At 55.3% G+C, this 67,732-nt stretch overlaps 16 protein-coding genes across 16 annotated transcripts in view; 10 read left to right on the forward strand and 6 right to left on the reverse strand.

The window, feature by feature from the left end:
- Positions 1 to 443: 443 nt before the first annotated feature.
- ISF_07507 (class I alpha-mannosidase) lies at positions 444 to 2,310 on the forward strand (the record flags this gene model as incomplete). Its single annotated transcript, XM_018851110.1, has 2 exons — positions 444 to 2,126; positions 2,191 to 2,310. The coding sequence occupies 2 exons, from the start codon at positions 444 to 446 to the stop codon at positions 2,308 to 2,310; spliced, it is 1,803 nt and encodes a 600-aa protein (XP_018701706.1).
- A 658-nt stretch (positions 2,311 to 2,968) lies between these two features.
- Positions 2,969 to 3,786, forward strand: ISF_07508 (class I alpha-mannosidase; the record flags this gene model as incomplete). Its single annotated transcript, XM_018851111.1, has 2 exons — positions 2,969 to 3,123; positions 3,186 to 3,786. 2 exons carry the CDS (start codon positions 2,969 to 2,971, stop codon positions 3,784 to 3,786), a joined length of 756 nt encoding a protein of 251 aa, XP_018701707.1.
- Positions 3,787 to 5,607: 1,821 nt separating this feature from the next.
- On the forward strand, positions 5,608 to 7,532 carry ISF_07509 (hypothetical protein; the record flags this gene model as incomplete). The annotated part of the gene is made up of 5 exons (XM_018851112.1): positions 5,608 to 5,703; positions 5,766 to 5,919; positions 5,973 to 6,085; positions 6,142 to 6,479; positions 6,530 to 7,532. The coding sequence occupies 5 exons, from the start codon at positions 5,608 to 5,610 to the stop codon at positions 7,530 to 7,532; spliced, it is 1,704 nt and encodes a 567-aa protein (XP_018701708.1).
- An 11,978-nt stretch (positions 7,533 to 19,510) lies between these two features.
- ISF_07510 (Ras guanine nucleotide exchange factor) lies at positions 19,511 to 23,202 on the forward strand (the record flags this gene model as incomplete). Its single annotated transcript, XM_018851113.1, has 2 exons — positions 19,511 to 20,029; positions 20,110 to 23,202. The coding sequence occupies 2 exons, from the start codon at positions 19,511 to 19,513 to the stop codon at positions 23,200 to 23,202; spliced, it is 3,612 nt and encodes a 1,203-aa protein (XP_018701709.1).
- Positions 23,203 to 28,209: 5,007 nt separating this feature from the next.
- On the forward strand, positions 28,210 to 29,809 carry ISF_07511 (Major facilitator superfamily transporter; the record flags this gene model as incomplete). The annotated part of the gene is made up of 2 exons (XM_018851114.1): positions 28,210 to 28,827; positions 28,880 to 29,809. 2 exons carry the CDS (start codon positions 28,210 to 28,212, stop codon positions 29,807 to 29,809), a joined length of 1,548 nt encoding a protein of 515 aa, XP_018701710.1.
- A 439-nt stretch (positions 29,810 to 30,248) lies between these two features.
- ISF_07512 (alpha/beta hydrolase fold-1) lies at positions 30,249 to 31,220 on the reverse strand (the record flags this gene model as incomplete). Its single annotated transcript, XM_018851115.1, has 1 exon — positions 30,249 to 31,220. One exon carries the CDS (start codon positions 31,218 to 31,220, stop codon positions 30,249 to 30,251), a length of 972 nt encoding a protein of 323 aa, XP_018701711.1.
- Positions 31,221 to 32,456: 1,236 nt separating this feature from the next.
- On the forward strand, positions 32,457 to 34,223 carry ISF_07513 (S33 family peptidase; the record flags this gene model as incomplete). Its single annotated transcript, XM_018851116.1, has 1 exon — positions 32,457 to 34,223. One exon carries the CDS (start codon positions 32,457 to 32,459, stop codon positions 34,221 to 34,223), a length of 1,767 nt encoding a protein of 588 aa, XP_018701712.1.
- A 2,379-nt stretch (positions 34,224 to 36,602) lies between these two features.
- ISF_07514 (endothiapepsin precursor) lies at positions 36,603 to 37,781 on the forward strand (the record flags this gene model as incomplete). Its single annotated transcript, XM_018851117.1, has 1 exon — positions 36,603 to 37,781. One exon carries the CDS (start codon positions 36,603 to 36,605, stop codon positions 37,779 to 37,781), a length of 1,179 nt encoding a protein of 392 aa, XP_018701713.1.
- Positions 37,782 to 39,106: 1,325 nt separating this feature from the next.
- Positions 39,107 to 40,818, reverse strand: ISF_07515 (Stm1; the record flags this gene model as incomplete). The annotated part of the gene is made up of 6 exons (XM_018851118.1): positions 39,107 to 39,737; positions 39,805 to 39,862; positions 39,957 to 40,064; positions 40,148 to 40,306; positions 40,444 to 40,462; positions 40,795 to 40,818. The coding sequence occupies 6 exons, from the start codon at positions 40,816 to 40,818 to the stop codon at positions 39,107 to 39,109; spliced, it is 999 nt and encodes a 332-aa protein (XP_018701714.1).
- Positions 40,819 to 43,220: 2,402 nt separating this feature from the next.
- Positions 43,221 to 45,489, reverse strand: ISF_07516 (hypothetical protein; the record flags this gene model as incomplete). Its single annotated transcript, XM_018851119.1, has 2 exons — positions 43,221 to 45,386; positions 45,442 to 45,489. The coding sequence occupies 2 exons, from the start codon at positions 45,487 to 45,489 to the stop codon at positions 43,221 to 43,223; spliced, it is 2,214 nt and encodes a 737-aa protein (XP_018701715.1).
- Positions 45,490 to 51,780: 6,291 nt separating this feature from the next.
- ISF_07517 (bZIP transcription factor, bZIP-1) lies at positions 51,781 to 52,907 on the forward strand (the record flags this gene model as incomplete). Its single annotated transcript, XM_018851120.1, has 2 exons — positions 51,781 to 51,924; positions 51,978 to 52,907. 2 exons carry the CDS (start codon positions 51,781 to 51,783, stop codon positions 52,905 to 52,907), a joined length of 1,074 nt encoding a protein of 357 aa, XP_018701716.1.
- Positions 52,908 to 54,557: 1,650 nt separating this feature from the next.
- ISF_07518 (Concanavalin A-like lectin/glucanase) lies at positions 54,558 to 55,730 on the reverse strand (the record flags this gene model as incomplete). Its single annotated transcript, XM_018851121.1, has 1 exon — positions 54,558 to 55,730. The coding sequence occupies one exon, from the start codon at positions 55,728 to 55,730 to the stop codon at positions 54,558 to 54,560; it is 1,173 nt and encodes a 390-aa protein (XP_018701717.1).
- Positions 55,731 to 56,806: 1,076 nt separating this feature from the next.
- On the forward strand, positions 56,807 to 57,661 carry ISF_07519 (WW domain protein; the record flags this gene model as incomplete). Its single annotated transcript, XM_018851122.1, has 1 exon — positions 56,807 to 57,661. One exon carries the CDS (start codon positions 56,807 to 56,809, stop codon positions 57,659 to 57,661), a length of 855 nt encoding a protein of 284 aa, XP_018701718.1.
- Positions 57,662 to 57,996: 335 nt separating this feature from the next.
- On the reverse strand, positions 57,997 to 60,359 carry ISF_07520 (Armadillo-type fold domain containing protein; the record flags this gene model as incomplete). Its single annotated transcript, XM_018851123.1, has 2 exons — positions 57,997 to 59,967; positions 60,021 to 60,359. The coding sequence occupies 2 exons, from the start codon at positions 60,357 to 60,359 to the stop codon at positions 57,997 to 57,999; spliced, it is 2,310 nt and encodes a 769-aa protein (XP_018701719.1).
- A 1,406-nt stretch (positions 60,360 to 61,765) lies between these two features.
- Positions 61,766 to 65,444, forward strand: ISF_07521 (Tetratricopeptide-like helical; the record flags this gene model as incomplete). Its single annotated transcript, XM_018851124.1, has 4 exons — positions 61,766 to 61,771; positions 61,844 to 61,955; positions 62,021 to 64,776; positions 64,827 to 65,444. 4 exons carry the CDS (start codon positions 61,766 to 61,768, stop codon positions 65,442 to 65,444), a joined length of 3,492 nt encoding a protein of 1,163 aa, XP_018701720.1.
- Positions 65,445 to 66,506: 1,062 nt separating this feature from the next.
- ISF_07522 (hypothetical protein) overlaps positions 66,507 to 67,732 on the reverse strand; it is a gene marked incomplete at both ends in the record, with an annotated part of 1,530 nt that continues 304 nt past the window's right edge. Inside the window, one exon of the mRNA XM_018851125.1 lies at positions 66,507 to 67,732. This exon is cut by the window's right edge and continues 304 nt beyond it. Within this exon, the coding sequence (XP_018701721.1) occupies positions 66,507 to 67,732 (1,226 nt within the window).

Here is a 67,732-nt window from a genome sequence, read left to right on the forward strand (position 1 = left end):
GGCTGTGGCTTTGTGGCTGAACTGAACCCGTCCGTCTCCTTACAGGGCTTTCAGCGGCCACTCATCACTGGCCAGCCCACTAAATCTCCACCATATCCCGTCTGTCCGCCAACTCTAATCCATTGCCTTAGTGCCTCTAACCTGAGGTAACCTCAAGTTAAAAGACAGCGAGGCTCCCCTTCCCCAGAACCCCTACAAATGGCTTCAGGGGCTTCCAGGGACAGGTTCACCCACTGTAGCCGCTGTCGTTACTCCGCTCGCGTGACCCAAACTCGCCCAACCCACCAACCATCCCATCCTCTCTGCCATTGCATCTCCAGATCCAGCGTCAATGTGAAACTCAGCTGCTGGCCATTCTCTTTCTTCCCTCGCTTTTTCTTTTCTTCACCATTGCCTTTGATTTTCCGCATCATCCTTGCTCATTGTCCCTCCCCCCACACAGCATGCTCTTGGCCCCTCGGCGCTATGTGCGCTCCATCCTGGGCGGCCTGGTCATCTTCGGCCTTCTCTACTGGGGCCTCCTCGTCACGTCGCCGGCCCTCGGCGGTGCCACCTCGCACCAGGCCAGTCTGGAATACTTCATGAACGTAGAGCAACACCCCGACGCGTCACCGGTCATATTCAAGCCGAGCAGCTTCGACTGGGGCCAGGCGCCGCACCGGCACCTGCCACCGGACAACGTCACCCCGCTGCCCGCGGACAAGGCCCGCGCCCTGCCCAGGGTCCAGCACGTCTTTGGCCCGGAGTCGCCCGCGGCCGCGCGCGTGCGCGAGAAGCGCCGGTTGGCCGTCAGCCGCGTGTTCCAGGACGATTGGGCGAGCTACCGCAAGTTTGCCTGGAAGATGGACGCGCTCAACCCCAAGTCCGGCACCGGCAAGAGCCAGTTCTCCGGCTGGATGGCCACCCTCGTCGACGGCCTCGACACCCTCTGGATGCTGGGCCTGCGGAAAGAATTTGACGAAGCGCTCGCCGTCGTCGCCGAGCTCGACTTTGGCCGGTCCACCGACCCCCGCGTCAACGTCTTCGAGACCACCATCCGCTACCTCGGCGGCTTCCTCGCCGCCTACGACCTTAGCAAGCGCGAGGTCCTACTCAAGAAGGCCGTCGAGCTCGGCGACATGCTCTACTCGGCCTTTGACACCGAGCACTACCTGCCCGTCGACTTTATGCAATTCGAGACCGCCAAGCGCGGCGTGGGCTTGGAGGTCGAGTCCTGGGTGGTGTCCGCCTCACCCGGCACGCTGTCGCTCGAGATGACGCGCCTCTCCCAGCTGACCGGCGACCCCAAATACTACGACGTTACCAACCGCCTCATGGAGCTCTTCCGGGACCAGCAGAACGCGACCCGGATCCCGGGGCTGTGGCCCGTGTGGATCTCGATGGCCAACCGGGACACCAAGAGCCGAGAGGACTTCACCCTCGGCGGCAGCGCCGACTCTCTCTACGAGTACCTCCCCAAGATGCACGCCCTGCTCGGTGGCGGCAACCCCATGTACGCGGACATGACGAGGCAATTCCTGGACGCCGCCACGAAGGAGCTCTTCTTCCGGCCGATGCTGCCCGGCGGCGAAGACATACTCATCTCCGGCGCGGCCAAGGTGTCGGACGCGGGCCGGGTCGCCTTCGACCCGGAGAGCGAGCACCTGACGTGCTTCATCGGCGGCGCCGTCGCGCTGGCCGGCAAGCTGCTGGCGAGCCCCGCCGACGTGGCCGTGGGCGCCAAGCTGGCCCGGGGCTGCGCGTACGCGTACCACGCATTCGCGAGCGGCGTCATGCCGGAGCGGTACAACATGGTGCCGTGCGAGCCGCGGCTCGCCGACGCGTGCCCGTGGGACGAGAAGCGCTGGGAGGAGGGCATCAAGGTCCGCAGGGAGTACAAGGAGACGCTGCCGCGGGGGTTCACGACGGCGAAAGACCCGCGGTACCTGCTGCGCCCGGAGGCCATCGAGAGCCTGTTCCTGCTGTACCGCATGACGGGCGACGTCGAGTACCAGGAGTCTGCGTGGCGCATGTTCGAGGCGGTCGAGCGGCACTCGCGTACGACGCACGGCCACGCGGCCATCCTCGACGTCGTCGGCGTGTACGACGAGGCGTCGCGGCAGAAGAACCTGGAAGACTACATGGAGGTGAGAGCGCAAGAACAAAGCCGGTGTATATGGTTGTGTGATGGATGCTAACGGTGAAAAACAGAGTTTTTGGTTTGGAGAGACGCTCAAGTACTTTTATCTCATCTTTTCTCCTCCCGACTTGATTAATTTGGATCACTACGTTTTCAACACAGAGGCGCATCCATTCAAGCGCCCGGTATAATCTACAGGGAGAAGTCTGCCTGCGTTAAGGGCCAGGTACTGGTACTGGGCCGGCAAACAAGGACAGGCTAAATGAGCCGAGTAGCTCTGTAATATTGACATGTATCAGACATTGTATGGACTTCGCTTTCAAAAGTCGTGTCTCGCGCTGGAATTTTCATCCTTTGAAAGGGATATCTGTATTTTACAACACAAAAAATTACAGCTTCGAGTACACATGCGGGTGATGGTGGAGGGTCCACACCAGCTTGCCACTACTCTGAAGTTTCCAGTCTGGCTCACCGGATACAACGGAGAGACGTTGAAAGGAGCTCTGTCACAGCTTCGTTTCCATCTTTTTTACCATCTCTCACATCACCGTCTACACATGGCATCGTCCATCATCCCGTCCAGCCTATCTCGAAGCCTGCGACGTCCCATCGGTCCGTCGGCCTCCTTTGCCTCCTGCCACGCTACTTTCCAACCTTAAACTAACTCCGGCGCACACAGCATCGTCGTTTCCCAGCCTAGCCGTCTTCGCGACTGGTCAGGGAGCAGCAGCTTATTCTCCTCGTTTCACATCCGCGCAGCGGCAGAAGTGGAAGTGCTCAGCGGCTCGACGTTCGTTTGCGACAGCGCCTCTAGCAGCGAAGCAAACGACCACATTCCCCGGCAACACCATGGCGCTCGCCACGGTTCTTAACCCGGACTTTCTAAAGTCGGTTCGCGACTTCTGGTACGAGCACCTGCCGGGCGACGACGACCTCGTCATGCCCGGTCAGGTCGCCTACCAGCGCTGGTACGCCGGCGGTGCCGAGTTTGACCGGGCCTGCGTGTACGTACCACCCAACCAGCCACGAATTGACTGACCCGGAACCTGATCCCCTGCTTTCCCAGATCCCGTTTCGAGCCCGCCCTGGACGCCATCCGCGCCTCCGGCCTCGACGGCGCCGGCCTCGTACGCGCCGTCCACCCTGCGTCGCCCGTCGACTGGCTCGGGCTCGTGCTCCTCCTCGACCAGATCCCGCGCAACTGCTACCGCGGCCCATCCTCCCGCCTCGTCTTCACCGTCTTCGACCCGCTCGCCCTCGCCGTGGCCCGCGCCGCCCTGCCGGCGGCCCTCGCGGCGCCCGAGATCCGCTGGCAGCTCGCGCAGCGCGTCTGGTTCGCGCTGCCGTTCGAGCACGCCGAGGACGCGGCCGCGCACGAGGAATGCCGCGCGCAGTGCGAGGCGCTGGCGCAGGACGTCGAGGATCTGCTGGCCGAGGGCGAGGAGGCGGGGGACGAGTACAGGCGGCGGGTGTGGAGGGTGGCGCGCAAGGATCCGGGGGCGGCGCGCGCGCTGGCCCGCGCGCAGGTGGACTTTGCAAAGCGTCACGAAGATATCATAGTGCGATTCGGGCGCTATCCGCACCGCAATGAGCCGCTGGGGAGGGAGACGACGGCGGAGGAGAGGGCGTTTCTGGAGGGCGGCGGCGACACGTTTCAGCAGAAATAGCCGGCCTCGGTATCTGCGCTGATGGCTTGTTAAATTTCCAAGGATTTAGCGTTTATTACTTGCCCTGTATGTGCGAGGTTGCTGGATGCGGTGCAAGGCTACCGCCGAGGTGACTGCTGCTGTAATACAAAGGATAGAAGCAGACCACACTCATGCTCAGCACCCAATCAAGGAGGGACAAGACGACCACTCTGTGGTAGGACAAAGTTGATGTCGGCCAGTACCCTGCAGGGCGCTGAATTTGTGCGCTTCTGCTGCCTGGCAAGCTTATATATCAACTAGCAACCCGCTGGCTCCTTTGCGTCATGTGCCTGCATGAGAGGAACAACACTCAAATCACTCGGTTCTCTTGGCTTTCAGTACAGGACAGCTACCTTCCTACAAAAGAAAACAGGCGACAGAGCAGGAGACAGCTCCGCACTCAAAGCCCTCATTACTCGGTATGTAGTTGAATGAGAGCATTGTTATCGCGGACTCGGCTGACACTTAGCAGGTGTGGGATTTGGATACCGAAATTATGACGCTCGAAGATATGGGCAGTGAACGTCCTAAAATTTCGGATGTTATGGAGCTTCGAAATTGGCTGGTGGCCGAATTACTGGAAATACAGGACAGTGTGCAGGCCCTGAGGGACAAGACGCCAGACCATATCAAGGCACTCTTACCCCCTCCGAATGCGACCAAGTTCGAACAAAACGAGTCCGACTCCAGCTCAGCTTCGAAGACGTGATTGGTTCTGTGATTTTAGTCATTGAGGAGCTCCAAAAGTCAAACGCAATTATTGTTCAGATAGCGGAGGAACTCGAAAATGGGCCCTCGGTCATGCCTTCCTTTCTACGGCGGCGATAACCAGGCAGACATCTACGCCGCGATCAAGAATACTAGTACCAGCATAATGACAGGTAATGGATCTTTCTTATAAACATCCACACTACCGACTGGCTCACCTCGTCCACTTTGGTCATTTCCTTGTCCATCTCTAGCCGCGCAAGCTCTTGCTCATGTTGAGCAGCATCAGTAGCCGGGCCGTGATGCTATGTACATAGTACCTGATGGCTACTGATTGACTGTCTGGTCAATCCGTCAACTACTTATTCAATAGAAACTCGATAAATATAGAATGATACACTTGGGGTATACTTGAAGCGTGCAATTAAATTTACAAACTTTCCTAATGATCTCACAGAGAAGTCACAGTGCAGTTTAGGATGCGTTCTGTAGAAAATCTATTCATCTTCGGCGAATTACAGTGTCCAGTTTGTGAAAATGGCACAGTACGTTGATGCGCAGGGGATCTTGCCCCGTATAGGCAATTCCGCAGTGCTATTTTATAGCCTAGTCTGACCATGCTGCTTGATCAGACGAGAGTCGCGACTAGAGACTTAAAGCAGCGCTGAGACTAGTCCCATTGTCGCAATCAATTGACTTGGACCCGACCACATCTCATCCCACGTTCGTCACCAACTGCTCCGAGTTGCGCGTAAACAACCCCTTCCATGGAGGCGTCACCGCTCACTCGGCAGCCTCAACCGGAGGCCTTTACTCCAAAGATAAACCAACTATACGAGGAGCTCTTTCAGGCAAGCCTCGCGTGCCCCGTGCCCCGTCCAGCGCCGCAGAGTTGCTAACTTGCTCCATAGGTTCGGCTGGCTAGCCAGATGCCCGACCTACGTTTTCCCCTCAGCCCGCGACTGACCTCGAGCTACGATATAGGATGTTGAGGAGGGTCGGCAGTCCACGGGCTTCTGGAGGGAGTTCTTCCTCCTCAAGCCGGACCTCGCGACCCTGCGGAAGCTGCTGCAGGACATCTCCCCCGCCGACATGCTGCTCTTGGAGGGGCAGTCGCAGGAGCTCTTTGGCGAGGCGATTGACGCCCTCAAGTCTAGCCGTGGCAGCGCCCCGCGAAACGCACTGGATGTTAGTCGAACGATACGATACGATACATGAAGACGATGACGACTCCTGACTCCCTTTCATAGACGCTGAGGGTGTTTTTGTCCTGTGCCCTGACGAAGCGATATGCCCACCCGAGCTCGGCGATAATATCACTGCTGGCCGGCTTGGACCGCATCGACCCCGTCTTTACAGATTTCGTCAGCACTCTAGATACGGCAATCAGGACCGGAGAGGACTGTACGTGTCTTGTTTGGAGCCCGCCTAGATACCCGAGTACTCATTGATGACAGTGGAACAACGACACAAGGCAATCGGTGTATTGCTAGCTATTACTGCCGGCGCATACCAAACGACGTTGCTTACCTACATGATACAAAGGGACTTATTCCCTGCTGTCATCAAGGTGAGCCTTCGAACTCCTCCCAATTGCCCTGTGCAAAGCTGACCAAGCATGGCTAGTTCATCCAAGATGCCGAGTCACCAGCCATGGTGCTAGAGCCTCTCATCCTGCTAAGTCTCCTAGCCAACTATAACAAATTCGAATTCCAGAATCCATATCAGCTGCGATTAAACGACTTCATCAACGAAGGGGCCATGACCACCATTGTCGATTGCATCGGGATGGCGTGCCAGGTGATTCGCACCGACTACGTTAACGTTCAGGACGATCTACCCGAGGGCTGGACGTTCACCAATGCGCTCGGGATGCTGGGCCTTGGTGCTATAGCTCCAGGCGCCAAGCAAGAGAAGAAGCCAGTCTACGACGCCGAGACGGCGAAACAAATGTTTACAAAACTGTGAGCCTGCTTCTCCCCAAAGTCAATGACCCTACTCTGACCTGCCGCAGTCCAAAAGAGCGGGCAGCGATGCTGCTAGCCGCCTACGACTTTAGTCATGCCAATAAGCTGTTCTGCACCAGCTTCGTCACCGCCACTGGCGAAAAAGGAGCCGAGCGACCAATGGCAGCGTACTTGTCCCTCACATCCTACCTTCTTCAGCATGCGCACCTGTCGCATCGCTCAACATACTACGCGCACCTAAACCTCATGGTGTTCCGGCTTCTCATAGAAGACCAGTCCATCTGCAAAATTCTGTGCAGCGACGAGTCGAAGATGAGCGTCCGCCTCTGCCGCCACCGGCCGCCGTTCCTGCCTCTCGTCAAAGGCGAGCGAGTATTGGCATGCTCGCTTCTCGACGCCATGATTGACGGCATCAACCATAATCTCAGAAAGAGACTCGACGTGTCGCTGTACACCCTCTGCTTGGGCATACTGCTTCGCGTCATCTCATACGTGTCGCGCTCGCGGACACGACTGCACTACCACTGGGCCGAGTTCTTCAGATCCTTGCTCTCGCTGCTGCGCTTCCTCACGACCTACACGTCAGACCTGAAGGACCTGTCGCACATGGACACCCTCGTCGACCACGTCGTCAACCTGCTCGCGCTGTCTCTCTCCGCCGGCGAGGCCTTCCTGCCGACGCCGGCCGCGTACGATGACCTCTTCTACAAGATCGTAGAGAGCGGCGAGGTCCTGACCAAGTTCAAGGACAACTACGGGCTGGGCCGGCGGGCCGGCGGCAGCTCGATCGACACGCTGATCAGCGTCAGCGCGCACTACAAGCAGCTGCTGCTGGCCGAGGGGGGCGGGAAGAAGAAGGCGAAGCCCAGCAGCCTGACGACGACGCAGGTGACGGACGTGATCAAGCAGGGCTACGAGACGCTGAGCATCCAGGCCAAGGAGGGGCTCGACTCGTGGGATAGATATAGGGAGGCTGACGATCGCATCCTACTCAAGAACATGACGCGAACGGCGGTCGCGGATGTTCGCGAGCTGGTGGAGCGCGAGTAATCGTGTATGATATATGTAGAAAAAAACGACTGTTGGTCCTCTTGGAACCCTTCTCGTTCAAATCGCATCGGGGCTACAGAACCGGACAGTTTCGACAGAGAGCTCTCTCGCGGTCTCGGCAGACTCTTACAAGCAAGTCCTGGCTTCAGCCGTCATCCCTAGACGGCGGCAGTTCTCGTCCTGTTGAGACTCGAGCCCTCAGTAACATCGCCGACGCCGGAACGTCGCGCTCCCATCCGCAGGGGAGCCCGGCCCAAGGAGTTGGCCCTCACGGCCGTCGACACCCACGTAGCTGCCGGGTAGCATTCGCCATGCCACTTCTTTCCGAGCAGGTTCGTCCCGACTAGCCGCGCTACGAAACCGCCCCCCCCATCTAACTAGCCCAAAATTACAGGGCACGAGTCAATCTCCAATAGAGCTCACCATCATGGCGCCATTTGTTCGTTGCCTGCCGAACGACGGAGAGACGCCGAGGGGACGGCAAGCCACAGAGGGGCAGCGGCTGCGATCAGCGGTCGGCTTTTGCATCAGCAAGTAGCAAAACATCATCCCCTCTCTATTCCCCCCGTAATGAGGTTCTTTCAAATACGAACGTGTTTAATAAAAAAAAAACAAAAGGCGTTGATGAGACAAAACAGCATTGCTGCATGAGGCTCCAAGGCCCTGGGGGGGTTGTCTAATATTACTTTTTTTTGTTTTCGTCTTGGTGCATCCCCCCTCCCCCTCTACACCCCCTGGCGGCTCTGTCGGGCCAGCCCGGCGCGGGCGGGCCGGGGGGTCCTTATCAACGGCGTGGGTACGGATTACATACATACATGGGGAGCTTCTACATGATAAGTGATAGTTACCCGTGCAGCACGGGTTCCTGATCAGAAAACGGCTGGAGAGGGGGGAAGGAGAGGTGGCGGTGACTGGGGTGTTTATTTTGGAAAGCATACCGAGACAAGCTGAATGGGCTGGGCTGGTTATGGGGAGCAGGGCTTCCTTTTTCGACGCAAAGACCTGCTACTTTTGAATCTGCCTGATGAGTTAGGGGACATAAAAGTCGCAATTTGTCCTTGCAATCACCAAGATGGCTCACCGCTTGATCGACACACGACATGTTGCACAAGACAACAAAACAGTCCAGAACGGCACAGGCAGAGGAAGTCGAGGCAAGCTTTTTTTTTTCTTCTTCGTAAATTTGAGTTTGCCGCTGCCGAACCCGCTCCGACCTCTTCCTTTCCGAGGCGAACTGACAAACCCGTGGCCGCCCAGGCCGTCTGTTCATGCCGGGTTTGCACGGACGCTGCATGCCCAGTTCTTGGCAGCCATCTTGGAATTTTTCAAGACCAGGCAGAGCGCGCAGTGCAGCAGCGCATCTCTAAGAAGCATGGGGGCGTAATTTGAGTATAGTTGGTGTGCCTCGTCTTTTACCTGGTAAGCCTGTTGAAGCACACCTGACGAACGCAGACCGGATCTATTAAACATCTTGATCTGCGTGGTGATCAAATTGCAGGCCCAAGGCCGCACATCACGTCGGTGTGCCAATCTGCAAAAGCTTGTATGACAGGGATGGATGAGAAGGACGGGGGTAGGCGGACAGTACAGGATGGGGGGCCGCTTGCGCACGGTCGCTGCAAGATGGGCTTCCTTTTCTGCTCATAACCACTCCCCACACGCGGATGGCGGACCCCGAGCCGGGGATTGTCTGCGAATATGGACAATTGAGTTTGCAAGGGAACGGGGGGGAGAGAAACTCCCCAATCACATGCGAGGTGCCGAAGAAGCTTGTCGACAAAGGGTGGAGAGCGACTCATCTGCATGGTGATAAATAGTGCCCAGTGACGAGCTTCTCAGCAGCGGAATACAAGACATGTACGGATACTCGAATGTATTGAGAAAAGGCGTTGACAATGGTGTCACTAATAAAAACGTGCACACGGCACCGTCTTGAACCAGGGTCAGTGAGACGTCACAAACGGCCGGGATAACGTTGTGAGACGCGCCAAATATTCGCGCAAATAGAATGACGCATTTCCCATTCAGCGCGCAATGGGCAGGGTCTCCATGCATACCTGGAGGCGAAGAGGGGAGGAGGAGGAGCATGATGCTCATTTCTCTTTCCTATTTTGGCAGAAACTTTGAATCAGTATTGTTCGCTGCCGACGGAAGATGCCACGCGAGGTGCCTTAGTCGACCACCTATTTCAATACTGGTACATGGCAAGAAGATCGGCTTGCTTAAATTGTTTCAAATGACTCGAGCAGAGAGCAAAAAGGCATCGGATGAGATCCGTCCGTCCTTGTTCCTTGGCGCAGACGAAACTGCTTTTGGGTAGTTATTTGAGAAATCGTTAGCCGTTTGAGATGCGTGGGGGGAGTTGAGCCAAACTCTCCTCCATACTCACTTGGTACTACTGTGTTCGGGGTCTTGTCCACCTCGTCAATCTCATCACCTCGAGAGGGAGCACAACTGCCGATGAGCGCAGCAGAAAAGTACTGGTAATACAATATCACCGTCGTACTGGCACCCAAGGTGGACTCTGCTATTTTGGTGGTATCCAAAAATTGCCCGAGGTGAGACTTGCAATATCCGAGACAAAAACAAGGTCAATACTTCCTGCTCCGCACACGTGTCGAAATCCCGACATCAGCCGCCGGCAAATTTCCCTGCTCTCTTCCTAAAGACATCGACAGACAAAAGAAGGGCTGACTGAATACTTGGAGGGCCGCCAGGAGCGAGGCAACGCGTTGTGCTGGCTGGCTCTGTTCATGTGCTGGCCAAGGCGTGCAAGTACCAAGGCAGGTCATAGCATAAGGTTGATGAGGAATACGGAGCTTTGAAAAGGAACGGAAACAGCGATACTAGCCAAGTTTTACTGAAACGTGCTTCAATAGCATGAAGCTATGTAGGTATAGGTATCGGGCAACCTCGACCCAAGTTCCCAAATCAAAAGTCTCAACCACCCCTTGGACCCCGTGGGAAGAAGTTGGAAAGCTGAGTGCGCTCTCTTAAAGAAGCAGCATAGTGCCCAAGTATGCCGTGACTGAGCGTATTCACATCAAAGAAGATCCTGGCTTTGATTTCGTCAGCTTTGTGATGACGGCGCATCAAGTCGAGGTCCTTGAGATTCTTCTCGGTCACGTCTACCTCGAATTTACCCTATGATTCATGCGTATATGAGTGGTAAGAGGTTGACACGGCGCATTCGTCAGCCCTTGGGCGTTGTGTGACATCATGCCTCCATCACGGCGACGATTTGCTGTCGCGAGCTGCATATGCATAAACGATGTGCGTGTGCGGCATAGCAGCGCATGATTATAGAAGGGGACCCGACGTATTCTGCATCTCGGGGAAATGGATCGATAGAGACTCACTCGGCAGTCACCCGCCCCGCGCGGATCCTAAAAGTAACCGTGACAAATGGTTGAGTGAAGAAACGAGCCGGCGTACAATGCGTCTCTCACAGTTCACATGATGGAGCGGCAAGCGATACACCCATCTTTGCACGTCGGCGCGGCGGAGGGTGCCGCCACGGAGAGATCAGGGGCGAGAGGCGCAGCAATATCCGACCTGTGCTCAATGAACCGCTGCCTCGTCGACAACTCGGCCATGGTTCTCAGACCAACCCATCCTGCTGATGAGCGCTACTGTAAGAGGGATGGGCTGCTGGTCCTCGTCCGAAGGTGTGCTGCTATGGATGTACAGCCTCCCATCCGAAGCCTGCTCATCAACGCACAATAATACTTAGACCTTCTGGCGACAACCGACTGGTGATAACCTTGTCCGATACATGTGATGAGCTGATCCTCGATGTATGTCGCTACAGGCTTGCAGCTCCGCTCGGTGCTTGCATCGGCACTTTGCCTTGATGGGCAGCAAACGCGAGAGCCCTGCTCCGCACATTGATGAGCGATCGACAAGCAGCTACCTCAAGTTTAAGAGGTGCTCTTTCTTTGGTTGCGAAAAAAAAAAAAGCAGCGTCGCCTATGTGTGAGCCTAATGAGCTCGCCAATGACTTCTTTTCCTGGCCTCGGTCTTGCACTTACTTTGCTGCAACGGCGGATCGGTTGTCGGATCACGGTAGAGCGGGAACACAGGGGAAACAAGGAACAACGCAGCTAAAATGAGCTGCGCATGCAACGTGCCGCTGATGGTATAGATTTTTGTGACGACGGCTGGCAGGTTTGACAAATGATGGCTTGGCTTGTCACAAGGCTGAAGGCGCTGGCAATCAGAGGTTTGTTGCTGAAGATTGCTCAGCAATGAGGCATTGGTGGCAGGGCCACGAGGGGCGCAAGGCGAGCTGCATGGCGCATCATAAAAGGCGAAAACAAATTTCAGCCCCGGTAATATATCTGTTGATTGATATCCGCATTAAGATGCAACCGAATAGAAAAGGAGAGGCGGCTCACACCCCAGCTCACTCTTCCGAGCAGCGCCTCTCGCTCGCTCTTGCCGTCGAATCTTGCATCTCCGCGCAACATGGCACACGTTGGTCCGTCATGAAAGCTACATGTGCCCGAGCCGATATAAACCAGGAAACCATGAAGAAGAAAGCTTCGTTCTCGCTTATTCGTTATTAGCTTTCGGCCCCCGCTATCTTTGCCTTGGTCTGGCTCTTCACTAGTCAGTCAGCTCGGCTGCTAAAAAAAACCAGACATCCCAAATGTAAACAAAAACCAGAGAATCGGGCCGCGCCATGTAACGCTATGAGTTCCGGTCTTGCGCAGTGGTGCCAGAATGATTAAAGAGAGCTTGGCCTTCTCCTTTTCTTGGAATTGGAAGCAATTGTGCTGTAGTGTTGTGTTGTTCATCGAAATGCTTGACGTCAGACTCGTTGGCGTCGCATAGTCTTGTTTTGTCTTGTCTCTGGTCTCGTGGCATCTGAAACAGCTCGCCACCACATGTGTTGCCGACGCTGGTTCGGCGTGCCAAATTAAACTTGACATCCATGTTCTTGTAGCGACCACGCCACGTTGGGCAACAGCCCTTCACCCAGGGGCGGGAGGCGTTGCCCCAAACCGCGGGAGAAATTAGAGAGGGCGCCTCAGTGGCAATGAGCAGCCAGCTCTGAGGTTCTGCCGGATGCCCGTGTTGTGCTATGAAGGGCCATGCGGGTAATTACTAGGACGATGCCCCCCCAAGGGAGGCGTTGTTAGTGATAAATAGGGTGGTGCCACAGTATCAGAGCACGGAGATCTCTTGCACTTGTTTGTGTCTTGTTCAAGGTTGCCCATCGTGGTGCTCCCCTAATAATAAGCCCATGATTCGTACGCCCATACCAATTGTTAGGTGAACAGAGATGACAGGCAGGACTATTACCATTCAGCCGCGGGGGGCTAGAACCTGTGGGGACAGGGAGTCAGCATCTTCTCTCGCTGGTGACGACTGATTAGTTACTGGCACAGGGGCAGCTCAGGCCAATTTGCATTGCTCACAACCGACATTTTGACTTTGAGTTTCTGTCGGTTCAACGATGGGAACAGCTTGTCCGTCAAGGCGGCGCGGGGCCGACCTCCCAGCTTGACTATTCTCCGGAAGTGAGCCGGGATTGTTCCTGCGCGCGTCGCCTCCAAAAAATGCATACGCCACATTTTGGGCTTGCATTAGTTTGCGGTTCATTCTTGGCGCCTTCTCATTGTCTCCTTTCTCAGCGCCTTGGACTTTCTTCTGCCGCTTATTGGCTCGTGGAGCAAAGGTTTGAGCTATTCGACGTGCGCGCGAGACAGTCTCGCACTGTTGAGAACGGTAGGCTGCAGACGCCAGCCACGCCGTTTCGTTCCCTCGTTCCCACACAGGTGCGAGTAGCATTTACTTGCTCTGTTGGAAGCCTGGACTTACCAACAAGGGTCATTTCCTTGTTTGGATATGGGGCCTCTAGTTAATAAACTGTCCTGGTTCCGCGGCGCGGGCCAAGATGACGAGGACATGCACACTGTACTCAAGTGGCGCGACGTGGTTGTAGGCTGCCCAAGAGTAATAAACTGCGCGGAATAAGCCAGAAGAAGGCCATGGCCTTTGTTGACAAGGAAAGCTTTCGTAACGTGATCAATCGAGCATGCGGGTACGGAGAAAAAATCGGGGTCCCGCCGGACAACGCCAAGTAACACAAGATATGGTGGTGCGCAAAGACAGCGTTCCGTGTGCGACAAGTTGACTTGCCTGTCATCAAACTTGTTAAACATGCTGATTGACTTGCTTTCTTTGAAGTGAACCTAGTCATCCAGCATCGAGCAGGTGGCAGCGGCCGACCAACTCAACAGTCCTCCGGTGTATCCGTACTCCGCGCCGAGTACTCCGCAAACATGTCAAGTCTGAGCACCCAGCTTACATATTGACATTTCTGAAGCCACGGTGACACGATGCGGACGCGCAGCAGGCCCGCGGCGTATTGGACAGAGCTGGCTTAGCAAGGCGTTCAATGCTGCTGGCCTGTCACACATCACGAGCTGCGCAGTCTTCTGTTAATAGCATTGTGTCTTCTTTCCCCGGTAAACAAATTGCACGCGACGCTGCTGGGATCGCATTGACCCTGTCAAGAAAATGGAGCCCGTGGGCGGCGGGAGCCGCTGCCGAGCAGCCCTGACCTTTTAGCGACACCCACTCACTTGTGGTGGGCAGCTATCATCATCAGGGTGATTGATTACCCATGAACAGTGTTGTAACACATCACCTGTTGCGACCTGCATGATGCATGATGCATGATGCGCGGTGCATATGTAGCGTTGCTGGCTAGCCATTCGCTGGAAATATCGTACCCGATCCGGGAAGATAGCAATAACTGCTCGCGGGTGACAAAAAAGACGGCCCAGGATTGAGACGCAGATTTTGGGGTACTTGGACGGAGCAAGGTTATGCCATCAAGACCTGTGACATCTATTCCGTATGACACCTCTGCTGTGGGCCGGGGATTTGATATTTCTGATTTATCGTCTTTGAGCAAGAATTCATAATGGCCGGAAAAAGGTCTGCTTGCTTCGCCTCCCGTGAGGCTTGCGAGATTTAGTTGAACCTTGTATGCTACTCTGGGGTAGCACTCGATAGTCTTCTGTCGAGACTGATCCGAAGATGCCATTCCTTGGGTACGTTGAGCAGGGGCCAGGGTGTTGCACGGCCTCTTCCCCACAACCAGGGTTGTACGTGTACACAACACGAGTTCGAAGCGACCACCTGTGTGCCTCAGCTTCGGTAGATACTTGCCGTTGCACTTGTCAGCTCAAGATCCACCACCATCGAATTGGAGACTGTGTATCCGTACGGAGTATTAATATTCTGGCTGGCAGTTCGATGCGAGTTTGGGTGGGTATGATGCTGTTGTGTGTGTGTGTTGTGTGTGTTGTGTGTGTTGTGTGTGTTGTGTGTGTTGTGTGTGTTATGTGTGTTGTGTGTGTTTGAGCGGGTGGCTGTGCAGGGCGCCAGATGTCAATGATCAATCACAATGATAGTCTGCTGCGAAGCAAGGATTGTTGTGAAGGGCTCTCCTGAGTAGCACATCAGATGACAGGCTGAGACGGCGAATGTAATGACTGATGCTTCATGCAACCACCGACGCTCGACATTCGGAAGCTAAAAATCGTGCTCAGACCAGACTCATATTATTGCTGAGTGACTGAGTCGAGTGCACTGACGTTAGACCGTTTTACTGAGACTCGGAAGGTATGACTGCGGTTGCGGAATCGCAGGACCAAAAAAAGCGTGAAAAAAGAAAGACAGAAGGCAGAAGGAAGATTGTACTTGACACTGTCTCACCCACTGGCGCAGTGTTTCTTTTGACAAAGGCATGGCGCAAAGCGGTAAAGGTGCCAACTTGCTGTGTTGCACTGCGTGTTCAGGCACCAAATGTAAGACTAGTGTGAGTTGAGTAGCTCCCTTGCTAGGGGTTCGCCATTGGCATAGACCCTGATGCAGGACTTCAATGTCACAAGAACGGCTGTACGAGGTACTTCTGTACACCAGGGATAGTTATTGACCTGCGATACTGTTGCCCTTGCGAGAAGGGTTACTGTCGTCCACCGTCTAGGGTGGCCTGAATATGATCCCTGGGGTATCCATTGTTACGCTTCGTCTGAACTGTCGGGAGACTGAAGTCAAGTTTCTTTTTCCTCGACTCTTGTGGCGTGCGGTATGAAACCTGGCAGACAGGGTGTCGAGGAGGTCGCAAACGCCACGTTAATGCCGAAGTGTACGGATATTCAATATTGCATACTCCTGGTTACAAGAATCGAACTCAAATAGAAGACTTGTGCCGTTTTGTTAGTTACCACTCTTGGTAGAACGTTGTGTAGACACGCGCGGCATCGGCTAAAAGCTGATCGCACTAATGACAAGCGGTAGTTATTCGAGTAGTCGGAGAAGCTGAGAAAGGTTCCGAGAATCATGAATAATAACAAGAGAAGGCACGAGGGCGACATTTCAGAGCCCTTGGCTGGACGGTCGTGCGGTCTGTAGACTGCCAGCGACACGATAGTGGAGCGCAGGGCTGGCTGGCTGTCTTGGTTGATTGACGTTGCCAAAAAGGGAGATACTAGTGTATGAGTTTGCGGCAGTGGTAATAAACCTGCTTGTACGGAGTAGTTGGAGAGCCAAGCCTCCTAACACAAGCAGGATGGCAAATAATAAGTAGTTGGCAGTCAAGTAGTGAAGCAAGCCTGCTGATATTGCAAAAGGAGTGGCGGCAAGCTCCGGGCTCTTCTGGCCGGGTTGGGTCTGCGGGAGCTCAATTCTTAGAGGGATAAGTTCCCCATTCCCCAGGCGGCTGTGGGACCTCTGGATGGTGACCCTTAGCGGTATGTAAGTTGCCCTTTATGGGTGGTGGTTGATCGTCGGCTTCTCCATGCCTCCGAGGCAAGAATGTAGGGAGGAGTTATGTTTTGATATGACAGTCCATCATGCTAGGAGGTCATGCGAGGTTCGTAGAGAGCGAGCAAGGGAGAAATTGCAGAAAGCAATCGCCGCTGCACGCACGGCTGTGATTAGTTGCATGTATGTAAATGGTGCGAGTCGGTGGCAACTGGGGCCGGCCTGATCGATGACGATGGAGGCTGCAAGCCGCGGCTGCGTGCAGGCAGATAGGGCAGTGGACAGTCTCGTGAAGCTGCTTATTTAGTAAAGTCGCCATAGCAGTGGTGTGCTACCAATCATGCTGGCCAAGCTGAGGCAGCATATGCACTGTTGGACCGCCACTGCAAGTCGCAGGCGAGATGCATGATGGGCTGTGTCAGTGTGGTGGGTGTTTTGTTTCTCATCTCCGTAGGAGTATAGTAATACTCGCAAGTCTCAAGGAGTTAGGTATTGTCATGCGTTTGCAAAGCAGTGTGGTGGCGTTGGGCTGAGTATACATGGTCAAACGAGACGAGGAGGGCGAAGTAGCGAGAAGAGGGCACATGTAGGTTCGGCGAAGAAGAATATCCACTTGACAGGTAGAATGTCTGACAGGACCGCGGCAGCCAGGATGGAGCTTGACTGATGATTTGTGACTGGAGATTGACGACGGTGGTGGTGGGAGTGGTGTTTGCGGTGGTGTAAAGGAGGAGAGGATGAGAAATGATAGTAGGATTGGTAGCATTCTGGGATTGTGGTGGGCTACAACGGTGGATGTATCTTTATTATGGTGGTTCGCTGCAACAAGTACCTTGGTAAGGTATGCGGACAAGCTACAGGTACGAAAAGGGAATTACGTATCCGTATACTAGCAAATTGGATTCCTTGGCTATCTACTAATGTAGCAGACTCTTTTCCTACGAAGATTTCATATGCGTGCTGAGCCTCAAAGGGGTAGTTGAGCAGTATCTTGGGCAGGCTTGCAGCCTCTTGGAGAAGAGGGATCGGATTTTTTTTCAGCAGCATGCAGTGTGAAAAAGACTTGGGCCCGTAGATGCATGAAGCAGAGAGTAGGAACGTCGGCTCTCGATCCCCATCTCCGTATTCCAACACCATGGCTACCAGGATTGTGCATCAACGACGGGCCTTGCTTACTTACCATTGCGCATTTTCACTTGTGCCATGGACCTCTTTGTGTGATGGACGTAACGCAGACCCGCTGAGACAACGGGAGGGTCCCTTGATCCTTGACCCCCCTTGCCGCTGGGGACGGTCCCCTTGTCAACAAGGACGACGACGGAGCTTTTGACCTTGTTGACCGGGATTGTCGATGCCTACCGCTAGTTCGTTAGGCTCTTCTCTTCTGCCCCCCTGGTGGTCCACGGGTCTGGACTGAGAGGGCCAGGCGTTCCTCTCTGGGTCCTCCCATCAGTCGACTCGGGGCGTAACTGGGACGAGGAGGCAGCGATCCCCCGCCGGGACGTGGAGCGGCAGCCCCAGCAGAGAGCCTGCCGACGCGAGAGGAAGCGGCGAGTTTGTTCGCCGTGGCTCCTTTATTACGAAGGCACTCTGATCTGACTGGTCATCATGACGGTCCATCAGTTAGTTGGACGGTGCTTTGTCGTTGGTAGTGTCTTGTTTCTGGCCTCGGTGGATGCTGCTAAAGTCGATGCTAAAGCTGCTAGCCCGGGGCTCTCGGCATTTGTACCAGTACTCCTTGGTCAAGGAGACGAGGGATGCTCCCTGTTCCTGGCTGCACGCGCAAAAGCAACGACGGATGGTTAGGTAGGCAGTGTCCGTTCGCTGCTCCGTACCAGTACCTCCATTTTCAAGCATCCAGCTCCGAGGAACAGGAACAGGAGCATCCACTTTCCCACTGCCTTGGGTCGGCTCGCTTCGTTGCCCGGTACTGGGCTGGCCCAGCTATCAGTGCCTTTTTTTTTTCTCAAATTGCCTGAGCAAGCAATCGACCAAGATAGCAGGCAGGGAGTAGACTCAACGGAGTACTAGCCTGGTACTTCGCTGATGGACTTTTTGGCTGCTGTCTTGGGGTACCTACCTCCTCCTCATAACCTCCCTGCCTCCCCTATCACCAGCAGTGGCAGTACCAGAGTACTCACGCCCCTACACCACTTGCAGTCCCCCCTTCCTCCTCCTCTGCTACGACCCTCTCTCTCAAACCTGGCTCCTCTCACCTCTCTTCTTCTTTTTCACTTTCTCTCTCTTGCATTGAGACCTGTTGTTGCCGTCTTTTTTTTTTAATCCTCCGCAGTGTCCCTTTTTCTTCTACTTCAGTCTTCTGTAAGTACCATACGTCACGGCGTCTCCCTCGCCTCGTTTGCGCCTTCACTTTTGGCCCCTCCATTCCTTCCCGCTGCCGCGCTTCGCTTGCTGCGCTGCCACCTGCTTGCGCCACCTGCGTACCTTACCTGCTGGGCGGACTCCTTTTCAGGTACCTGGGGGCTAGGCTGTTAGCCACTGCCAAGGTACTCTAGTGGCCACTCATCTATCGCGCACTTGAGAGGTACCTGTTTAGCTCCGCGCCAGGTACAGGCCCCTTCCAGGTTCAGCTGTCACCACCAAAATATCCCCGCTGAGCGCCGCCGTGATACTTGCTGCATTCCAGCCAGCCAGGCCTTGACTGCCACCTCAGCTACCATCCTCAACGTCCCTTTTGCCTCTTCATTCCAGACGCGCATCCACTTGCAATCGATGCAATCAACAACTTCGCGACTGCTTCCACCTGGTTGCTAATCATCTTCTCGCCTGCTGCAGTTCCAAGCCTTGTTTCTCTGCCTTACCACAGCCCGCGCCTAAATTGCACTCCGCCGCAATCTTCCTCTCATACGCCAACACCACCACCACCACCGCCAACAGACGCCGCGGCCTATACCACGACGACAACTACCGCCGTTCCTAGGCAGCCAATCCTCGACCACGACTTACATAGCGACGTGCAAACTTCGGCTGTATTCTCCTTCCCAGTGAAAATTCCTGTTATCCGCGGCTCGGCCTCCTAAACCACCACCAGCCTTGATATTGACCACATACCACCGCCTTACCGACTTGCCACTCTCGCGACGCAGGTTGTCTTTTGGCGTGGCTGTCGACTCTCGACTCGCGCCACCGCCCGACGACCTGCCCTGTCCGCTAGGACGGCTGCTTTCAACGCCATGCAACCCGAACAGCACGGTCGGGCCAGTCTCCAAGTCGCCCCCCTCGACCTGGTCAGGAATCCCTCTGCCTCAGCAGTCAATGGCCCTTACCAGCACGCCAACTCCTCGCAATCCGCACAAATGACACCTCCTGTCACTCCCAGTAGCTCCCAAGAGGACTTATCGCCTGACGCGCCTCCAATCTTCCACAACTTCCTGCGAGCCTTCTATCCTTTCCAGCCTAGCCATGCTGCCACCGAATCCAGTGTCACTCTACCACTCGAGGAAGGCGACGTTATCCTCGTTCATTCTATTCACACCAATGGCTGGGCAGATGGCACCCTATTGATCTCAGGCGCGCGTGGTTGGCTTCCCACCAACTACTGCGAAGCCTACGAACCCGACGATCTGCGCGCCCTGCTCAAGTCTCTTCTCAACTTCTGGGATCTATTACGAAGCACCTCGGTAGATGACAGTGAACTCTTCAGAAATCAGGAGTTTATGAAGGGGATTATTGCTGGTGTCCGGTTCCTATTGGTGTGTACATCTCCCGGCTTCGCTCTGTATGCGCCGTATTTCAGCTCCTGTCACCTGCTAACAACTCTCCCTATTATTAGGAACGCACAAACTGCTTAAATAGAGAGTCTGTAATTGTTCAGCGCAACGATGGTCTGCGAAAATGCCGGAAATCGCTCTTGGCTGAACTCTCCTTACTCGTCAAGACGGCCAAGCGCCTTCAGGACTCTCAGCGACAAATCTCTTACCCAGTCGAGGATGTTAATGATGTGGTTGATGAGATGATCCTCAAAGCCTTCCGCATTGTCAACAAGGGTGTGCGATTTCTTGATGTGCTCGAGGAAGATCGAAGAGCCCGCGCTCCTGCTTCCGTCACCGTCATGGCGACAGTTCAGGAGGAGTCATACGTCCCACCGACACCGCCCGCAGACAGACTCACCTTCGACGAGCAGCGCATTGATACAACGTCTGAGGCTGGCTCAAGAGCTTTTACAGATGACACTAACGCCAGCGTCGCGGCCTCGGATCTTAGCGAAGCAATCCACGCCTCGCAAGCTCATTGGAACAAGCGCCTATCGTCACTCAACCAAACCTCCACCACTGCCAACCGTAGAGCATCTCAAGGCAGCATCTCTCAAAATCGGTCGTCCGCCACCTTTGCGCACCGTGTATCCTTGGCAGGGCCATCGCCTCATTCCCGCCCTGGCTACTTGATCTCCGAACGTCTTGGTCGCAAGCACGACAGATTTCTTTCTCATCTCGGTTCCTTCATTGGAAGGTTACACTGGCACTCACCTTCGCGCATGGAGCTGTCGCGTTCTGTCAGCCAGTCGGCTTGCTCAGCCGGTGAGCTTCTCACAGTCGTCGACGGAGTCATGGCTCACTGCAATGTGGCTCCGGTCGCCTTGCAATCGGCGCGAGCTGCTTTCCTTGAGCGCTCCCATGGTCTCGTCTTTTCGACGAGAGACATCCTTGTCCGTGCCGCAACTCAAGACGCCGACGTCATCACTTCATACGATACCTCTATCCTCCTTGCCTCTGCTACTGACTGTGTCAAGGCTGCTGGAGAATGTGTAGCCAAGGCGAAGGCCACGATTGAGCGAATCGGCGACTTCGAATATGATGTTGAAGGTAGTGCCCTTGATATTGATTTGTCTATTCTAGACATTGTCCCTCACGAACGCTCACGAACACCTTCGGCTGCCGAGCCCTGCCCTTCTGAGGCCGTTAGTGCTGCCGAGTCCCTGCAAGCTGCGGATTCTTACATACCTGTTCGCCGAGAATCCCTCATTCCACTCAACAGCAACACGCACAATACCTTCACCTCTAATGCGGCTAGCACCAAAAGTGGCTCACCAACTTCTTCAAGGCCGTCGTCTTCCAAGTCAGCCACTGAAGATGGTTCTAATTCATCAGCGTTTGCTACGCGGCCGAGTCTCCCACCTCTACCGAAATTGACCACGACCCTGCTGCCTCCAGACGCCAATAACCACTCGGACATGTCCGCCCGTGAACTTGACAACCACTCTGCGCGATTTGATGCCGTCGCGGCATCCAGTGCTGGTAGCAGCACAACTTATTTAAGCAGGGACTCCGAGGCCAGCATGATCTCGCAGACGTCAACGAGAGCTACAACGCCAGAGCAGAGCCTAGCCCCTCGACCCAAGCCCTCCATCTCCGATATGAGCTCTGCCAGCAACACAGCCCTAGCGGATGACGCAGACGATGTGGAGTCTCGACTTCTCGAAAAGACTTTTGCCCATGAGTTGATGTTCAACAAGGAGGGACAGGTCACCGGCGGTTCTCTGCCTGCTCTGGTGGAGCGCCTTACTACACATGAATCTACTCCTGACGCAACCTTTGTGTCCACTTTCTTCCTTACTTTCCGTCTCTTCTGCACACCTATTAAGCTGGCGAAGACTCTGGTTGATCGTTTCGACTACGTCGCCGATGCTCCTCACATGGCCGGGCCTGTGCGTCTGAGAGTATACAATGCTTTCAAGGGCTGGCTTGAGTCTCACTGGAGGGACTCAACTGATCGCGACGCTCTCAAGGTCATCATGCCTTTTGCCGAGGGCAAGCTGGCCGCGGTTCTGCCTTCTGCTGGACGACGCCTACTGGAACTGGCCATGAAGGTCTCCGGACAAGGGTCCCTAGTCCCGCGCTTCGTGTCGTCCATTGGCAAGACCAACACGGCCATTGGACAGTACATTCCTGCCGAAACGCCACTGCCACCGACGGCTGTCTCGAAGCACCAACAGCATCTGCTCAATGCTTTCAAGGCCGGAACTGCTGCTCCAACGCTCCTCGACTTCGAGCCCATTGAACTGGCTCGTCAGATCACACTGAAGCAAATGGGCATCTTCTGCTCCATCATGCCTGAAGAGCTACTTGGCTCTCAGTGGATGAAGAAGGGTGGTGTAGAGGCACCCAACGTCAAGGCTATGTCTTCGCTTTCGACAGACCTGTCAAACCTGGTTGCTGATACCATTCTCGAACATGTCGAGATCAAGAAGCGTGCCACCATCATCAAACACTGGATTAAAGTCGCCTACCAGTGCCTGGAGCTACACAACTATGATGGTTTGATGGCTATTATCTGCAGCCTCAACAGCAGCACCATCAACCGCCTACGGAAGACGTGGGATGCTGTTTCTCCGAAACGCAAGGACTTGCTACGCAGGCTGCAACAGATCGTCGAACCTTCGCAAAATAACAAGGTGCTACGCACCAGACTACACGACCACGTACCCCCTTGCCTGCCCTTCCTGGGCATGTACCTAACCGATCTCACCTTTGTCGATATCGGCAACCCTGCCACCAAGCAGATGTCGCTTGGTACCGAAGGCGCGGACGACGGAACTGGAGGCCTGACGGTTGTGAACTTTGACAAGCATACTCGCACGGCTAAGATCATTGGCGAGTTGCAACGTTTTCAAATTCCGTATCGGTTGACCGAGCTCCCGGACATGCAAGATTGGATCACATCCGAAATCAGCCGCGTCCGCCAGAACGACCAGGGCAATGTCCAGGTCAGTTACTACCGCAAGAGTCTGCTCCTCGAGCCTCGTGAAGTGCGGCGAGACGTGGAACCGCCGACACCCGTCGCAACTACTGGCGCTGTACGAGGCGATCTTTTCGGCTGGATGACTCGCGACCGCAATCATCACAATGCCACGCCAGCGCAGGTATAGCCTGTCGCCGACCAAAGACACTACCATTCATACGGAGCCGTGTCATATCATTGCACATACACCATTTACTTCATTGATATTTATTTTTTCGACATTGATACCCCAGCTTTTACTCGGTCTTTTTTTCTATTATTGTATTTCACGCTGTCGACTCTGGATATATTTTCTCTTCTACGACACCATCAGCGAGCAGGCGAACCTTTTCGCTGCGATGCCACAACAGCCTTTTATTTTTATTATCTTGGGCATACGATCTGCGGATATCTTTCTTTCGGTTTTGAAACGGCGCACAACGGAACAAAATTTGGTGCTGGGAAGAAGGTTGGGACGCCGTTTTTACGCATTCATACGGACTGCAAAGTCAAACGAACACACAACATATTGTTGATTTGGGCGGTTAAGGAATATGTCGCTACAAAGAAGCAATGCACCTGGGGAATTTGAGAGGTGCATGCCGTATACGGCTGAAAGCGACGGGTCGGGCGCCGTAACCTTTCATGACGAATTTTCTCTTTCTAAGGAAGATGATACCCCAATCCTGCGGAAGATGTTGTGCGGTTACTAGCTGTTTTTGTTCCAAAGCGCCTTTTGTTGATTGTATGACGGCGAGCTCTGTATGCAACTCGAGGAGATGATTTGCTGTACGTGTGCAGCTAAACAATAGTACATATTACTATTCCTGTGAAAATATTTGATTGCGCGAAGCTGATGTCTTACTACTGTCTGCATGTAGCCGCTGCCGCGCAGCGAGTGACACAAATTGCCCCAACACTTCATGGCCGTCGCGGTGTGTGTTGCACAACCAACGCCGCGCGTAGGCCGGGTGTATTCCAGATACGGTAGGCGGCATCATACGTGCAGCTCGAGCCAAGGGCATCATGGCGGTGTCTCCCCCCTGGCGGTGTGCTTTGCCTGGGTTGTCCGCGTTGACTTCTTCCTGCTCGACAACTTGCGCCATCCAAAGGGGGAAGAAGTAAGCAGATTGTCTGTGCTCTAACACATTGCGTGTTCTATCCTCCACAAAGGCAGTGCATTTGAAATGGGAGGAAGTGATAAAACAGGCAGGGGGGGGGGACGGGTTGCTGCGTGAGAGGAGGCGCTTGATCCGGGACACGGCCAACAAACCCCACAACTTGCTGCTGGTCTTCTCTTCATTGAGAAAACCTGGTTTGGGTTGGAGATATCTCAACACTGCCTATCTCATACCCCATGGCGAAGGGCAGGTTTCAATCAATCCCCCCCCCCCCCGCCCCCCCCCAAGGGTCATTACTCGTCTGGACCGGCCTGGCCCATTCCGGGGTGAATGGCAGCGAGTTAATGAAAGTTTGCAATTCTTGTTCGGTTGGCTCGCCGTTCGGATGTTGACGCCCGCAGAGGGAAGAAGGGGGGGCGGCATCCGGGGGACCGAGAACGTCCCCAACGCGCGATGGTTGGCTCCTCTCCCTGGGGTCGGAAGCCAACCTGACTACGCCAAGTGACATCCTGGCGTTTGCGGCCGGTAGATTAACAACGCCAGGGTATGAAGGTCGAATGGCTAAAATGTAACCTAGTATCGAGCAAATGGAGGCTCCCTTGAGCCGCGCAGCCTTGGACCGGCTAAGGGGGGAATCAGGATCGGGCTGCGAGTTGGCGAGGGTGGTCGAAAAGATGCAGTAGTCTAATTTCCACCTCGTTGATGAATGTAGGATAGGTTATCTGGGCACAAATCCTATATCGTCAACAGGTAAACGTTTGTCTTCTTCTCACCACCCCGCTGGTTGCAACGCCCGCAGCAAAGAAATCAAGAACTACGAATAGTTTAGTAACTAACTCACGCGCGGTCAATGATGACTTTTACCATCGACTTACACCATGCACATTCGGCACGGCTGCTGCATTCGCGCATCACATTTAACAAGGCTCATGCTCAACCCGACGTCTTTCCCACACCTCAACTTTGGCATGGCTTGGTTCCCCAGATCTTCAGCCTCTGTTGCAAGTGGATCAAGAAAAGAGCCCAGGGAGTGAAGTGAGTGGGCTGTTCTAGTGGATGTGTGGCGTTGTTAGCCGGCGGCAAAGTTACGTTACATGGCAGCCACACTGTGACAATGGTGGGAGAGGGCGAAATGGAAATTTGGCTGGGTGCTAGCCAAGGTTGGCCAGCTGACCTGACGTGTTCGAATAGTCCAGACACCATTCTCGGCGCCGTTGCGGAAAGAGAATCAATGGTGCGTTCACTATGGTCCGGGCAGTATCGTTAGTCCTTTGGTACCGACGGCGACTGTTGGTCAGCCTTTCATGCTGCGCTGCAGTTGTTGACGGTAGTACAACTGTCGTCGACGTTGCCTGCTTGGACAGTGAACGAGAAGTGGCTTGCTGCCAGAAGGGAAAAAATCGAGACGCCACCGCGAGTGCATGCACGTTGTACCAAGGGCGCCGCCACGATCTTGAGCTGTCTCCGAATTGGCGTTGAGCGTTGGGCCGGTCAGCCAATGACATGGCGCAAGATTCGGCCCTTTGATACGTGTGAGTTGTTGATACGAGGAACCACCGCATCGGCAGCCGGCTTTTTTAATAAGTGACTCAAAATGCTGCTGCCAGCCGAGATAGTCAAAAGAAACGGCCAGTGTCCGGATTAGCGACCAGGTTGTCTAGGCTCAGAAACGAGGCGAGAAAGGAGACACCTGGCAGCCCTGTCGCTCCCCCCGCCGAACTGCACCACACCTATGCCCACAGCGGGCCTGGAATTCGATCTCCTGACACTTGCAGTTGTCATAAGTGTCTGTGATAAGAATTTTCTTTCAAGGGGAGGGGGCACGGGCAAGAGTATGGCTGCCAACTCAGACCTGACTGTGAAATGATGTAATAGAGTACCTGGTTGTTTTCTGACGTCGATGCCTTCACTAGAATGTATCCCCGGGAGCACAACTTAGCAGTGCTGACCGGTTGAAACGTGCAGTACACAAGGCCACGATGATGCAAAATAGCGGTCTCTGCGACAGGCATCTCGCCGTAGAATTCGACCCACCCCCTTTATGCCAAGTATTGCAGGAAAAAAAAGTCGACAGCTGACGAAACGAGCGAGGCTTCATCTAGCCCGTTCCCGTCAGGGCGGTTATGTGCTGCGCTTTTCCTCGTTACCTACCAACAACATCCAATCGTGAGCCGAGATGGTTGAGGGCTGCTGGCTGGGCGGGCGGGCGCTGGGCGCCGCTGCGATAACAGAAAGGCTTTCCTGCCATGCAGCGTCCTGTTAATTACCGGCGTGGCTGCACTTTTATCACAGGGTCGCTATTATCTGGCCCTGCGAAGATGGTTGCCAAAAAGCCACGCGAAAATACTTGCCGCTGGTGGTCTGTTGGCGAAACGAGTGGCGCAAGGCGCCTCGCAGTGTGCAACTGCCAACGTGGTTGCTCCCCCGCTGTCACGTAGCGTTCTGTTTGGGGTTGGGTTGGGTCAGCCCAGTTCCCCGAATTCTTCTCCAGTGGTTCCAACGCAGCAATCCCCCAGTTCCCCTCGTTCGCGTGTCAGGAAGGTTGGGCCGGAGCCCTGTTGGTGTGGGGGATAGTACCCCATGGGCGCAGAGCAACCTTAAGGGGGCCCTGGGGCAAACCTGTCAGCGATGCCTTCAAGTACATGTCACCAGGGCTTATTTGATTCTTTTTTGCTGGCGTTTGATGGCAGGCGGGCAGCCTGATGCATGCATATATTGGAGGAGGAAGCTTTCGCAGACAACGAGGGGACCCTTGCTGCTTGGCTATCGTGCATGTGGCGGGTTTGGACTCGACGTTACAGCTTGCAAAAATAGATCAGAGATAGACCGGTTCTGGCAACCGCCGCGGGCTTGTTTTGTTTATCCTCACATGGAAACTGACTTCCACGGGCGGAAGGTTTCTTTCCTCGCTCGCCTTTGGCCAAGACTGGCTCCTCGTCCGGTCATAGGGGGGGCCAAAATCTAGCCCGTGGATGGTGGATGGTGGGTCTCCGTATCCTGTCCCAATCTCACCCCCCAGAAGCAATGCGAGTGTCCGTCCGTGTATTGATAGCAGCATGCACATTGGCTGAGATAATAAGTGGGAAAAGGGTCGATATTAATTGCATTGGCATTATGATATGAAGCGTTTTTGGATGGAGATGAGAGGAGGGGGGATGGGGGTGGGCGATGCGTTTGTCAGTTCAGAGTCTGACTGGAATCTTTAAAGTGCAAACGAGCGAGTGACAACTGAGAGCTGGCGGGCGGGCAGCTGGCGGGCGGGCGTTGCTGTGAGCAACTGTCAGTATTGAAGAGCTCACACAACAACAACCCAACCCAACCCAACCTGGTAGGCCTCATCTCTGACTCGTTCTTCCTCCATCAAACACGCCTCTATCATCGCAGCCTCACCTGGAGATACGCACCGAGCCGGCGTGCGCTTGAGACCGCCCTGCCCCATCCAGCGAGCAACCGTCCATCCCACCAACCTACCATACCATACTCCGTACCATCCATCCATCAGCCCAGGCCAACTCGCTGATACCCGTCCGTCCATTGTACAGACTGGTATTAGCACCATTGGGATACCTGACTAGAACCAAGCACAACGCCCCCAAGGAATCAGCCACAATACACTCTGTTGTTGCAATTACACCTGCGAAGGTACCCCTGGTGCCTCTTCTTTCTCCGGATACCACCCTCCACTGTCCACTTCGTCCTGTCCTTCTCCACAGCTGGTGCGTGCCCTTCCCCTCCATCCACATCCTTTCTCCATCCTTTACTAACAAGGGCCGTCTTTGTGGTGCTCGTGCTAACCAGCCCCGTCCGTCCACCAAAAAAAGCTCCGTCCGTCGCGTGAGCGCTGAACCGTGAGACGCCAGTTCCTTTTTGAATATAAGGGTCTCGCCCCCGGGGCTCCAGCTCGACTTTTGTTCTCTTCTCTCCGTGTCTCTTGTTCATCCTCCAACCAATCCCCCCCCGTCCTCGACCCCTCCAGCCTCCACATACCCCGGATTTCTCGATAGGAAGGACAACCGTTGTCATCGTCGTCGATCATGTCTGACGACCGCAAGGAAACCGCCGTCGAGCACTCGGCCGACTCCAAGGAGTTCGCGCCCGCCGGCGACGACGTCTACAATGACACCGGCGCCGGCGCCGTTCCTCCTCGTCCCGCTGGCTGGATGTACAAGGGCTTCACGCCCTTTGGCAAGAACATGGAGCTCTGGTATGCCTCGCCCAAGGTTCAGCTGCTCATGATCTCCTTCGTCTGCTTCCTCTGCCCGGGCATGTTCAACGCCCTCAACGGTCTGGGCGGTGCTGGTCTCCCCGCCGACAAGGCCTACGTCGGTGCCAACTGCAGTGTCGCCCTGTATTCCACATTCGCCGTCTTTGGATTCTTCGCTGGTACCATCACCAACCGTCTCGGTCTTCGTCCTGCCCTCGCCTTTGGTGGTATCGGTTACTGCATCTATGCCGCCTCTTTCCTGTCCTACAAGCACACTGCCAATGAGGGCTTCGTCTACTTTGCTGGTGCCTTCCTTGGCGTTTGCGCTGGTATTCTTTGGTGCGCTCAGGGTGCTATTATGATGTCTTACCCTCGCGAGGAATCTAAAGGCCGTTACATTTCCGTCTTCTGGATCATTTTCAACTTTGGTGCCGTCATTGGCTCTCTTGTAAGTTACGTCGCTACTCACGTCCCAATTAACTCTAACCCACTTCTCCTAGATTCCTCTGGCCCAGGCTGTCAACGACAAGTTTTCCGACTCTGCCTCGGACGGTGTCTACGTAGGCTTCATTATCCTCATGGCTATCGGTGCTGCTCTGTCCTTCTTTCTCTGCAACGGTGACCAGATCATTCGCGAGGACGGCAGCAAGGTCATTCTGATGAAGAACCCTACCTGGGGGTCGGAACTCAAGGGTCTCTGGGATACCCTGTACCAGCAGCCCTGGATCCTTCTGCTGTTCCCCATGTTCTTCTGCTCCAACATCTTCTACACCTACCAGAACAACGGCCTCAATGCCGTTGCCTTCAACGCCCGCACTCGAGCTCTCAACGGTCTCCTCTACTGGCTCGCCCAGATCATCGGTGCCGTCATCAACGGTTTCGCCCTCGACTACAAGGGTGTCAGCCGCTCCATGCGTGCCCGTCTTTCTCTCGCCTTCCTCATTGCCTGCACATTTGGTATCTGGGGCGGAGGCTGGGCTTGGCAGAAGAACGCGCCCACTCGCCAGTGGTATGCAGACAACAAGGACGCTCCCAAGCTTGACTGGACCGATGGCGGCAGGTTCCTCGGCCCCATGTTCCTGTACTTTTTCTACGGCATGTACGACGCCATCTGGCAAACCTGCATCTACTGGTATATGGGTGCGCTCTCCAACTCTGGACGCAAGGCGGCCAACCTGGCTGGTTTCTACAAGGGCATCCAGTCTGCGGGTGCCGCCATCTTCTGGCGTCTGGACGGCCTCGAGCTGCCCCTGAACACCATCTTTGGCGCCACCTGGGGCTGCCTCGGTGCCTCCCTCCTCATCGCTGCTCCTGTCATCATCATGCGCATCCAGGACCACGTCTCCGTGGAAGAGGATCTCAAGTTTTCCGACGAGACCATCGAGGATGTCATTACCGTGCCTGAGAAGCGCACTGACAGCGTGGCTTAAATAAGTGGTTGTCAGATTTTGTACATGCTCTTTGGAAAGAAATGGGAAGGTGAAATTGGATTTCGACGTCGCCTTGATGACTGCGAGCACATCTTGTACGCTTTTTATTCGTTTGTAATGGCTGCTTCGCATAATTTATATAGCATTTTGCACATTTACTGCCTCAAGTAGACAATATACCCTGCTTAGCATTATTTTGACTTGACTTTTCGACTCTTGCGCATGGTAGATGGTTTGTATTTGTTGGTTCGATATTTTTCACACAAACACCAATAATGAATGTCAGCCAAACTTGAATCCCTACCATTTGACCCTGTGTGGGTGATGATCTATCTACGATTTTACTGGTTATACATAATAAGTACAAAGGACTGCCTCAACAGAGGCATTTCGAACCCTTGCAAAACGGAAGGGCGACGGGGAGAAATCGACAGGCCCATTATACTTTCTCCTCGCCATTGTTCTCGCCCATCAAATCCAGTACCGCCTCCTCGACGTGATCACCCATCGTGTAGTGCGTGTCCTCCGCAAACTCGTGCAGCTCCGCGCGGGGCAGTCTGTCCGCGAGGTAGCGAATGGCCTCGATCGGAGCGTTTGTGTCCTTTGCGCCGTGCCAGATCTTGATCGGCACGCCGACCTCCTCCAGCCGAAACCCCCAGTCGTCATCGGTCAGGATGCGCGCTTCCTGCACCGCGCCGTCCGGCCCCTGCGCGAACGGCTCGCCGACCAGCAAATCGAGCAGCGCCACCCGCCGCTCCGCCACCCGCCGCCCGTCCTCCTCCGCCGTCCCCACGACCAGGCTCGGCCGCGCGCCCGGGTCCCTCTCCAGCCGCCGGGCCTCCTTGTCGCGCGCTTGCCGCGTCGCCAGCTCCAGCCAGGCGTCCAGCCGCTGTTCGACGAACCGCGTGCCCACCAGCCAGCGCACGACGCGCAGCGCCGCCGCCGTGGCGGCGGCCAGCAAGCCCGGGCAGCGATTCGCGAGCACGACGGCGAAGGGCCCGCCGCCGGAGGCGCCGAGCACGGCGAAGCGGTCGAGGCCCTGGCGGTCGGCGAAGGCGGCGACGTCGCGCGGCCAGTCGAGGAGCTGGCGGCGTGGTTGCGGCGTGGAGAGGCCGTAGCCGGGGCGGTCGAGGGCGAGCACGCGGATGGAGTGCACGGCGGCGAGGCGGTGCAGCGCCTTGGCCTCGACGCGCGAGGAAGGGTACCCGTGGAAGTAGAGTAGTGTCTTGAGTCCGCGAGGGTCGCCGTACTCGGCGAAGCCGAGCGTGCGGCCGTCGGGGAGCTTCATTATCTGGTTGTGGGCCGGGTTGGCAGCGGCTGCCTCTGCGGGCGCGGAGGCTGCTGTCGTGTGGGTTGACATTGGTCTAGAGGAGAGGCGAAGCAGCCTCTGCGCTGTTGGTCTAGCGGTCATGGATGGTGAGGCTATCGCGGAAGGGAAGATGATGGTAAATGGGCAACGGGAGTGCGCTATGTTGTACACAACAGTTGGGTTGAATATGATGTGGTCTATGTGGGAAGTCAGAATCCTCCCTTTAGGAGACCTGATCATCTTTATATATGTCGTATGAGTCGCGAGTCGAAAGCCGGTTTGTTCTCGCCGAGGAGTCTCGAGCTCTCAGCCGTAGCGCTCAGTAGTGCCTATTTCGGCAAAGCGCCGCCCGACATGTGGAGTCGACTCGGGGCCGGAGGTCCTTTGAGGAACCCGGACAAGTCGGCGCTATGGAGCGGGTAGGAGGCAGTGTTGATGTTATACACGAGGGTTGCTTAGTATACTACGCTGTTGCCGGAAGTGTCAGATTAAAGTTAGGGATGCATCTCCATCTCCAGCTCCACAAGCCCCAAGATTTCGAGACATATAAGATTTGGAGAGAGTATATGAGAAGTCTACTCCTCGGTCGCAGCAAGTTGCCACACCAGGGTCACCGAGGCTGGACCCCTCCGAGAGTAGCGTTTTGAATATTGGCTGGACATGGTGGCCGGGCGAACCTAGACAAGAGACTATCGCGGAGCGAGGCAATTGCTATCGCGCCGCCATTGGCCATGGCGAGGTCTTTAATCCAAGCCTGGGCCACGAAGCCTTCCAGTCAGGTTGTATGGTAGCGGTGGTTGGTCGCTAGAGCGGCCGTGCATAGTCGATGGAGCTATCGAAGATCAGAATCGGAGATTCATGGCATGTCTTGTGTTGTTAGGAATTCTATACAGACTACAGCTGACTATGTTGATACTGCGATGTAACTACATAGATGCAGTCGGCACATACCTGTTATTAGGCAGTGCACATTACAGGCAGGACGGCGATACGGCCTCCTGTTTACAGTATATTCTTTATAGCTCTTGTTTTCGTAGACCTCTAAGATTTATTTTTCTTGTTATGTTTCTTATTTCTGTTTTGTTATTTGTGTCTCAGGTAATTCCTACATATGTAACCTAGTCAGTTTTAGGTAGGTACCTTTAAATAAAGCCCCGACTAGCTGACTTTCGCCCCCCTGCTCTCTTTCCTCTTGCACACTAGAGATAGGCTACGTTTATCAACAATTATCAATAGGGGAGCATCTTTATCGAGTATTCGCTCTCTGCAGCTTCCTCCAGCTTCCACTCTCGCTTTCCCTTCGTCGCCGCCGTATCTTCAGGTCACTTGTTCGCAGTTATGGACGACGAACGAGCTCCTCTGCTAGTACCCGGCAACGCCGAGGAAGCGGCCGCAGCTGTCAGCCAGCCGCCTATCTGGAAGCGGAAGCGAGCCATCGCCTGGTCACTTGTTGCCATGATTCTCGCGATTGCTGCCGCAATCTTCATCTTTGTTCTTGTTCGCCCAGGCAGCACCCATGGGGGGCGCCGTTACCCTGGCGAATCCATAGTCTGGAAGCCGTGCGGTGAGGCTGACGGCAAACCACTCGAGTGCAGCTCCATCCACGTGCCCATGGATCAGTTCGATGCCACGGCGTCCGGCGACAAGACCTTTTACATTCCCCTGATCCGACGCCGCGGCAGCGCGAATGCCACCACCAACATCCTCCTCAACCCTGGCGGGCCCGGCGGCAGCGGCATCGGTTTCATGAAGCGCAAGGGCGGCCCTATCCACACAATCGTCGGCGAGGATAAGTTCCACCTGCTATCGTTTGATCCCCGCGGCATAGCGGACTCACGCCCCCGTGGAGAATGCTTCAAGAATAGCACAAGCCGGCGGATGCTCCTGTCAGCGGAGACAGGCGAGCCAGCGCAGGACGCAAAACTATGGAGCGAAACAGGCAATGTGATGCGTGCCTGCGCGGACAACATGGGCGATTTTGGGCCGCACATCAACACACCCCAGACGGCGGCAGACATGAATTCGATCCTGGATGCTGTCGGGCAGGACAACCTCTATTACTGGGGCTTTAGCTACGGCACCGCGCTGGGGCAGACGTACGCAACGCTCTTCCCAGATCGATCGGAGCGTGTCGCGGTGGATGGCGTCGTGGACGACGTTCTCTGGTACGACGAACTTCTCATGGCGACGGACTTTGTGGATACTGGGAATTGCTTTTCGGGTTTCTTCGATGAGTGTGTCAAGGCTGGCAACAAGTGTCCATTACACTTTGTCGCCGACGAAAAGGCCGAATTGCAGCGCAACGTGACGGACTTTATCGAGAGCCTCAGGGACGAACCAGCATCCGTCTACATAAACAGCACATTCTTCGGTACTATTGAATATAAGACCGTCATGGGTGCCGTCTTTTCCGCCATGTACGCACCCAAGAGCTGGTACCTGTTGGCCGACAACCTCGCGCAGCTGATGCAGGGCAACGGTACTGGGGCGCTCATTGCTTGGGGTGGCCTCGACGACTCGGACGGCGATGTTGGGGCTGAGGCTGGGCTCTTTGTCGAGTTCAACGACGCACCTGCGGGCACGTCGCGCTGGCCCGCCAAGAAGCGCGAGGTGCTCGACATCGTCCTGCCGTTCGTCGAAAAGTTCCTGCCCTACAGTGCTAGTAACGTCGGGCATTACATGAGAAGGGCACAGTGGCGCATCCCCAAGGCCCACGACTTCCGAGCAGCGCGCCACAACGTGACAACAAAGCACCCGCTACTGGTGCTCTCGACCACGTACGATCCAATTTGTCCGCTTGTCAACGCCAAGGTTGCCCGAGAGTCGTTTGTCGGCGCCAAGCTGGTAGAAGTGAAGGGCTATGGCCACTGCTCGCTCGCGATCCCGTCAACCTGCGCGGCGCGCATCGTGCGCGATTTCTTCGCCACTGGTAAGCTGCCGGAGGAGGACCACACAAAGTGCGCGGCTGAGGGACCGTACTTTATCAGCCCGAACGACTCTAAGACAAGCAAGCTTAGTCTGCAAAGCTCGAGCAATGATGGGCTCCTAGAGGCACTGACAATGCTGACGGATGCGATTAAGCCTGTTCGTAAAGCATTCTTTTAAATTAAATATACTGGACTCTTTACTACTGCCTACCCTGCCTGCCCTCTATTTGTAAAATGAAGAGTGATTCTTTTGGCAAGGTGGGAGACGACAAAGCTCAAAAGAAGCCGGAGGGAGCAGATGGCCAGGTCACAAAGGCTGTGCGACCGGGTACGCCTCACGTAGGAGGGCTACTGTAGGTACACATTGCTTGGGTTGCCTCGCGACGCTGACATGTTACATGGGTATGCCAGCACAGGCCGATATTAAAGAACAAATTGGGGGGGACTTTTGTCTCGCCCTAGGCAGGTGGCAGTGTATGAGTTGGTGGCTGAAGCCAGATAGTGGCGACACTACACGATTTGACACAATTGCCAACAACTATGAAGTACGAGTGCGGTACCTATTCAGAGCCCTAGCAGTAGACAGTTCCTGTTTGACGATGTCCAGGGCCGAAGTCATGTCCGCCGCCACCGTCTAGGAGCGGTGCTGCGAAAGCAAGTTGCATTTCTTGGAAACGACTGCCTAGCGCCACAGATTTTCGAATGAACCGCCATCCACCAGCCACTTCACAACCTTGCAAACTCAATTTTCGAGTTTTGCAAAGCTTCTCCTACCAAAATAACTCAACCGTCTTCAACGAAAACAAGCCGTTTCAGGGCTCGCCTAGCTCAGTTGGTTAGAGCGTCGTACTAATAATTGGATACATCATTCAATATTCAGTAATGCGAAGGTCGTAGGTTCAATCCCTGCGGTGAGCAATCAGACAAGTCCATTGTCTGAACTTTTTTGCTGTTACGCAAAATCGATGAAACCTTTTTTTTTTTTTTCACCAATTTCTTTTCTTTCTCTCATTCTTCGTATCAAATTCTTAAATGATTTGCCTTCTGCTTTTCTTTTTAACCCACTCTAGTTTGTGAGCCTCTTCTTGTAGTTGTTTCCATTTTTTTGTTTCGAGTTGTTTACTAAGGAAAACCTTGTCGGCTGTAAAAAAGAAATTTGCATTTGCTTGCCCATCCATCTATATCGCAGTCTCTTATTGGAATGATTTACGCGTTTAATTTGTATTCTTGCATATTGAGGTTCGATGGCATGCTTTTGCAGGCTCAAATGCAGTCGGCAGCAGTGTGCGCGTGTGTCGGAACTCGTTGACGGTATAAGTTGTGAAGTTGACAACCGAACACGACAACATATCTGCATTGGTCATTATCTTCACTGTACTTCGGAAAGAACACGCAAAGTCGCCGGAGCACGTGTTGCTTACAAGCACCGAAGAACCGGCTGGTCACGGCCACTTCTTGTCCGCCGCGGCGAGAGCCGGAGCCCTCGGCCACAAGGCGCCTTCCCAATGAAGACTCGTAGGAGATGGCAGAATATCTAAAAGTAGAAATGATCTCACTTGAAGAGGAGACAATTTGTGGCGGCGCTTCATCCCACCGAACAGTATTCGGCTCTTCAACTCACTGCGCCGCCAAGCGGGAGCCTTGATGAACGAACGAACTGCGCCAGATTGCGCCATGCTTCGAGCCATCCTTTGTACCTGAAGGCAATCATCAGATGAAACTCACCATCCCGAACACGTCTCGGTTTAATTTGTCCGCTTCATGAGCAAGAGACGGAAGAGCGCGGCGTCTCGGCAGTCTAGGGCCACACCAGATACCTAATCAGGCAGGAGGCCATCGTTGATGATAAGCCTAGTTGGCTGCCAAGTCGATTCCCCGCCGGACGGAGATCCCTCACACGCCACGCGGCTTGACTGACAATGGGGAGGAAACGAGATGCCGGACCTTTCCAGCAAAGGCACCGACGCCGTTCTGAGAATAGGCCGCTAGTCCCTCCTGTCACAATCCGACCCCAGACTCGACCGCAGATTCGGTGGATGCGACCCTACGGTGCCTGAGAAGCACGCCTTGCAGTGTTTTCTCGAATGCCGCACTTCCGAGGGCTGATGGCAGACCTCCTGGAGATGCCGCCGTGCCGTGGGTAACTTCCCTTTGCATGCTAGCCTAGCACGAGACTCGCTGACAAGTAAATGAAGCCATTCACTGATGATATGGTGTTGTTTTCTCCTATCTTCGTCCTGTTTGAGAGTGAGTGGTAGGATGGTGCGCGCTGACACCGATGAGCTCTGGCGAGCTTCCAACTATGGATTCACATCGTCTCTTCGTCCTGGATTTGGAAGGTGATGCCTTGAACAGGACGGAAACCAGCGGGACAGGGCATTGTGAATCGAAGTGGTATTTGTTTAAGCCGAATGGATCAAACATAAGAAAAAGAGTATAAATACTGCCACATGTTCGAGTTGTGATGACCAGACAGCAGAGCTTCAGCCAAGACTCGAACTTGAACAGTTTCAATCTACTTCTTTACACCTTCCAAACTTCCTGCCATACAAACAAGATGCAGTTGTCCAACTTTGGAAGCTGGTTCGTCGCGCTTCTGTCGGCCTCGATGGCCGCCGGCGCCGCCCTGCCCAAGACCAAGGTCGGCGTCGTCGAGTTCAAGCAGACGCGCAGCGACAAGTTCGTCAGCCGCAACGGGCCGCTAGCCCTGGCCCGCGCCTACAGCAAGTACGGCGTGCCCGTGCCGGACTCTCTCCGGCAGGCGGCGCAGGCGACCAGCCAGTCGCACGCCAAGCGCGCGACGGGCACCGCCGTGGCCAACTCGGACCAGGGCGACCTCGAGTACCTGGTGCAGGTGTCCATCGGCACGCCGGCGCAGAACCTCAACCTCGACTTCGACACGGGCAGCGCCGACCTCTGGGTCTTCTCGACCGAGACGCCCAACCCGGGCAGCCACAACCTGTACGACCCGAGCCGCAGCTCGACCGCGCAGAAGCAGTCGGGCGAGACGTGGTCGATCCAGTACGCCGACGGCTCCGGCAGCTCCGGCGACGTCTACACGGACTCGGTCACGGTCGGCGGGCTGACGGTGGCGCAGCAGGCGGTCGAGTCGGCGCAGCAGGTCTCCTCGCAGTTCGCCAGCGGCGACAGCGACGGCCTGCTCGGCCTGTCCTTCAGCAGCCTCAACACGGTGACGCCCGACCGCGCGTCGACCTGGTTCGACAACGTGCAGTCGCAGCTCGACAGCCCGCTCTTCGTCGCGGACCTGCGCCACGACACCGCCGGCAGCTACGTCTTTGGCGGCATCCCCAGCGGCGCCTCCAACATCCTGTACACGCCGGTCGACAGCAGCCGCGGCTGGTGGGGGTTCAGCTCGAGCGTCGGCGGCAGCTCCGTCAGCGGCATCGCGGACACGGGCACCACGCTGCTGCTGCTCGACGACTCCATCGTCAGCGCCTACTACCAGCAGGTGTCGGGCGCGGTCAACGACTCGCAGCAGGGCGGGTGGGTGTTTGACTGCGGCGCGCAGCTGCCCAGCCTCGCCTTCACGGTCGGCGACGGCCAGATCACCATCGACGGCAGCCTGCTCAACTACGCCGCGCAGGGCAGCCAGTGCTACGGCGGGCTCCAGTCCAACGGCGGCAACGGGCTGTCCATCTTTGGCGACATCGCCCTCAAGGCCGCCTACGTCGTGTTTGACGCCGGCAACAACCAGCTCGGCTGGGCCCAGAAGTAAATGGAGAGGGGGGGGAAGACTGCTGGCGATTAAGCTTTTGGGTTTGTGTACATATCGCGTCAGCTAGTCGGGTGAACTTGTCCAAGTATATATATAGCCTAGGAAAGTATATATCAGAGAAGAACGTTTTTCCAACTTGCCGATGACTTATCTGCCGTTGAGACAGCCTCAGCTCACAGTCAATCTACTGTAGTAAAAAAAAAAAAAAGAGCAAGTTAGAAAGAGAGTCAAAGGACATCGAATGCAAAAATGAAATCCTCAGGTCACGGTGGGGATCGAACCCACAATCTTCTGGTTCGTAGCCAGACGCCTTGCCATTTGGCCACGCGACCAATGTTCCGATGAAGACCAGAAGCCGCCAAAATGCCCTCATACTTGTCCCCTCTGGGTAAAGGGTATGGTGACCAGAACTGGGTGGACAGGAAGGGATTGCACAATCACCAACTCGGGCTTTTAGATGAGCGGACCAATCGAGAAGTCTCGATCGGTATCAATGCATCAGCACGACACGACAGGAACGCCTCGCCTTGCCAGCAGCCTCCCCTCCAGAGCTCCGTTTATTCTCAAGTAAGAAATCACGGATTGCAATCATGGTTTCCAGCCTTCCACAAGAATGCAGCATCTGTCGCCGATAGCAAGGCAAGACGAAGTTATCTAGTCAAGTCGGGCAGCACATATCGCTACCAGACCAACAGGCACTCATATAATCAGCAGCACAAATACTGGAAACCCAAGTTTTTAAACGAAATTCAAGACTCAAAATAGCAACCAGTATACCTAAGTAAATCTTTCAAAGCAACAGAAAAAGAAACATCCCAAAAGAACAACAACAAGAGGGTGGTGCAGTGTCATCATGAAAATGTGTAAAATAAAAAGAAGACGTTTTGAAAAGGCTCGCAGAGATTCATCGGATTACATCACACCCAAAATCTCCCAAGCCAAAATATCCCCCTTTCCCTACTTTATTCCTTTTCAAGGCCCGCCCTTTTCCGGGGTTCTCGTTTCTTGCTTTTTGTTCCTTTTCTGCCATTTTTTTTTTCGTGTTTTGTTTTTGGGGTAGAGGGGAGTCGGAACAGCTCATGTAGAAATTCGGATTCCACAGAAAGGAACAATAGAAAGATCCTCACAATTAGAGACTCATTCGCTACGGGCTGTCCGCTCCTGCGAACCATGTATCGCGCCCACTTCGATCCCAGCAAACTTGATTCATGTTTGCCTCGTCAAGCCGTAGCGTCGCGAGCACATTTCTCCCGATGGTTGTAAGTCGGCGGTGATAACAGAATGCCGCCCAGTCGAAAGTGCGAGGGATTGGGGCTATTGGTCGCTTATTTGCCGCCAAGGCTGGGGAAGGCGGACTCGTCCTTGGTGTTGATGTTAGCAGCACCAGAATGAGCGCCACGAGCACCACCACGAGCACCGCGCTCGCCGCCGCGGCCGCCGCGCTCGCCGCCACGGCCGCCACGGTCGCCACGGTCGCCACGGTCACCACGGTCACCACGGTCACCACGGTCACCACCACGACCACCACGGGCGCCACCGCGGGCGCCACCACGGGCACCGCCACGGGGACGGTCAGACTCGACGAAGCGAGGGTCGAAGTCGATGGTCTGCTTGACCTTGCGCTCACGCTCACGCTGCTTCTTGCCGCCGACGGCAGAGACGTACTCCTCCTCGTCGTTCTCGAGGGCCTTGGCACCAGCCCACTTCTTGTCGAGCTTGCTGCCCTCGTTGGCCTCACGGACCTTGTGGCCGCCAAGAGCCAGCTTCTTCTCGGCCTGCTGGGCGAGGTAGTCGGCGTAGGAGACGCTCTTGTCCTCAGGCTCAGCGGGCTCAGCTTCAGGCTCAGCAGTGACGTTCTTGTCGCCCTCAGCAATAGCCTCGCCGGCCTGCTCATCCTTGAGCTCGGCGTTACCCTCAGTAGAGCCCCAGCCCTGAGCAGTCTGCTTAGCAGTAGTGCTGTAAATGCAATTAGTCGACTTGTCCCTCGATAATTGTTAGCTTCGAAGTGCTGTAGTCAACTTACTCTCGGTTCTGGCGCGAGTGACGGTCATCCTGGTCACGGGGGCGACGGCCACCACGGCCTGAACTAACCGTTAGTACCTATCCATCGTCATGTATGCAGCGTGACGAGAGCGACGAGCACGACGAGCACAAGTGTCATGGGAGGAAACATACCGCCACGAACGCGGGCACCAGCGCCACCACGAGCGCCGCCCTCGCGGGGAGCGTCATCGGTGGAGCGAGCCTGGTTGCGAGAGCTGCCAGCGTTGCGGTCACGGAAAGCTATGACATCCGGTTAGCTCCAGTCCCGGGAGAGCCAGTCGCGCATCGCAATAGATGTGCGGGCTGGGAACAGCAAAACTTACCGCCCTCGTTACCACCAGGGCCGCCACGACGGTTGCCAGTAGCACCACCAGCTCTCACGGGAGCCTGGGGCTCGACATTGCGCTTGGTGGTGTGGGTGGTGGCCTTGTCGACAGTCTTGACGGGGGCAGCGGGTTTGGCATCGCCATCTTCGTCGTTGCCTGGGAATCGATGCAGCGTCAGTATGGTGACCGGTGTTGGGATAGATGGGTGGCTGGCGAGTATGCGACGGTTTCGATCTCGATACGATTTGATGTCGAGCACACAGCCTATGCAGAATAAGGGAGCGGGAGCATACCGAAGTAGGCGAATCGGTTCTGTGAGACAAACGCACAAGTCAGTAAAAATTCATGTCATTGTGGTTGAAGTGCCAATCCCCTTCGCCCGCGCGTCACACCGCGGCCCCAAAAACGCGCGCCGGAAACCAAACGCTGATCGAAAAGTGTCATGTTGATGACTTCAAAAATTGTGCCAAAAAATTGACAAGATAGAACCGTATTTTGATGGGTGTTGCGATGGTCCTTTCCCGCGGCGTGCGGACTCGCTGGCGGCTTTTTCTCTCTTTCTCTTTCTCGGGTCAAGGGGCCTGGATGCGTGGTGCTCGGGGTCCTGGCAGGGCAATCCGTGAATAGAGCTAATCAATGCGTACCTGAGAGGTAATAGAGGACGACATCTTGGTCGTTTTGTTTATGGCTTAACGCCTACCGACGAGGAGCTTTCAATGGCGGGTGGGAGCGTCGACAACGTGTGTGTGAGGTGGCAGAAGGCAAAAAGAAGTGCTCTGGATCGCATGACCTTTGTGTGGGTGGCAGAGAAGCAAGTGCAGGGAGGGCCAAGCCAGGTACCTTGTCTGCCTGCCAGCGAGCGCCCACTGAGCAAGTCCCGAATTCAGAAGCTGCAGCAGATTGGGACGGGACTAGGGGGGAAGAGGGGCCCGCCGACCAGGCTAAAATTGGGGGGGACCTGGCGCTGAAGAGCTGTGTGGCACTGCAGTTGTAGGGGCCGCGCAGCTCCAGCTGGAGCCTGAAACAGCGCTGTTGACAGCTTACAGAGCTCCAACTACAGGGGGAAACAAGCTCAACTTCAGGCGACAATACATCTCCGCTGGCAGCTCTAACTACAGCTCTGTACTGGCCTGGTCGGCAGCCCACACGACACATGCCCAGCGCGCCCGTACATGGCTGGCTGCCTCTATCGTACCGCGTAATACAAGGTAATCAAAAATTGGCAGACGCAAGTGTGCGTGGCTGTAAATAATGTACGCATGCGGCATCTTGATGGCCAAGTGCACACAACCCCCAAAGCCGGCCGGCCGCCTCCTCGCTTAATATCTAATTGCGGCACCAAATTGGTAGGTTGACAAGCCCAGAATTTTTGTGGTTGATTTTTATTTTTATTTTTTTGTGTCCCAAGTAGGGCTCTCTTTCTCAACCTCAACATGGGGCCCCGCACGAGTTAGTGTTTCGCAGTGTGGCAGGCACGGGCACTAACACCATGCTACTCACACTGCTCCACCACTTCTTTGGCTCTTATTAGCCTCTGGTACGCAAGCTAGGCTGGTTTACAGATACAGATATTTACTAACCGCGTTGTAGCCAACAAGGAGCGTGTTTATCCCACAGCTGCGTCTATTATTTACACTCCTATTCCCAGCATTTGTTGATTGTCGATCCGCGGGCGCTGAAAGCCCCGCGCCCACACTCTAGCATTCGCGGTATCGCTTGGGTCTGGGCCTGACTAGTGTATTGCCCAGTGCATAACAACAACTTGAATGCGCATAAAGTCCGCTCTCCGTATTATACTAATAAGTCATCTCGCAAGCACTCCTTGTCATACAAATAGGAACCGGCTTGAGCGGATGAGGTCGAAAGACTGGCCCGTTGAGCGGATCTGCCATGTCAATCCAGATCAGCCCTCGCGAGTCTCCCATCCCGTCACGCTCTTGCCCTAGATTCCCCGTCTCTGTATCGTATTCTCGCCTCGTGCGTAGCTTCTTCTCATCCGTCGTTGAGCAGCAGGGGCCGTCATTCATCATCTGCCATCCCAGCTTAGCCATCCCGCCATCTGCAGCGTCCACAAAATCCACGCAGGCTTGCATGACCCCCGCGTCGCCACGTTCATCCGTGTCCCGCGTCGTTTCCAGCTCGCAGGCAGCGCAGAGCGGCGGCTTCAGAATCTCTGTTTTGTTAGGGTCGACGGCTTTCGTGGTGATGGCTTCTCGGTTCGTGTGAGACGGCGTCGTCCGGGCAACAACCGGACGGCTCCCGTAAAGTAGGCAGCTGAAGCACGTTCTGTGCCAGAAGCACCACCCGAAGCTGACGCAGTCATCACCGCGGCAAATCATCTCCCCGCAGACCCAGCATATCGACAGCTTGATAATGGCGGCCGAGCATTGTTTGCAGGCGAGGCGTGCAGAGTGGCCGAGTATAATCGGGCGTCCGAACGTCGAACAGTGACAATAATTGCATAAGAACTCGTCCCCATCGGCCGGTAAATTTGCTGCGGACATCGCTGTCGGATGACCCTTCCGTTATTGATATTGAGGTGGGTTAATAATTTTCGACTAATTTCTGCTTTCTTCCCTGGGCTGCTTCGGCAAAGGACTGTCGGGGTTTAAAAGAATGTTGGTCAAGTTGATTCCAAGAATAAAGAATCGGCCGAGTCTCTGATGTCAATCCTACCTTATGTACCTACCTACCTACATACGCGGGTAGCTCTCGGCCAGGCGGCAAGTGGCAGGCAGGATCCAAACAGTCAGTCACAGACAGAGCAGCAGCAGCTAAAGAACGTAAGCCATCAGAGACGAAAACGGTGGTCATTTTGACTACACTGACATGTTTGAGAAAACAATTAAACACCTAAAAAACAAAACGCCGACGTGATATCCTTAACCCGCTTTTAAACCCAGAATACCAAGAAACAATAAAACCAACGAACGTAATCTTGAGCCATCGACATGACTCTACGCGGTCAGCAACTGATAAAGAACCTCCAATTATTGGAAGACCGCAAATCGTGAATCCAATGTTGCAGAACAACCAACAATAAATGTACACAGTGCATCCATTGCACCCTTCAAACTCTCGTTTTTGGACGAGCCAGCGCCTGCAGACGGCTCATGCTTATGCCTTGTCTCGCCTTGATAGGACTAGCAGTTCTTGGTGTTGTGGGAGTCTTTGTGAGCTGCTGCCTGCTTGGCGTGAGGGAAGCATTACGATCCAGTCGTGCCCTCTTGGTGCTGCTCTGCGGAGTTGAAGTAATAGCCTTGGCGGACGATAGGGCCGGTCGCTCTTGTCCAGCCAGAGTGTTTTTGCGCTTCTTTGAAGCGCGTTCTTCCGCCTCTCTTTCGGCATCCTCTTCGTCAGTGCTCGGTCGGTGACGCTTTTTGCTCGTCAACCCATGAAGAACGCCCGGTAGTACCTTGGAGGTCGATGTTGGTGCGGTATTCTCCTTGTCGGGGTGTGAGCTCGGAGCAGGCGGTGCGGGGAAGCTGCCCGGCAGACTGGTGGCTTGGGTAAGGGACTTTCTAACATGACGGACGCTTGACTGCCCAACGGAACTACCAAAACCAGTCCTAGGAGCCTCGCCAAACTCGATAGTGTGGTCGCTGCGAAACGTAAACGAGCTCGGCACAGACGGCACCTGTTTTGAGGCTTCTTCGTCTTTTGAGTTGATAAGGTCTTTGAACGCAGACAAATCAGGATAAGCAACGTGACCACCGTTGTCGGACGCAGCATTCTTCATGGCCACATCCCGGGTGCTTCTTGGTCCAGAAGCAGATCTGAACTGGAACAAGGACGACTTGAGCGGCGTGGGAGAGCCCTGATCCGCGGCTGCACGCTTGGTTTCTGGTGTGAAGGTCACCTTTTTCGTCAGCTTACGTCGCGGAGTTGTAAAAGGAATGGGCGGTAGCTCTTTGTCGAAGCGTGGGGGGGCGGGAGTATGCGAGCCATAAAGTGCAGGCTGAGGGATGGCACTGCCAGACGCAAAGTTTGCAGCTGGCTGTGAGCGCAGAATCGACTTGACTTTTTGCATACGCATCGGGCTAAGAATTCGGCGAGCAAATCCGTCAGTCTTGGAAGTCAAGTTCCCTATTGACAGAGACTGTGCAAAATTTGGCGTAGGAGGTGCAGCAACCCTGCTTGGGTTGGCAGACAGCTTAGATGGAGTAGCTACCAGCGCGATGCCAGGCTTACGCGGGCTACCCGTCGGCTTCGTCGGCGTCGATAGTGAAGAAGTTGCTGCCTTTCTGGGGCTACCCAGGGTATGCATACGTGAGGATTTTGTAGGGCTCATCAGCCGTGACAGTGTTGACTGGGGACGCGCAGGAACGCGTGAAACAGTTGGGAGGGTGGAAGGTTTGGGTCTGTTCGTTGATGTGTCGTCCTCCTTGCGCTGCTTCGCGCGTTTAACAGGCTGCCGCTCTCCGGGCGTGCGGTCAGTGGCTTTGCTTGGCGAAGAAACTTGGTTTGCCTTTTTGGGTGATTCTGTGCCGCTTCGGCCATCCAAATTCGCAGCCGAGGACTTGCGCTTCAGATTCTTCTCTGGCGTTTGCGACAAGTGACTATACATGTTTGGCTTTCTGTGAGAAGGCGAATCGCTCGTTTTGCTTGGAGAGTCTGTGAGGCTGGCTTTCGAGGGCGAACGTTTCACGCCAGCCACAACAGGTGTGAATCGGCTTGCTCTCCAAGCGGAAGCATGTCCTTCAATCGAATCCATCTTGTCGAACTCGGCGGCATGAACAGCACTGTAGCGGCCGGCAATGCTCTTTGGCTTCGCGAAGCGGCGCTCACCAATCGCGCCCCCATCAATACCATCAGCTTCCCGCTGGGCGACCAGCTCAACCTTGATCTTAGCTGCCTTCTCTTGAAGCTCCTCCAGGATTTTCTTCGCGTCGCTGCTGAGCGCGCCTCCATTGGTCGATGTCGACAAGTCAAACGTAAAAGTCGACGACGGCATGCCGGTCGAGCGTGACGGAGTCGCAGTTAGCGCAGTGCCGGTGGTTCTCCTATCAGAGGCATCGATATCTGTGAAGCCGAGTGCTACCGCAGATGATGGCTCTCCAATACTTTGATGAAATTTGCTTGGGTGCATCTCGCTGCGAGGTGGCCTGATCACCGACGACGGAGGAGTAGACGGCGCGGGCATGGGCGACTTGGCAATAAAGCGTCGAGGCGACGACATCGCGGCGGGTTCGGTGTCTTCGGCGACAGGCACAAGTTCGGGAACTGCCCTAGCACTCTGCACAATGGTCAGAATCATTCACGCAAAAAATAGCGGTCAGACGATCAACTACCTTAGAGTTGCTAGCGATGCGCGCCGAGCGGCGCCTAGGCGGGGACATCTTGCCAGCGGTAACAAAATGCATACACTTGAGGAAGTTGTACAGAAGCACCGCAATAAATTGGCGTGGAGCAACTCAACGGGCCTGTATAGTGGAATGTTGTAGCATGAACGTAATTGATATGATGTCAACGGGAGCGTGTAGGAAAGGAATGGTTTGTTGACCTGAGTGGGGCGCTTTGTTTACATTTCATGGCCCAAGCTCCATGGAGGGACAACGGAGCACCGTCGTACTGTGTTGAAATAATTTTGACACTGTAAATACACACTGTATCATTGTTGGCCCTCTGTTGGTTTGATAATACTCCAGCCCAAGTTTGTGGAATTTTAACTTTACTCGTCGCAAACGAAATATCCTTCGCCACTGAAATGTATTCACGCAGAGCCCAGAAGACTTGCAGTTGTCGCCAACCCGAGGCAGGCGGAAATGCACAATGCTAAAACAGCTCGGATTGAAGGCAGCCCCTTTTTCTATATGGAATCGACCAACCCTATAAGGAATAAAAACAGTATCATGAAATGCAGTACTAGGTAGGTATAATTTCACGGTATTTATTGTCTCGACAATAACTATGCAATATTCTACTGTCGCCTATCTCGGCTCTCTTCCTCTTCCTCTTCTCGTTCTCTATTACCCTTTCGTAGTAATGAACTAGAGACGAGACGAAAACCTTCTGAGTCTCGCTGTTATCAACACTGTCGGCACAGATCCCGTCGCAGTGCCCGCTTCCTGCTATCACCTGGGAGTCAAATGACGTCGCGTACACCAGCCAAATGCCACCACGTACTAGTAACATCCGAGCTACCCTTCGAAAGCACTTGGATGGAGGGCACGCCGTTCGTCTGCGCCAACCCATAGCAACTCGCATATTCACATAAATGCATTCACGACTTACCTCACCTGTTTTCTTTCCCTTACTTTCACGACGTACTAGGAAGCACGAACGATTTGCTTCACAGGCATGAGAAAAATCAAAGAATCCCTCCAGGGTAGGCAACCGGTAAGACCCATATTTACCCGGACCAATAGGAAGGCAACAACCGCAACTTCACCCACTCGAGCGCCTGTTTGTTCGATTTCTTCTTCCCTTTCTTCATTTGGAGGCTCACTTCAAATATGTCGCTCAGCGATCCTGTACCTCTACATAACGGCGGACTGAAGCGTGTCATACAACGCCTGCGATATAATGGATCTGAGGATGTCGAAAGCGCCCACACTGAGGTTATAGGCGTCCTTATTAATGGCAATCGGGAGAAAGCTGGACGACTGCGGACCTCAAGGAAGATACGCTCTGTACGTGGGGATGCGCCAAAGGCATCTATGCGCTGGAATTCGGTACATCACTGTCTATAGACTTCCCGATAAGTGCTTACTAACGGCATGACAGCTCATGAATAAGTTCTATGCCTGGGGAGAGATTTGACCGCCTGCCGATCCTGAGGCGGCGAGGACAGCTACACAACAAATAACTCTCAAGCATTAAGCAGCTACTGCCCTTCCATCTAGTGAACGCCGCCGGCGGAGGTAGCCAACTGACCCTGAGGTGGGTGTTTCTCCAGCTTGGGAATATTGTGGCCGGGCGGCCCGTTACGCAGTCACGATCAATCATGGGGAAGTGTGCTCGGAAACGCCGCCTGATGCCCGTCGTGCCCCGTAATAATGCGTACATACGTATGCACGCTATGTTGCTGACCATCGGGGCTTCTTTCCTTTGAACACGGCTCTGCTCTAGGTGCATGGCTCTTCAAGGCGCACAGTTTTAATGTCGTAAGAGCAAAGACGTCAATGACACCTCATCGCAATCGACTCCAGAACAGAAGGAAGAAAATGTTCTTTACCCCGGATCTTCGCTCTGCGGGGAAGCGGGCTTGTCATGCATCGTTCAGGCTGCATTATTTCAAGGTGGTGCTGTCAAGTTGGAAATCGTCTGAGGATATAGCTGATACCAAGCGTTTGTGGCTCGGGTATGCTCCCCTACTTGCCAACCCCCGCTCTAAGAAGTTCTTGTATTGCCACACGACAAGACGCAGTGCTACTGACAGCAGGAAATGGCATTTTCTCTGCACTGAGTAGTGCACCATTCTTGCCACCAAACACAAGACTCCGATAGCGGTCCACGAGGGAGTTCTTCTGGAAGTTTCAGTTCCATCGACCATCACTAGCATGTGGCGAATCTCCGGTACTGTATCTCAGAAACAAGTTTGGTCATTTGACTGCCCGCCACCTCAGGGAACTTTTGAAACGGCGCTGAGCCACCTTGATCAGCGGCATTCATCAGCCGGCCCGGAACTGGCGGGCAAGGCAGAGAGACTGCTCTGCCCAGCATTTTTCGAAACGCTAATGGGGTAATAGAACCTTCCGGTGTCATTTCCTGCCTACACGCCACATCCCGTTCCATGTTCGATCGACGCCGAGGACTCTTTGCACGTTTGGCTTCACCTTGAGCCCGCTGTGGTCGGTGGATAGCTGTCGGGGGGGGGGAAACTCGCGGAGGATCGCCGAATGCGCCTTGACTCTGCCTATCCTGTCTTTCAGCTGATTCACTGGCGAGATCTACTAATTCAGGAGGCTTCATATCGTCAGCCCGTGGCACTATGGCCGTGAGGAGGCTTGACTGGAACCGCCAGGACGGCAACCGGCAGTGCACATCATTGCCAGTCAGTCGGGAAATTGAAAGAGCCCTGGCCTATCGCCTTGGAGAGAGTTGCCCAAAAGAGAAGGTAGGCATCGGGGAGAAAATGGCTGTTTAGGCAATTGAAATAAAGCCCAGTGTTTGAGCTGAATCATGGGTTGTGCGCAGGAAGGCCATCTCAGAATACGACGATGGTACGACAGTGGTCCCAGCAACTATTCTGACCAAAAAGAGACTGGACTGGGATGATCAGGGTCTGTCTGACTGAAGAAAAACCGACAGCTCATTTACAAAGGGCCAAAGCTCACCCGGAGAGGTCCTCCGAGACAGGCGAGGTTAGTACATCAAAGAGCCTTCTAACCACAACTCTACATAGAGCAGGAGCAAGCTGGTAGGGACGCAGGAGATCAAGGGCCGGTCCTCCTCGCCTCCCCTTGATCTACCGGAACGTTTCCACAAAAATCTTGGACAGGGCTGAGCGAGGTGGACTCGAGCTGGTCGAGCGACCGTGGCCTTGCGATGCTATTGTTTGAACCTGTAACTGTGGCTTCAGATTTGAAGTCATGGAAAGAGCAAGGTGCTGGTGTCCAAAAGGCCCCAAAGCTGGGTCTGGGAAGATGAGCTGTGTGAGGAAAGGGACGAACTCCACCAGGGAGGTTGCGCCTGGGTCCGTCGGAAAAGCCACCCACGGCATCTAGTCCAGAGGATGGAGAAGATGGGTCGCTGGCAAAATTGCATCATTGCGCGATACTGTATGAAGCTTAGGATAGATGCAAGTTGTTGTGAGGAGAGCCAGTGGCTTCGCTGCAGTACCGTCAGCGAAGCGTTGCGTATCGAGACGAAGGCCGATAGCTTTACGCGTCGTTATGCATGTGGCTTGCAGAAAGACCATCAAGATAACCGCATGATGAGTTGGGTTCAAATCATCGTAGATATCATTTTGGACTATCAGGATTCATTTTATCTCTATGGAGTCTCAGATCTCCAGCAGCTGAGGCCCCGATACTGGAACTGGGTCGAGTGGGTGAGAATCGAATTGGTTGAGTTACGAGGACCGGGGCCGGGTCGTCGCCGTCGGTCATACGGTGAATCGGTACGAGGACACAAATCAGAGTACAGGCTAGATAGCTTAGATTGTGGGATAAATGTTGCCGTGCTCAGAGCGAACGGTTAGAGGTGCCTGATTGTGGTGGTGGTGGTGGTGGTCGTTGCATTTTCTTTACTTGGGACACAAGCGAGGCAACATCGTGCGAAGGCCTGTACATGGGTAACTCATTGTCGGCCAATCAGAAACAACCCTCTTGGAGATGGCGAGAAGCCTTCGCCAAACGCCTATCAAAAAAGCAAGTTCAGCCATTGCTGATACCAAAGTACCAGTCAATCTCCCACAGGTGATCAACACGGAGGAGCAGAGAGAGATAGCGTCTCCTGAAGTTGAAAACGAGGCAAACAGCCCTGAGAAGGTCGCCTAGATTGAATACATTCTATGCGACTGCCTTTTTCAGCGTAGAATGTTGGGGCCGTGTTTCTTGTAACCTCCCTCTTTTAGTAGAGCGCCAAATGGCGGGTGTCACGCTTTTCTGTAGAGTCCACGGAGCTGGGCTTGATTAGTGAAGGCGCTAGCCTTCTGCGGTGTCCAAGAAAGTCCACTTTAGTGATGATGAGTGATGGAAAAACTCATCCCCTGATTTTTATATTATTTTATTTCAGTATCAGCCAGGCAGGGCGCCAAAGACAGAGCAGAGCAAAGAACTTTTTGCGCGGCGCGTGGCCAGGCAGCCCTTCCCCTGGCGTTATCGGGACCATGGGACGAGGCAGCGACCTGCTGGGGAACTGATGAGTTGGAGATGTGTACATACGGAGATACAAGGAGTGGAGAGAGCTTTTTGAAGGCCGTGGCGGTGGCTTGTGGACGTGTTGCACGCTCAAGAGGGGGCAGTCAGCGTGAGTTGGTACTTGGAATGAGGTTCCGGGACAGAGCCATTCAGGTACTGTGTTGTAGGTTGCGGTGAAGGGGTCGTTCATCTCAGGCATCAAGTGACGAGCCATCCATCCATCATCGGATGCAATGGTAACGGCACATTGACGAATACCCGGCCTGCCCCCAATTGGCTTGCTCCTGATAGAACTTCTGGGGAAGCGTTGGCTCATCGTTAAGTTATGTTTGGCGGGGTGATGCAAGGAGGCTTGCCAGGCGGCGCACACTTTTGGGCGTGTGTATTCGTACAAAGACTGGTTGCTTGGGAGTCGTGATAGAAGGTGGCTTGAAGAGAAAGAAGCTAGAAACCGACAAGACTACCCCCCTGGACAGCCACCTCTGGGCTAACGACTAACGACTCAACAAGACCCAGCCGGCTCCATCTTGGTTTTTGTCGTTGTGAGACACGCACCCTGGTGGTTCCCATCCCTGTACCCGTCCGCTATCCTGTATGGCTGGATGGAGTTTGGGATGCAACGGGCCACCAGCCTCCGAAGTAGACCATGTGCGGACAAGCGTCGTGAACAAGTTCCTCTCCTCCTTCCCCGCGTGGCCTTGGACGAAACCCACAGCAACCGGGCAGAGAGAGGCTCGTCGATGGGCTGGCCTGGCGCCGCCGCCCACTTGCTCCAACTCGAGTCGAGGATGGTTGGATGGGATGGGGGCAGCAGAGTTCCAGGCCATGCCAGGAAGAAATGATGCCTGGCCGGTCGGCGGCGGCAGCGGGTTGGTGAGGTGAAGCTGTTCGTGGGACGCAAGTGCAAGGTTCCTCCAGTCCCCATCCAAGTACCCCGTCCTCGCGTACTTCCCATTACATAAAAGACTCGTGGCCGCCTCCCCCATTCCCTCGTTGTTGCCCGGCTTTGGCTCTGCGACAACCCCAGAGTAAAAAGGAACTGTCACTCTGTCAGCCAAGGCTATTGACAATTGACAATTGTCATTTTCTGAAACGGGAAACACGGAAGAAGCAAAAACATCTTCTCTTTGATATCCTTTTTACAACTTTATTTTCCGGCAACCGACGCCCTCTTGTTCTCGCAGTCCACGGAACACTGCGACGCCGGCCTTTTTCAGCCACCCACCACCAGCTTTTTGCCTACCAACCGTCAAGGCACGCCGTCGCTCGCCGCCGCCCGGCCGCCTTCCCCTCCTTCAGCACCTAGCAGACTAAAGTACCTTCCGAATTACCGAACTGTGCAAAGGTACCACAGCCTGCACCTGCACCACGCCAGGTCACAAGTTCCTGCAAATTTTTGCCCAAGGCTACAGAACCAAGACTAAGGCAGCCTCTCACTGCCGTAGCCGGAACCTGCCCTGACCACTCATTCCCTACCTACTCCCCCGCTTCTGCCTGCAAACCCTCACTTTACCCCATCTCAACTGGGCGCCCTCTTCCTTTCTACTTCATTTTTCCCCCATACCATCTTGTCCATCTGCATAGGCACCCATTCTTATCAATCCTCATTGATATTACTACTACATTGCGTGTGTGCGTTGAGACGACCCCGTTTTGCTACCCGGCCATCTCTCGATTCATCTGTTCCTGCATTCCCCGCGTTTGTTACTCGAACGACAACAGGACACCCTCAACCAAGAGGCCAGCCCTATAAAAAATCAAACACACAACACACAACACGCACACAGTTTCTGCCTTATAATACGCATGGCCGCCGGAACCAAAATGTCCATTGACAGCAAGCCCAAACCTTCCCATCGGGATGAGAGTGAAGACTCGGCTGGATCTACCCCCGAAGGTGAACGAAACCCCATTACAACCGCCGCCATAGAACCCGTACAGCCTAAGCGAAAGGGCGGCCGCAAGCCGGTAAGTCACCAAGAGGCGCCGCATCACTTATACTTTGACTGACTCTGTTTCAGATTTATGCCACTTCTGAGGAACGCAAGCAAAGAAACAGACAGGCTCAGGCTGCCTTCCGCGAGAGGCGCACCGAGTACATCAAGCAGCTCGAAGAGGCTATCCAGGTTCACGAGACGAACCTGCACAACCTTCAGAGTGCCCACCGCAATGCTGCAGATGAGTGCCTCATGCTGCGCTACAAGAATTCGCTTCTTGAGCGCATTCTGCTGGAGAAGGGCATCGATGTCCACGCCGAGCTCCAGGCCAAGACTGGCAGCCCAACTCTCGGCCCAACCCACATGCCCCAGAACATGGTGCAGCCTCCTCCTCTTCAGAGGCCCATCATGAACCGCGCCCGCAAGTCCGTCTCTACACTTGCGCCCAAGCTTGATGCCAACAATTCTGCCATGACCAGCATCAAGCCCGAGACCTCCCCCAAAGCTCACCCTACTCCCTCCCCCAGCAACTCGGGCTCTACCTTCTCTCCAGTCACCGAGAACACTGGCATCAAGGCCAATTCTCTCACCGGCTCCCGTCATCAAATGCCTTCCATTATCACCAGCGCCCCGGGTCAAACCCCCCTGATGGAGCGTCGTTCCAGCTCACTCGTCAGCCCTGGTGGCGCCTTCTACCCCACCCCCGCCTTTCACAACCACCTCGATTCTCTCGAGCAGCATGAGTACGACCATCATGGAGACATGATGCAAGATTCTGAGCTGGATCATGGCGCTGTCAATGAGCCTTTTCATACTTCCTTTGCCGGTGGCGAGGGCATGATGCCTCCCCCTACCTCGGCAGCTGGGAGCCACCATGTTCCCGGATCTGGCCCTGGCTTTTCCATGAGCCAACTTCTCGACCAAAACATGGATTGGGATCCCTTTGGCCTCAGTGCCAGCATGAACTTTCCCACACAGCAATTCTCATTCGACCATTCCGCACCCCTACGATAGTGTCGTGCCATCGCGGACCAAACCACTCTTTACAGCCACGGCTGAAAGGTGTGGTGCAAACAAGCCATCATCGCCGGTTTCTGATTCTCGCCTGATTCGAATTGCAGCAAAAATGACACGACCTTTACGATTATGAGCGCAACACCAAATTGATGCACCCACCAAACCCGGAGCAGTCCACGTTATGGACAGGCCTCCGTTCCCACACGGAGATGCACATTGCTTTATCAGAATAGCCTAATTGACTAGCCGCTTGCGGTATACTCATTTACGAGCAACTTGCGGGAACACACAATGCCAAGCCGGCCCCGATCTAATAAATCAGATCTCGGCCTACTAAGGGCGAAGCTTGTGCAACCTCCCCGGACTTTGCAAGGGCGTCTTGTCCTTTCACGACCTCGCTGTGTCGCATCAGCAGCACGCTATTACCATCGATTTAATACGGCCTTCTTCTTGCCTGTGTTTCTTCATTTTTTCGGCACTTGAGCGACATTTGGGCGCTGGCTTTTACCAGACGCTTCCTTTGATCACTTTCTGCACTGCCCTTTACCGCACTTTCGCGGTTGAAGCCAGTCTGCGACATCTCTGACGACATGCATATCGACAGCTGCGTCCCAGGAGAATTTCTAACCTGTCCTTGTCTGTTTTTTGGCGTTTGACGGAGATGAAAAAGTTATCGCGGTCCAAAGGATTCAAGAGCTCGCTTCAAGGCCTGCTGCTTGGTACCACACTGACCCTTAGCGAGACTATTTGAATATACTAGCAGTGTTTTGTCACACATGAGCGTGTACCACGGTGGTGTTTTACGGCGGGCAGCGCACCCTGCGACGGTAACGACTTATTGGTAATGAATGGGTGGGTAACCATGGTACAGCGGTTTGTATTTGGTGTTCTTTTGTCGAATGATACCCCGGGAATTCTTTTCATTTGCGGTTGAGATTCGGAACTGGCATTTTTCTGCACATTTGCATTCCCCTTTTTCTTTACTATCACTTACGAAAGTTTGCGGGTGATGGAGAACCCTCCGACCGGAAGCTGGACTCTGTCCTGGGGATGTGTCGTTTATTCCTGGACGAGTTTTGCCCCTTGCCGAAATGCAATTGGGAAGTCTTGGTATGCTGGAACACGACGATTTTCTTCGTTTTACCCGGTCATCCAAGTATGCCCGGCGTCTTGTTCACTTCTCGATCAGCACAGTGCAACAACTCTTCGCTGGTTGAGACAATGAACAGACCATGGTGCAAACCACCAGTCCTGTCAGCAGGACTTAGGGTAGCAGATGCCAACTGGGATGGCGATAAAAGCCCATGACGCGAGATGGAAGTCGGCTGGATTTGCCGATGATTTTACAGTCCCCCCTGCGGTGCATTCTCTATATTAATATACTATATGCTAAACAAGTGACTACGTAGATGTAGTGGTGTAGAGGTGCGGGGTGTTTCTAGATATTTTAAGTAGCTACATAGATGATAGTCAACATAGTAATTGACTTGTCCGTGCAGGACGCGGAGGATGGAGGACTTGGGAGGTAAAGTTGGTCAGACAGCTGCGAGGTTGTGGTTTCGATTGGGCATGTGGCTCGAAGTTGATAGGGTATCTTGTTTATACAACTACAGTTATGTACAAGATGGTAGTTGGTCAGGCAGTTTGTTATGGAATCATGTAGAGGATCGCCACGGCTCCCCATCCAAGCGCCAGCAGACCGCCCACGCCAGCAGAAGGCCTGGTGCTGGGGACAGCACCGCTACCCATGCTATTCGACAGGACCGCCGCCTTGCCGACCTCTCCCGCGTCGTCAACCGTGCAGACGACCCTGCACCGGCCGCCCCCTCTTCCCCTGCGAACCGCCGCGGCGCGCCTGGTGGTGTTGTACAGCATCTCGATCCACTGGATCTGCAGGCTCGCCGCGGCGCCGACCGTCATGTTGCCGCTCCACGAGCCGCCGTCGCTCCAGGCGTTGAAGTTGACCGCCGCCGGGTCCCGCGGCACCTGCAGCGCGATGCTGGCCGCCTCGCGCCCGTCCACGTACCACGTGCTGCGCGCCGGCGTCCAGTCCAGGCGGTGCGCCGCCCACTCCGACCACGCCGCCGGCGCCACGCTCGCGTTGCGCGTCGCCCCGGCGACCTCACCGTCCGGCAGGTCGGACGGCTGGTTGGTGTACTGCATGACGGAGCGCGGCCCGCGCGTCAGCACCTCGACGTCGGCCTCCTGCACGCGCGCCGGGTCCGGCGACCCGCGGTAGGTGAACATGGCGGTGACGGCGCCGGGCGCGCCGACGGTCCGCGCGCGCATCCGCAGCGACAGGAAGTGGTAGTCGGCGCGCGAGGTCTGGAACTCGGCGGCGGTCTGGAAGTCGGCGAGGCGGGCGGTACGCATGGTCAGGAACGTCGCGACGTCGCTGCCGCCGTCGCTGCCGTCGGCGGCGGCCTTTTCGATGAAGATGTTGCTGGCCGAGTTGATCATGTAGACGGTGGCGTCGTTGGACAGGGTGTTTTTGCTGCTGCTGCGGCGGCGGGAAGCGCCGCCTTTGCTGTTGTCCCACGTCTCGACCTCCCAGAAGGCGGTCCAGGTGTCCGAGGTGAAGAAGTCGCTGGTGGGCGGCGCGGCGGCGACGGCGGCTGCGTCGCCGATGATGGCGGGCGGGCTCGCGCGTGGTGTTAGTTGCCGAAAGTCGAAGAAGGCGTGGTGGGTGTAGTAGCCGGGGTTGGTCCCGTTGGAGAGGAAGCAGTCGCACTGCATGTCCTCAACGGTATCAACCGCGGAGGACGTGGGCAAAACGAACGCTGTTGCCAACAGAGCGGCGATCATGCGTCGTGGCGGCATGGTTGTTGGTGAAACGGTTTCCGTGCAAGTGGATTGACGGTAACCGATCCGATGAGATTTTGTTGCGTCGCGTTTGACATGTCCAGAAATGCTTATAGGTATATACAGATGAAAGGTGCTGATATCGCTCTGCTTTTCTCGAAACGACCTTTTCTTATCCCTTCAGTCTCAGTTGGCCGACCTACTCGTAACACCCGCGGAAGAGGCGCAGCGAGGCGTTCTAGATCACGAAACCCCGAGATTTGGCGGCCACGCCGGCGATGGCGCGCACGACTCAGCCGGTCCGTCAGTAATCGGAGGCAGGGCAGAATAATAAGCGCTCTATGCTTATAGTTGATTAAACTGCTGCTAGGTTGCCCATTTTCACTAGTTCACGGGGCGGAGCGTTGAGCGAGTTGCGAGCTTCTATGTCAAGGCCGAAATCATCAGTCACTTGGCCTGTCAATCTTCGTGTACCATTCATTCCACGCTGGCGCCCGTGTATCGTGTCACTGGGATGTGCAACAAGGGTCAGTCAATGGCAGAGTTGGTGAGAGGGGAACTTCGACCCTTTCCTCAGCTTCCTCGGCTTCGCATTTGTCCCCAAAACGTGCGCAGAGTGGCCGGTAGGCGCTCTATTTCAGGCACCGCATGAGAAGAGAACTCGTAGATGCCCAACCTGTCCTGTTCATTGCAAGAATTCCAGAATCATCTTCAACGCCAGATGCGCTGTGCAGTCACCGTATCGCACGTGATGCGTGCCAAGTGCGGCTCACCGCCAACCAAATTTGGCGTCGGCAAGGGAATGACGACTTATTCTGCCCGGCTGCAAGGGCACCCCTGCAAACCTTCTGCCAGGCATCACGCCCTCCGTTATGCGCCGCGCAACATTGCACACACCACCAAAAGCTTCACAGCCAACAGACATGCGATTGTAGCGTCTCTGTATCCTCTTTAACAGGTGCCCAAAGTATCATGACTATGGCTGCTTTTCCAGACGCTCACCATTGCAGATGATTACAGGAGCATCACGAGCATCACGACACAGCGCCCGCACTGAATTTTCTTTTGCTCAACAGAGTGCATCAATCAAAACAATGGCGTCGCCGGCTCCCGAATCCGCCGCGGGAAAGCCCGAGCGCGCAACAGAAGAAAAATCTATCGACGCGGCTCCTGCCGTTGATCATGCGGCTCGCGCGGAACGCGACGACGATGGCATTGCGGGTGGCGCAGAGACGACCCCTCCTGCCGAGGAACAGGAAGAGGACAATGAGGCACACTCAAGCTCGCCGACTCAAGCAGACCTCGAAGACGGCGAGGTAGAGCCCTCCGCCGCCGACGCAGCGCCGCCCCTCCCTAACGAGCCCACGCCGCCCGCCGGCGGCCCCCCGCTGCCCAGCGAGCCCGTGCCCGAGGACGATGGCTGGGACTGCCAGTTCGACCCCCGCACGCAGGCGTGGTTCTTCTACAACCGCTTCACCGGCAAGACGCAGTGGGACAACCCGCGCGTGCCCTCCGCCGCCGCCACCACCGCCGCCGCCGCCGCACCACTATCTCCTCCCGCAGCCGCCGGCGGCTACAACCCGGCGATCCACGGCGACTACGACCCCGAGGCGTGGTACGCCAAGGGCTCCACCCAGGAAGACGGCGCGGAGCAAAGTACCCTTGATGACGCGGCGGCGGACGACCTGTACGCGGCCACGGCCACCTTCAACCGCTTCAGCGGTGGCTTCCAGGACGCGGACGCGGCCGGGCGGCACACGGACGAGGCCAAGACGCGACGCCAGATGAACGCGTACTTTGACGCGGACGCGGCGGCGGCGGCGCACGACGGCCGCAGCCTCCGCGCGGAGCGCCAGGGCAAGCGCCCGAGCAAGGCCGAGGTCAAGGCGTTCAGGGAGAAGCGGCGCGCGCGCAAGGAGGAGAAGCGGAGGGCCTGGCTGCGGGACTGAGAGGCGCAGCCGGCGAGGAGGAGGTGCGTGTACGGTGAAGGGGGTGGCTTGTCGTCTTGTTTGGTTGTTTACATTACGGGATAGAGTCTTTGTTTCTTATAGTCCTGGTCAAGGGAGGCGTTGTGGTCGCTCGCTCGCGGCTAGACATTTGCGTTGCATTTTGTATAGGCTAGATAGGCGCTGGATTTGGAACAAGTCTGCATGCATGTAGACTCTGTGTAATTTATATACCCATGGCATGAATCATCTCCAAACTAAGCCGGTGAGATGTTCTATGGCTTGCGTAAACATGATATTGTGTATCCCTGATATGCAAAAGTAACTACCCTTCCAAATTACTCATCATCATCCTCGTCATCCTCGAGCTCCATGTTCAAATGCACGCTGACATCGCTGTCGTCATCGTCGTCTGCATCCTCCTCTTTCGGCTTCGCCGCGGCAGCCTTCGCCTTGGGCAGTTCTGCGGGTCGCTCGACCTCGAGACGCTTTGCCGGCGCTGCTGGCTCATCCTCGCCATCGTGCTTGCGCTTGGGCGGCGAATCAGAGGATGTGGCGGCGGCAAAGCCATTATCGGCAGCGCCGTTGCGCGCCGCAAATGGATTGTCCTGCGGCACCTCGACACTGCTCTTCTTGGGCAGCGATGCCAAAGACCCCAGCCGCGAGAGGCCAGCTCCGCTGGTCGCCACTGCAGGGTCTGTATCGGTGGCGGCAACATCAGCATCGTCGTCTACCATTTCCTCATCTACATCTGCGTCATCCTCTTCCTGTTGCTCTTCCTCCACCTCCTGGAAGGTAGCAAACATCTCGCCGGAGCCGTTGATGCCGCTCGTACGAAGGTTGCTGCGCAGGATCTCAAGGCCTTGATCCTCAGGGTACCTCCGGCAGAGGTACGGCAGGATGCTCGGATACAGGCGGCCGCGCTGGTCCTTGTAGGGGTTCAGCACGCTTGCGAGCATGGCGTCGCGGTCGGCCGTGATAATAGCCGTCTTGTCGAGTAGCCCGCGCATCGTCGGCTTCAGGTGGGCCTGCGGCAGCGACGACGGTAGCGTCGCAAGCAGCTGCGTGGCGGCATGCTTGTGAGCGGGCTCGAGCCCGAGGCCGGCGGCTGGGAAACTGCTAGCGGCAGCGGCGTCGGGCCGCGCCAGGAAGAGGTCTACGTTGGCGATGGCAACACTTCCGCCGTTCTTCTTGGCTGCTGTGGCGTCCTTGCCGGAAGATGCAGGCTTCTCGGCAGGCTTGAGGATGCCAGCATCCTGCTGGAGGTCTCGGCAGCAAGCGCCTAGGATGGGGTCAAGCATGTCGACGGTAGTCTTAGGCATGGTAGATCCTGCGATGTGTAGGAGCTGGTCCAGAACCTGGTACCCTGCAGTGCGGATGTTTGGGATGCTCATGCCGGACTTGACAACGCGCACGAGATGGTCAATGGCCTCGGGTACAAGCGGGATCATGTCGCGATAGAGCCGCTGCACCATGGTCCGGAGTAGAGACAAGGCGGCAATATGAAGGCTCGGTACAACGCTCCACAGTTCGTCCTTTTCGTCTCGGCCAACACCAGAATTCGTGTCTAGTGCTTGATCCCAAGTTTGTGTCTTTGGTGATAGGCGGGCAATAACACACATGCGGCAGACAGCATCCATGTATGCGCCGATGGGGACAGTAACTGGAGATTTTGTAGAACAATTCAGAGTCTCCTCCAAGTATGAGAACAGGCCAGCCAGGCGCTCAGCTCCCGCCGTAACCCCAGCCCATGAGGGCAGCTGCTCGGGGCTAGACTCATCTCCTCCCGCGGGTTCGCCGTCAGTCGACACGCGGTTTCTGTCATAGCCAGAAGTGGGCTGCCAGGCTTCGTCGACGGCTCGCAGGACCTGATCAGCCGTCTGGTGGAGGTCGCGCAGGATGGAATCGACCAGTTTGCCCCATTCATCGCTGCCGCTGGACTTGGCGGCAACGAAGTGCATGGAGATGACGAGCCTCCTGGCAGCGCGCGTCAAGCTGGCAGGTACATGCAGGGTGTCGGAGCACGTTGGTGCGAGGTACGGCCTCACGGCGGTGCGCAGCTGTGAGCTCAGAGGGCGGAGAGTGGCGGGATGGTGAGGAATCAAGGTGTGCAGCGCTGCGCAGATGGTCTCAGACACATGCGGCGGCGTTGACGAGTGCGCCTTGAGAAGCTGGACACAAGCAGCTCCGAAGGCCGGGATTGTGGGAGTGGCAATTTCGCGGATGAGGGTTTGGTAAGGCTGGATGAGGATGTAGATGCGGGTGATGACGATGATGGCAAGCTCTTTAGACGCAATAGGGTCTCCTTTCTGCCAGCTGTTAGTAAGTTGGTAACGAGAAATGTTTCAGGGATTGATCTTACCTGAACTATGGAGAGTAGGCCATTGACCCAGGGACCGGCGGTGCGAAGAATCTCCCAGCCACCAACATCGACGACGGCCTTGATCAGGACGACGGCGGCGAAGCGGCCCTCCCGGCTGCGTCCTTCCAGTAACGTGGTGATACTTCTTTTGAACTTGTGAACTAGGGCGGAAATTGAGGCATCCTCCTTGACCTTGGCATCATGCTGCGCAGAAAGCACGTCCTTGCAGCGCAGCACGTTGTGGGTGAGGGCCGGCAGCTGGTGAGGAAGTAGGTTGGGTGGGATGGTGGTGAGTTTGCGGCAGAGAACGCGCAGATCGGGAGGACATTGTGGTGCCATGGAGGCAACTGAACTTGGTCGCAGAATATGCGACGAGAAGGATGATGGCAGCTGGATAGGGTAGGGAAGCGTTGCTTGGGTGAAGGAAGGGTTGTATCTGATGCGAGGAGCTACTCCAACCCAAATCGACAAGCCTTGGCGGAGGAAGAATATACCAGGATAGGATCCGAATCAGGGCCAAGTAGAAAATGGGATAGGCAATATGCGGAGAAATCCAATTGGAGGGTAGAAGCAAGGTCAAATAAGAATTCTGTTGAGATAGGCTTAGAACCAGGCAATAGCTGCTCGCGAGGTATTGGCGTCGACGGCTCGCGATAAATTTTTTTTTTTTGAGAAGTTGGTCACCGATCCAGCGGCGGCCCACACGAGCTGCAGGCGTTGTTTAGTGGAGTTAGCGCCACGGTTATAAGGTTCCTGGCCGGTACAGCTTTGTCAATGAATATCCCTGTCGGTCGCAGCTTGTCCTGGCGCAGTCCCAGTTCAATTGAATGAAGATTCTAAATTTAGCAACAAACAATAAAGGTCAAGACTAAATCGATTCGATCCGGTGCAGTTTTAAGTGGCTACGTAACGTAGGAAAATAATGATCCCAGTATCACGCACTACTCAGTGAAGCAGTTCATCAAGTTTTTATGGGGGTTCAGGGGACCATGGGGCTCTTCAGCAACGCTGATTGGCTGCAAAAATGGCAGTTACAAGCAAATGCTCAACGACACCGGAGGCGCCTGCTCACCAAGGCCTAACAATTAGACAGTGCATGCACGTCGATGTGACAGAGAGGGAAAGGGTCATGTCGTACGGGTTGTACAATTTTTTATTATTATTCTGGGGCTTTCCATATCATCGAGAAAGGTCTAAATTCAATTGGATAAACGGGAAAAATCCAGTGCGACAAAACACATGTCAATCACTCACTACACATGTTCAAAATGCCCCATCCTCCAACCGCTTCAGTGCCTTTCCGGGGCCGAGGCTCACTAACCGTTGGGGACCTAGCCTGCTAGCTGCCGCCCGTGACCCCTCAGCTCAGGTCCCAAGTCACCCCGGCCCTCCGCCCTTGCAGATGCCATCCCATGCCATTGTCCGCAGACCTGACTTCTTTCTGGGGTAAATTCATCATCAAACTCACAATTGGCCACCGCTTCCTCCAGATCCCCTCATCTGAGACTTTACGTGCTCGCGTCGCCATGTGCTAACCCGTTGCTTGCACTTCCCTCTGTTCTTGTTCTCCTGGTCTGATTGCCCAGCGAGCCGACCCACCAGCCGCCCGCCACTGCGCATCATCGTCACCCAAAAGTTAACTACCTTGGCCACCTCCCCCAAACCTTCTCCTGACCCCGAGCACCAGCACAGGATAGGCTGCGTTTGCGCTTCCCAGTCTACTGCCTCGGAACTTCTGCGCAGACATGACTGTACGTTCCTCCTTCCACTCTGATATTCCCGCAATGTGCTCGCCCAACTGACAGTATCTCTCCTCCCGCTAGTCCAAAGCCGCCAACTACATTGAGCACCTCGACATTGCACGCTGTCGAGGCGACTGGGCAGTTGTACCCGAGCTTGTCCGCAAGGTGCGCAAGCACGCTCCCCAGCGAGAATGTATGTCTCTCCCTTGTCCCCAATTGCTCTCTGCGCACTCCTGCTAACTTGCTCCCCCTCTCCAGGCCTCACCCTGACCGCCGAAACCGAATGTGCCATCTCCAGCGCGACAACGGGCTCCGAGCGCCCCTCCATAGCTGCCATCATCGAGAAGCTCAACGTCGATGCCACGATACCCAAGCTGCAGGCCGCCATTGAGGCCGAGACGGCCCATGGCCAGGATGCCTTCCAAGCCCGCGTCTGCGTTGGCTGGATGTACTGGGTCGTTGCCGAGTATGCTCTCGCCCTCGACCACCTTCCCAGCGGCCTCGCTGAAGTTGGCGAGGACGCCCGCAAGTCTTTGACCGAGTGGACCAGTGTCTGCGCCTTGAAGTCTGCCTATCTCAGGGCCAACTGCCTTATGCGCGACAATCAGCGCCAGTCCGCCCTCGCCGCCTTCCAGTCCGGGCTACCCTCCCTCGATCGCGTCTGGGGAGGCCAGCCTGTCCAGTCCCAGCTCAAGTACTGGTCCGAGCTCTACCTGACCGAATACTGTACCTTGACCAGTCAATCTATCCGCCAAGGAGACGCCACATTCGAACAACAAAACTCAATCTCCTGCTTCCGAGCCTGGGCTCGCTACTGGGAGGCCATGTCCGCCCCCGTCACCGGCGGTTTTGGCTTCAAGGGCTCCGCCACATCTGTCCCCCGACGATCGATATGGAACGAGTACTACCAGGGGCTCTCCAAGCATCTTCTATTCGACGACGCATTCCCCCCTGCCAGCCTCGGCAACGTCCCAGCCGACACGCCGGCCCGAACTCAGCTGCGCATGGAGCTGAAGCGCGTCGAGGCTTCCTATGAGAAACTTCTCCTCTCCGAAACGACATTTCCTCGAGCGGACGAGCATCGCGAAGAGGTAGAGAAATTCATCAAGCAAGTCATGGACAATTGGGCTATTCTTTGTGGCCGTGGTTGGAGTGAAAAGGATCTTGGACAGGCTGGTCGCGCAGGCATCAGTCGTGGTGTTCTTGAAACACTGTACAGCGCCGCAACCAAGACCTACCATTCCACCCTCATTCTCCGCTCACTATTTAGCGTTCATGTCGCCGTGGCCGAATTCGATCTTGCATTCAAGGCTCTGGACTCATATCTCGAAATCATCAGCAAAGGGAAAGCCCGAATCGCCAAAACTAGCATTCCTGAGCCCAGCTTAGATAACGACTCCACTGTCTTGGAAACCATGGCCCAGGCCATCATGACCCTTTGCCGCTACGGCCACCACAAGTCAGCAGAAAAGGCGCGTCGCCTTGGTGCTGAGCTCGAAGACTGGCTTGCCAGACTATCCCACAACAAACCCGGTACCGAATCCAGCAGCTTCGTCCCGCCCCGAGTCATTGCGCTCTCCTGGCAGGCTATTGGTTTGTCCCACGCCCATTGGTCTCGCTCAACGTACGAAGCAGCGTCCCGGACTGAGATCCAGTCAAAGGCTATTCGCTGCCTACGGAAGTCTCTTTCGTCCGAATACGGCAGATCAAAGGATACCCGCAGCCTTTTTGCCCTTGGTCTACTCCTCGCTGAACGCAAAGAACTCTCTTCTGCCGTCGAAATTATTCGAGCCACTCTCATGTCCACTAAGCGTGATGAAAATAGTGTAAATGAAGAGCTATACAGTGGTCCTTATTGGCAAGAGAGATCCCTTATTCCCATGTGGCATCTCCTGGCTCTGTTGCTGAGCGCTCGCCAGGACTATGCCATGGCCAGCAGAGCCTGCGACGGCGCCGTCGAACAATTCAAAGATTCTTCCATTCTCTTTGGAAAGGCGGAAAGCTTCAAGAGCGAGCACCTGAACGATGCGGAAGCGAAGAGCATCTCAACAGAGGCACAAGGTGGACTAGTGGATGAGATGGACGATTTCGAAAAGGAGGAGCTTCTCGAAGTCAAGATGACACAATTGGCTCTCATCGAACTTCAGGACGGGCCCAACGCTGCAGTCAATTCCAGCTACGAACTTCTCTCGCTATTTACCCGTCTATTTGGAAACCTTTCTACCCAGTCAGCTGCCCCGCCACAGTCTAACGCGGACTCCAAGACGGCGTCGGGGCGCAGCAGTTTGCGCGGCAGCATATTCGCTTCCAAGGAGAAACCACGGGCGGTATCAAGGCAATCCGATGAGGTTGGTGACAGGGGAACCGCACTTCCCATCAGGCCGCCTACCTCTGCCCCCTCCATCCAGGTCACAGATGAGACGCCGCGACCACCGACATCTCAGCGTGCTGGAGACGCTCCACGACGCAACAGTCTTAAGAAGAGAAATCGAAGTCAGAGCAGAGGCCAGACATCGTCCAACGGCACTCTGTGTCACCAAGGCAGCCACATTGACGGCGAACCTTTCTTCACACCCAGCTTAGACGGCAGTCAACCTGGAACACCGAAAGGCCCACCAGTTGCCATGTCCACCTCGTTTCTCTCGCGGGAAAAGACAGTTTCTTCAATCACCTCGCGCGGCTCAATCATGTCAAAAGGCACGGAGTATTCCGAACTGTCGCTAGAAATGACGCATGTGCCATCGCATGTGCTGCCGCTGGTGCAATTCTCCAATGAAAAGGCGAGATCCGGACGCACGGCCATCTTGGTCAAGGTTTGGACCATGATTGCCGGCTTCTATCGCCGCGCGGACATGCTGGACGAGTGCAAGGCTGCCATTTCAGAGGCAGAGAAACTTGTGCAGGGCTTAGAGACGGAGGCGGCGAGGGATCCTTCGGCCGATGGAGCCACAAGGTCGACCGTCTGGGCCGAGAGGAAGAGCGTCGAGGGTCTCTGGGCCGATGTTTCCTCGGAGGTATGTCAAATGATGTATATTCTTTCTGCCCCAATTACTAATCTTGATAGTCTGGACTGCTCGCCCTCGCCAAGGGCACGCCATTTGAGGCCCGGGAAGAATTCGAGACGGCACTGACGCATTGTCCCGACCACCCCGCCGCCACTGTTGGCCTATCGAACATTCTTCTCGACATCTACAGCGAGACGCTGCTTCCCCAACCTGCCATCCCAGCGCTAGTCAACGGCGAGGTGGCCTCAGACCCAGCCAGCGTTGCGCTCCATGAGCACGCCCGCAAAGCCGCCCTCGCCGCCGCAGGCATCCTACCGTCAGTCGCGCTCGGTCTAGGTCCGTCAGTCGTTGTCGACGACGAGCCGACCGCGGCCTTGTACCGCACCGGGGCCAGCAGCCCCAGCGACGACGGTCTCCCTGCGCCCTACAAGACGACCAGCTTACCGCTGTCGGACCGCCTGGCGGCACGCGACCGTGCGTACACACTGCTCACGGGGCTGACGCGTCTGGGCTCGGCGTGGGACTCGGCGGAGGCATGGTTCGCGCTTGCCAGGGCGTACGAAGAGAGTGGCCAGCCCGACAAGGCCAAGGAGGTGCTCTGGTGGTGCGTAGAACTGGAAGAGTCGAGCGGCGTGCGAAGCTGGCGCAGTGTTGCGGCCGATGGCTACATTGTTTGAGTGGTCTCTATGCTGTCTGGTATCGTCGCTCATTTGCCCGCTCATTCTTTCCCCTTTTTCTATTATTTCTCTATCTCGTTGGCAAAAATCATCTGCGTTGCGTATCCGGGGTCGCCTGGCCCCCGTCGCTAAGCAAAATACAAGATACCTCTGCCGAATTGGACACGAGTTCTGACCTTTCTGATCCTGTACATTTCTCCGGTCTCCCGCAGTCACGATAGAATCAAAACTAGTAGTGATTTTAGCAGTAGTAGTAATATAAATTATCTAGACTATTCCCGGTCAAGTCTTTTGTCGTGAGTCCCAATGTGTATCTTTGACAAGGAAGAGATGTAAAAAAGGCTGGAGGAGGAAGATGAAGTAATCCCCTCTCAAAAAACTTGCTAACAAACTCCAGTGACTGTTCGTAAGGCTGCATGCGATGGCCTCGATGACGCTACCAAATGATGGCAGGAGTGTCGATAGAAGTCGGGAGAACTACATGGAATGGCCAAGTTGCGTGATTGCTTATTTAAAAGTTTGCTTGTTTGAAAGTTTGCTTGTTTGAAAGCTTGCTTGCCTGTATGATGCGTCCATGTGCCCCTGCGTGCTGTATCCTGGCAAAGTCCTCTTCGAAGTACCGAGTGGCTGGATGTACTGTACGCATGTAAGTCAACCCCTGAGCGTCACTAGTCCGAAAATCCACCAATGAACTAGTTTTTCGAAAACGCTAAAGAGCAAGTTAAAATTATGTATGCAACTATTGGTGATGGCTTCACTTGTGATGGCTTCTCTGATGGTTTCTGCGATGGCTTCACTTGCATGCAACCAACAAGGCACTTTGTCTACAGCACGCTCTACGCTTCTACAAAGACACAAGTCACAGTCAAGTAGAAGTGGTATTTTGGGGGTTTAACCTTTTTTTTATTTTTTCTATGCTGAATACACAGCTATTTTACACAACCAAAACCAAAAGTCCAATCTCATAATAATACAATTCAAATACAACCATCCAGCAAAAACAAATAGACCATACCGAGCACCGGTTACCAAACCGAGCACCGGTTACCGATCTCGCAGTCCCTACTTCGGGACAGGAAACTGAAGAAGCTGCTCATCCCAACGGCTGTACACCTCTTCCTGGTCAGGGTCCATCTCCGCCATCGCCGCCTCCAGAGCCGCAGCGAGGTTCGCGTCGGCAATGGACTCCATTATGAGGACATCACCCTGCTGCTCCTCACTGCGGGTAGGCGAGCCAGGAGTGGCCATCGATGCCATGTCCTCGGGGGGAGGGGGGGTGAACAAGGGACTACCCATAATAGGCTGGGCAGCCTCGGTAAGAGGAGTGGCCATAGCTGCCACGTCCCCGGTAGGGGTGGGGGGGAAAGTAGTTAAGGGACTACCTATGTCCATAGGTACGGCGTCCTCGGTAGGGGTAGGAGGCTCGGAGAACAAGGGACTGCCCATATCAAGCTGGGCAGCCTCAGCCAGGGGAGTGGCTGTAGTCGCCACAGAGGCAGTGGCGAGAAGATCAAAAAAGGCAGGGGCGAGAGGATCAAAGAAGGCAGGGGCAGGAGGGGGAGTGACATCGGGCTCGGGCGAGGCAACGATGATTAGCCTGGCTCCCGAATCGCCAGCAGCTTCAGCAGTAGCAGCGGCCTCGGCAGCGGCAGCAGCCTGAGGCTCCTCCTCCGCCGCGGCCTCTGCCTCCGCCGCCCTCTTCTCCTTGTTTGCCTTCCGCTGATCTGCATCCCTCCTCCGGGCCATCTCACTCACTAGCCCGGAACCCAGCAAGTCAAAATTCTGCCTCAGGTACTCGTAAGCCCTGTCCATCTGCTGCCTCGCGTGCTCCGACGGGGGGCCTTCCAGCAACGGCCGGAAGTGCGCCAGCACCATTTCGTGGCGGTGTGTAGACAGCGCGACCAGCTCCTCGCGCAGGCCCTGTAGGACGGGAATGGGGCGAGATCCACGCTTCTGGGCGGCGAAACGGTCCCGATCCGCCTGGGTGTAGGCCCAGGGGACAAGGTTCCCGCCAACAACAGGCGCACCAATCGCGGCAGGGGCGCGGACGGCCGGGACGGGGGACGGCGCAGGGCCAGCAGCAAAAGCCATGCTTTCCTGGGACGGCGAGGTCCATGGCTGGTTAGGGTTGAATCCAGGCAGCTGCTGGCTTCCCATGGCGCCATAGGGCTGGCCAGTGGGGAAGCCCTGGCCCTGGCCAAAGGCAAAGCCCTGGCTTCCCATGGCGCCGAGGCCGTTGCAATAGGGCTGGCCACTGGGAAAGCCCTGGCCCTGGATAATGGGAAAGC

Source organism: Cordyceps fumosorosea (assembly GCF_001636725.1).
Source record: "Cordyceps fumosorosea ARSEF 2679 chromosome Unknown scaffold_22, whole genome shotgun sequence".
Taxonomy (NCBI): Eukaryota; Fungi; Ascomycota; class Sordariomycetes; order Hypocreales; family Cordycipitaceae; genus Cordyceps; species Cordyceps fumosorosea.